The 69997-nt window shown below is 53.2% G+C and overlaps 4 protein-coding genes across 4 annotated transcripts; 2 read left to right on the top strand and 2 right to left on the bottom strand.

Annotated features, from left to right (window-relative positions):
* Positions 1–10513: 10513 nt before the first annotated feature.
* Positions 10514–26372, bottom strand: LOC119936863 (NADH-cytochrome b5 reductase 3-like). Its single transcript, XM_038756400.1, is given in 10 exon segments — positions 10514–11147; positions 11149–11240; positions 11433–11532; positions 12114–12199; positions 12449–12532; positions 14439–14568; positions 14683–14789; positions 15759–15831; positions 17930–18061; positions 26291–26372. Coding segments are annotated over 10 exon segments (906 nt in total). The 5' UTR covers positions 26312–26372; the 3' UTR covers positions 10514–11066.
* Positions 26373–36085: 9713 nt separating this feature from the next.
* Positions 36086–42986, top strand: LOC119937091 (poly(U)-specific endoribonuclease-A-like). Its single transcript, XM_038756725.1, has 7 exons — positions 36086–36210; positions 39990–40089; positions 40736–40847; positions 40935–41056; positions 41156–41268; positions 41839–41992; positions 42671–42986. Exons 1-7 carry the CDS (start codon positions 36200–36202, stop codon positions 42932–42934), a joined length of 876 nt encoding a protein of 291 aa, XP_038612653.1. The 5' UTR covers positions 36086–36199; the 3' UTR covers positions 42935–42986.
* Positions 42987–47604: 4618 nt separating this feature from the next.
* On the bottom strand, positions 47605–62150 carry A4GALT (alpha 1,4-galactosyltransferase (P blood group)). The gene is made up of 2 exons (XM_038756752.1): positions 62124–62150; positions 47605–49299 (listed from the first exon to the last, which is right to left on the bottom strand). The coding sequence occupies exon 2, from the start codon at positions 49240–49242 to the stop codon at positions 48184–48186; it is 1059 nt and encodes a 352-aa protein (XP_038612680.1). The 5' UTR covers positions 49243–49299; positions 62124–62150; the 3' UTR covers positions 47605–48183.
* LOC119936644 (formin-like protein 5) lies at positions 61507–66597 on the top strand. The gene is made up of 5 exons (XM_038756099.1): positions 61507–61547; positions 64104–64213; positions 65266–65760; positions 65802–65840; positions 66401–66597. Exons 1-5 carry the CDS (start codon positions 61507–61509, stop codon positions 66595–66597), a joined length of 882 nt encoding a protein of 293 aa, XP_038612027.1.
* Positions 66598–69997: the final 3400 nt, after the last annotated feature.

The following is a 69997-nucleotide window of genomic DNA, read 5'->3' as shown; positions in this document are numbered from 1 at the left end:
TGCTACCCGGATCATTTTTCTACAAAAAATGTTCAGGACATGTTTCCCCACTCCTCAAGAAACTCCAGTGGTTGCCCATCCACCTCCACAACAAACAGAAACTCCTCACCACTGGCTTTAAAGCGCTCCATCACCTTGCCCCCTCTTACCTCACCTCACTAATCTACCTCCACAACAAACAGAAACTCCTCACCATTGGCTTTAAAGCAGTCGATCACCTTGCCCCCTCTTACCTCACCTCACTACTCTCCTACTACAACTCAGTCCGCATACTTCACTCCCCTAATGCCAACCTTCTCACTGTGCCTCAATCTTGTATATCTTGCCGCCGACCCCTTGCCCACGGCCTATGTCTGGCCTGGAATGCCCTCCTTCCCTCTTCATATCCAACAGACAATTACTCTCCGCTGCCCGCCCTCCCCCACTTCAAAGCCTTTCTGAAGGCCCATCTCCTCCAAGAGGCCTTCCCTCCCTATGCCCTCCTTTCCTCTTCTCCCATTCCCTTCTGCATCACCCTGACTCGCTCCCTTTATTCAACCCCCCTCCCAGCCCCACAGCACTGATAATAATAATCATAATGATGGCATTTATTAAGCGCTTACTATGTGCAAAGCACTGTTCTACACGCTGGGGTGGTTACAAGGTAATCAGGTTGTCCCACAGGGGGCTCACGGTTTTAATCCCCATTTTACAGATGCAGTAACTGAGGCACAGAGAAATTAAGTGACTTGCCCAAAGTCACATAGCTGACAACTGGTGGAGCCGGGTAAGTGACTTGCCCAAAGTCACACAGCTGACAACTGGTGGAGCCGGGATTTGAACCCATGACCTCTGACTCCAAAGCCCGTGCTCTTTCCACTGAGCCACGCTGCTTCCGATGTCCATACCTGTAATTTATTTATATTAATCTGTCTCCCCCCTCTAGACCATAAGCTCTTTGTGGGCAGGGAATGTGCCTGTTTACTGTTATATTTATTCATTCACTCATTCAAATGTATTTATTAAGCACTTACTGTGTGCAAAACATTGTACTGTATGCTTGGGAAGGTCAAGAAATAGCATGGCTCAGTGGAAAGAGCACGGGCTTGGGAGTCACAGGTCATGGGTTCGAATTCTACCTCCCCCACATGTCTGCTGTGTGACCTTGGGCAAGTCACTTCACTTTTCTGTGCCTCAGTTCCCTCATCTGTAAATCAATCAATCGTATTTACTGAGCACTTACTGTGTGCAGAGCACTGTACTAAGCGCTTGGGGAGTACAAGTTGGCAACATACAGAGCCAGTCTCTACCCAACAGTGGGCTCACAGTCTAAAAAAAGGGGGAGACGGAACAAAACCAAACATACTAACAAAATAAAATAAATACAATAGATATGTACAAGTAAAATAAATAGAGTAATAAATATGTACAAACATATATACATATATACAGGTGCTGTGGGGAAGGGAAGGAGGTAAGATGGGGGGATGGAGAGGGGGATGAGGGGGAGAGGAAGGAAGGGGCTCAGTCTGGGAAGGCCTCCTCCTCCTCCTGTAAAATGGGGATTAAGACTGTGAGCCCCAGGTGGGCCAACCTCATCTCCTTGTATTCCCCCCAGCGCTTGGAACAGTGCTTTGCATATAGTAAGAGCTTAACAAAAAACAACATTATTATTAGTATTACAATACAACAATAAAGAATAACAATTCCTGCCCACAACGAGCTCACAGTCTTGGGGGAGGGGGGGCAGTCATCAAAACAAATCCTGTACTCTCTCCCAAGCGCTTAGACCAGTGTTCTGCACACAGTAAGCGCTCAGCAAATAGGCCTGAGGGCCTGACTGGCCGGCCTCAGGCTTGGACCGTCACGCCCCAGGCCGGGTGCTGTGCCCCGCTCCCCCTGCCCGCGGGCAGCATCAAGCAGAGCCCTCAGAACTAGGCCTCTACCCACGAGCACTCTCAATCAATCAGTCAATTGTGCTGAGGCGCTTACTGCGAGCAGAGCCCTGTACTGGGGGCGTGGCAGAGCCCGATCCACCAGAGTTGGTAGCCAGGGTCCCCGCCCACCAGGACCTGAAGCAAAACCCAGGCCCCGCTGCGCCCCGCCCCCCTGCCGGCGGGCCCCCGGAGCCGAGTCCCGCCCCGGGCCCCCCACATGGCCCAGCAGAAACCCTGCGGTGGGTGATGGGCAAGTCACTTAACTTCTCTGGGCCTCAGTTCCCTCATTTGGAAAATGGGGGTTAAGACTGTAAGCCCCATGTGGTACAACCTGATTACCTTGTATCCCCCCCACCAAGCACTTGGATCAGTGCTTGACACATAGTAAGTGCTTAACAAATACGAAAATTATTATTATTATTATTATTATGAATATTTGAGGAAAATGATCTGGCGAGCTGAGTGAAGTATGGACTGGAGAGGAGAGAAACTGGAGGCAGGCAAGTCAGCTAGGAGGCTGATGCAGGAGTCAAGATGGGATAGGACAAATGCCTGGACCAGCTTTGTGGTGGTGTGAATGGAGAGGTAGGGGCAGATTCTGGGAAGGCTGTAGAGGAAGAACCTACAGGATTTGGAGACAGAGTGATTACGGGCGTTTAAGGAAAGGGAGGATTTGAGGGTGGGGCCAAGTTTAAGAATTTGAGAGATAATAAATGCCCTCAATTTTATCAACTCTTCAGCCACTTCTGCATGCATTCATCGCCACCCTCAGCCCTTCTGTATATTTGTTTACCTGAAGAGTCTGCCTCCCCAGTTGGAGGGGAAGTTCCTTGGGGGCAGGAAGTTTCATTCATTCATTCATTCATTCATTCAATCGTATTTATTGAGCGCTTACTGTGTGCTGAGCACTGTACTAAGCGCTTGGAAAGTACAAGTTGGCAACATATAGAGACGGTCCCTACCTAACAACAGGCTCACATTCTAGAAGGGGGAGACTCTAAACTTCTAGACTGTGAGCCCGCTGTTGGGTAGGGACCGTCTCTATATGTTGCCAACCTGTACTTCCCAAGCGCTTACTACAGTGCTCTGCACACAGTAAACGCTCAATAAATACGATTGAATGAATGAATGAATGAACAACAAAACAAAACATGTCGACAGGTGTCAAGTCATCAGAACAAAAAGAATTAAAGATAGACGCACATCATTAACAAAATAAATGCAATAGTAAAGATGTACAAGTAAAATAAATAGAGTAATAAATCTGTACAAACATATATACTGGTGCTGTGGGGAGGGGAAGGAGGTATGGTGGGGGGGATGGGAAGGAGGAGAGGAAAAAGGGAGCTCAGTCTGGGTTCAAGTTTATTTTGAGTTTATCTTGAGCTTCTGATGGTTGGTTCTCCCAGGTGTTTAGTTCAATGTATTGCATTTGGGAGGTGCTCATTAAGTACTCCTGCTTCTACTTCTCCTACGACTACTGCTACTACTAGTCCCAGTTCTGGTGCTCCTTCCCTACAACCTCAAGGTGGCTTTCCCAGGGCAAGCCCCCCACCCCCACCCCCCTGCACTCTCGGGGTGCTGTCTGACCCCGGACATTTCCCCAGAGGTGGGAAACACAATTGCATAAATTGTGGTGGTGGGGAGCAGTGGCTGGTCTCTTCTGCCCTTTCCTTTTAGTCCTGGGTTTAGAGGATTTAGGAGATTTTTAAAGCTACACAGTATTAGTGATTAGCATCTTTGTGTGACTCAATCGATGGGTTGGGCTGCTACAATTAATGGCTAAATAAAGGTTAAATAAACCATTAAATGAAGTGTTTTAAGCATTCTCTATTGGGTACTCTTCTTTTGCCTTGATAGATGTGGCCACATTTTCTAAATTTTCTAATCCAGAAAATGCAGCAAATTATGGCTAAGCAATCATAGCTTTAGCATTTCTCATTTAGTTGGAATTCTTAAGCATTTTTTTACAACACTTTTTCCTTCTGACATTTCTACGTATGAATGGGGAGACATGTTTCCTATAGGTCCCTAGCAAAGACAGTGGGGATGGCAGAGACGAGAGGACAGGAGAGCAAGTGAGAAGTGTTTTGAAACAGGTTATAGCCCAGAGCACATAGGAATCAAGTGATGATTCCATCATCATTACCACCACCAACATAGTCATTACTACTACTATGTGTGTGTATGTGCAGACAGTGTGTAGCTATAAGTTTGGGAAGCACTTAGTACAGTCCTCTGAATGCAGTACATGCTCAATAAATATCAATGATTGATAAGTGTATGTAGAATGATCACAAGTGCAGATACTTTGTGCATGCATATGCAAGGGCATGCACATACCTGCTTGCATATGTGTGCACCCATGTGTTCGAATGCATAACTGTTTAGTAACTATGTCCCATCTCACAAGCCCACAACCTTGGTATCATCCTCGACTCCGCTCTCTCCTTCACCCCTCACATCCAATCCGCACCAAAACCTGTCGGTCTCACCTCCGCAACATCGCCAAGATCCGCCCTTTCCTCTCCATCTAACCTGCTACCCTGCTCGTTCAATCTCTCATCCTATCCCGACTGTATTACTGCATCAGCCTTCTCTCTGATCTCCCATCCTCCTGTCTCTCCCCACTTCAATCTATACTTCACGCTGCTGCCCGGATTGTCTTTGTCCAGAAACGCTCTGGGCATGTTTCTCCCCTCCTCAAAAATCACCAGAGGCTACCAATCAACCTATGCATCAGGCAGAAACTCCTCACTCTCGGCTTCAAGGCTTTCCATCACCTAGCCCCCTCCTACCTCACCTCCCTTCTCTCCTTCTCCAGCCCAGCCCACACCCTCCGCTCCTCTGCTGCTAATCTCCTCACCGTGCCTCGTTCTCGCCTGTTCTGCCATCGACCACCGGCCCACGCCATCTCCCTGGCCTGGAATGCCCTCCCTCCGCACATCCGCCAAGCTAGCTCTCTTCCTCCCTTCAAAGCCCTACTGAGAGCTCACCTCCTCCAGGAGGCCTTCCCAGCCTGAGCCCCCTTCTTCCTCTCCCCCTCCTCCCCCCTCCCCATCACCCCCACCTTACCTCCTTCCCCTCCCCACAGCACCTGTATATAGGTATATATGTTTGTACATATTTATTACTCTATTTATTTTACTTGTACATATTTATTCTATTTATTTTATTTTGTTAATATGTTTCGTTTTGTTGTCTGTCTCCCCCTTCTAGACTGTGAGCCCGCTGTTGAGTAGGGACTGTCTCTATATGTTGCCAACTTGAACTTCCCAAGTGCTTAGTACAGTGCTCTGCACACAGTAAGCACTCAATAAATACGATCGAATGAATGAGTGAATGAATATATGGTATAAAGATGTATATATAGTATCTCTATACATCAGAGGAGCGGCGTGCCTTAGTGGAAAGGAGTGTATGCTCCTATGTTTACATAATAATAATAATGATGGCATTTATTAAGCACTTACTATGTGCAAAGCACTGTTCTACGGGTGTGTGTGTGTCCATGCGTATGTATCTTTGCTTGTGTTCCCCATAGTATATTTGCGTGTGCGCATTTGTCCTTTTATGTATGTTGCCGTGATGGAGGAGAAGGGTCTCAGAATGGTTGTCCACAGCCTCTGAAAATACAGTCTTGTGTGTGGCAGCTGTGGTGGTGCCCAGGGGCCAGCCACATGCTGGGCACCTGGAAGGGGCAGAAAAAAGCCCCAGTCCTGCCCTGGACAGACCCCGGCCCACCTGCTTCAAAGCACCATGGGACTTCCTTTTCGCTGCTTCCTAGGACAGAGCGAGGGCACCTTGGGTGGTCAGGGGATTGGGGCAACTTCTCTGGGTGGAGACGCTGAGTGGGCCTGTGATCTGCCAGCAGAACAGAGCTGCTGGCTAGGGTGGGCAGGACAGGACTTTACGGAACCAGGAAGGATGTGGGCAGGGCAAGCGTAGGACTTCCGTACACTTAATCCCACACCCAATCTGATTAATTGAAGGGCAGACAGTGAAACTGGAAGGAGGCAGGTTCAGAATAAACACAAGGAAACACCCAGCTGCTGGCAAACAAAAGGAATTCATTCCCAAAATAATCTACAGAAGGAGAAAAAACCCACAGGCTCTAAAAGCATTTTGACAGACCCACGACCGAGTTGTTCAAGATGGATCACTGGGAGAGAGACAGGAGTAGAATGGGGAGAACCAGGGCAATTGAATGGGCCCATGAGGAGTCACTGGATGAGAGTTGGGGTGGAATACGGAGAGTCGGGGTTTTGGATGGTCTGTGCTGGTTTGCTTGGGGAGAGTCAGGGATGGAGAGGGTAGAATCAGAGGTGTTGGATATCCACGCTGGGTCACTGAGGGAAAGTCAGAGATGGAGAGGAAAGAGTCAGGAATGCTAGATGGTCTCTGCTGGGACACTGGGGAAGAGTCAGGAACAAAGAATGGAGTTGGGGTGTTGGATGGTCCATGCTGGGTCACTGGGGGAGAGTCAGGGATGGTGAGTCAGGGAGTCAGGGGATGTTGGATGGTCCGAGCCCTCCCTGAGTCGGAAGGAGGCTGTGTTTTCCCCAAGACAGGCCTCCTCGAGCGTAAACTCCTTGAGGGCAGAGAATGTGTCTTGCTTCTGCCCAGTGCTGCAAACTCAGTAGGCACTCAGTAAATATCACCGATGGATCGTTTGACTGAGCCACTGTTTCCCCAGCTCACGTTTCTCTCCCCTCAAGCCCATCTACTCACTGTACCTCGTTCAAGTCTCTCTTGCCTCCAACCTCTTGCTCACATCCTCCTTCCTGCCAGAACTCCATCCCCTTTTGCGTCCGGTAGAACCTTGCTCTCGCCATTTTCAAAGCCCTTCTGAAATTACACCTCTTCCATAGGGCTTCCTGGATTAATCTCTCGTATCCCCAGTCTACTTCCTTTTTTGCTGCCACTTCAGCACTTCTACATCACCTAAGCACGAGGGTACTCAATTCCACCGTAGTACATCTGTACATATCTTGTGTATATTTGTACGTATTCATTACTCTATTTTATTAATGTGTATTTAGCTATAATTCTATTTATTCTGATGGTATTGACACCTGTCTACTTTGTTTTGTTTTGTTGTCTGTCTCCCCCTTCTAGACTGTGAGACCTTTGTTGGATCAATCAATCAATCAATCAATCGTATTTATTGAGCGCTTACTATGTGCAGAGCACTGTACTAAGCGCTTGGGAAGTACAAATTGGCATCACATAGAGACAGTCCCTACCCTACAGTGGGCTCACAGTCTAAAAGGGGGAGATAGGGACCATCTCTACATACGTTGCTGATTTGTACTTCCCAAGCGCTTAGTACAGTGCTCTGCACACAGTAAGCACTCAATAAATACGATTGAATGAATGAATGAACTCTGAAGGTGTGTATCCAGAAAGGCAGCCAGCACCTACTTCCCTCAGGTGCCCCAGTGTTGCTTGGCAGAGAGAATTCTGAGTTAACCTAGTGGGCATAATTTGGGAACTGATGGGGGAGGGGGAGGGGGTTGGGGGGAAAAGAGAGAGAGAGAGAGAGGGAGGGAGAGAGAGAGAGAGAGAGAGAGAGAGAGAGAGAGAGAGAGAGAGAGAGAGAGAGAGAGAGAGAGAGAATATGGGAGTTCCAGGGCCCCTGGGTGGAGGAAGGTTTTAAGGGGGGTTGTTGGGGTCTGAGGGGAACACTGACCATGCCCCCAGGCTAGCCTCATCCGTATGAGGTGGGGTTATTGGGCGGCTTGGGAGCGTGAGGATCAGTTCCAGGTTCCTTTTGCAGTTTGTTTATCCTGTCTGCGAGGTTGGTGGTTTGGCATGTGGAGAGACGGCAGGCATTATTACTGGCTTTGGGCTCCACCATGTATCTTGGATTCACCCTCCTGGCCTGCGTTCGTTGGGGGCGCTGGTCAGCGTTGACCTCCAGCTCAAAGTCAGCATCCCTGCCCACTGAGACCTGGGTGTGCTCCAGCGGCTCGCTGCGGAGAGAGGCGGAGGGGCTGGGAGGGGAGGAGAAGGGTTATATACAGGCCCCGGTCCTAGCCTCACTTGGGGCAGGAAGGGGCCACGGACCCCCTCAGATCTGCTGGGCCAGGGCCAGGTTGGTGCAGGGCTTGGGACACAGAGGGTGGGACTGGGTATCTGGCCCAGCCCCCAGAGTCACTCCCGACATCCACCCTCCAGGCTTCATTCCCTCTAACTGAGAAGGTGGGAGCCAGGAGAAACCTGCACCAAGGAACCATTTTCCCACTGACCTTGATGGGATGGGGGAGGGGGCACAGAGTCTGACCTGGGCTGGGGCAAGGTCTCCCCGACCAGCAGCAAGAGCAGGAGATACACCCTGCCTTCGCACACGGGCAACAGTTGAGCCATTGCTGGCGATGAGATAGGGGGCACAGCCTTGGGAAAAAGCCAGATGGGATGGGCGCTGAGTGGCCTCAATGGGACCCAGCCTCAGATCCACGATGGGACCTTCCCCCGGGGGCTGTGCAAGGCAGGGAGCGGGGAGAGGCGCCGAGCAGGGCTGAGCAGGGACTAGAGAGTTGGGGTGGGCAAGAAGGCCAGGCAGAGGGGCAGAAACCGTAGCCTCAGGAAAAGGCTCTGGGCGACTGTCTGTCCGGGTCCATCTGTGCTTCAGCTGCGGTGTCCTGCTGGCTGTCTCGAGCCAGGTTTAAAGGCCCCATGGGGCACGGGGCTGTGACACCAGATTTGGTCTGGCCTATCTCTCGGCTCCACGAGCCTCCCGGCGTCACTATCGGCCCAATGGCATCATGGCCCCAGCAGGGGGTGGAGTTCTGCCCCTTGGCAGCCAGGACACAGAGATGGCTGGGCCTGGCCAACCTTGAAAAGGGACAGAAGGTCCAATCTCAGGCCCAAGCAGGCAGCTGGCATTAAGCCCACAGGTAGTGATAGGCAGTTGGGTAAAGGCCCCGTGGGCCAGGGCTGGGGTACAGAGGGGCCGTGAGGGGCAGTGAGGATGGAGAGATTCACCCAAGAGCCCCTCTGTTTCCTAGCTCATTTCTGCCCACTGATGCCAGGCCCTGGGCACCCAGGGCGCACACCCAGCCTGCAGCTACCCAGCTTGGGCCTGTCTCTGCTTCGGAAAGAGCGTGGGGCTGAGTAGAACGGCTTGTGCACAACCATAGGTACCCGTGGAGGTCTGGATGTGTACCCCAATGCCTTTATGTGCGTGGGCTGCCTCCTCCACACCCCATCCTCCTACCCTCTTTATTGCCATCTTCCTGTTCACTTTCCAATGGCTTCTTCCCCACTGCTTTCAAACATTTTCATGTCTCCCAGATTCTAAAAACACAACCACCCTCCTTTGCCCTCATAGCTCCCTCCAGATATCGCCCCATCTCCCTCCTACCATTCCTCTCTATAGTCTTTTGAGTTGTCTGCACCTGCTGTTTCAAATTCCTCTCCTTGACTCCCTCCAATCTGGCTTCCATCCCCTTTGCTCATGGAAACTGCCCTCTCAAAGGTCACCAATAATCTTCTTGCCAGATCCAACAGCTTCTCTGTGCCTCGGTTCCCTCATCTGTAACATGGGGATTTAGTGTGTGAGCCCCACGTGGGACAAACTGATTACCTTGTATCTACCCCAGTGTTTAGAACAGTGCTTGGCACACAGGAAGCATTTAACAAATACCATCATTATTATTATTCCCATCTCCTCCCAGTTATCTTCCCTGATTAAGCCCTCTTTTCCCCATGTTGTTGCCCCTTCTGCATCATTTATGCACTTGGATCTGTGACCTTTGGGCATTTGATACTCACCCCACGCCCACAGCACTTATGTACCTCTTTAAATTAAATATTTTAAATTACTTATTTGTTTTTATTAACGTTTCTCTTCCCCTCTAGTCTAAGATCATTATGGGCAGGGAACATGTCTGTTAATTTGGTTAATTGTACTCGCCCAAGCGCCTAATACTGTGCTGTGCACCTAAGTGCTCAATAAATATCATCGATTGATTGCCTGGACACAGGTTTGTGCAGCATCAGAAGCAGGAAGAGGTGGGGGCCCGAGGTCTTGGGGGCTGTTCTGCCAGCTTTCACCCTTCGCAGACTATTAACCTGCTCAACACTCCTGGAAGCCCTCGGCAGTGGCAAAATAGCGAACTTTATTTCCTGCACACTCAGATGCGCACATACACACGCACACTGGGAAGAAGGCATCTCTCCGCTAGCCCCTCGGCATCTCACGCCGGGACCCTGCTACACTGACCCCTCCAGGACCGGGCAAGGGAGCAGGCCGGCTCAGCCCCCTTCAGCCCAAAGGGCACAGGAGTTCCCGCCTCTCAGGACAGCCCAGCCTCGGCCTCTGTTATGGCAGAGGCCAAACTTGGCCTTCCGGCACTCAGAGCATGACCCACCTCATGAGGGGCAGCCAGGGTTCGGGCAAAGTGAGGGTGCTCTGGGGCCACCGGCGCCATCTCAGCCAAGATCTGCTGTTCTCACATGTGGACGGTGCCACGGTGGCCTGTCTCCCTGCCCCAACCCCCGCCCTCCACATCACTCGTCTGGTCATGCATCTCTCCCCCCCATCCCTGCTTCCTCCCACTGCTCCCGGCTCCCCCCATGCACTGCCCCTCCTCCCCACTCCTCCCACCAACCCCCCCTCGGGTTCTGTCCCCTCCTCTCCTCACACCAGGGGCCAAAGCCCTGTGAGACCAAAGGCACGGGGAAGGGGAAGGACACGCGGGACATTTGGACCTTGATGCCAAGGAGGCACCTGGGCCGGGCTGGAGGTGGCCGCCCTCTCCCTCCTAGCATCCCCGCCTCTGGAGGAAAGCTGGAATCCAATAGCACCGCCTCCTCCTTCGTCCCTAGATGCCCCCAGCCCTGCCGAGCAAGCGCTTCCGTTCACCCACACACATGCCTGGAATGGTTCCTTGAACTTCGTTGTGAAAAGGAGAAGCGAGCAGGGAACCCCGAGTCCAGCGGGCCGCAGCCACGAGCCCTGCCGGGGCACGGGGGCCGGGGGTGGCCAGTTGTGCCAGGCACTGTGGCGGGAGGGTGGGAGACAGAGGCAGGACGTGGCAGGCAGACAGACAGACAGACAGAAAGATAGAGGCAGGGACAGACATGCCCCGCAGCCCTGTCCTTGACTCCAGACAGGGCTACCCCGTCTCTCTGACCCCCAGAACCCTAGAAGGCGAAGCGCCGGTCAGCAGGGTAGCCCACGCGGTCCAGGTTGGGGATGCAGGCAAACTGGATCATGGGAGGGGGGGCCGCACATCAGGACCAGGGGATCTTCTGCTGGCGGCGGCAGGTGAGCGCGGATCATATCCTCATTTACAAAGCCCTGGCTGTAATCCCAGCCTGTACGGGAAGACAGGGAAGGAAATTCAGGTAAGGGCCTGGGGAACGAGTCCGGGGAAGGAATATGGAAAAGGACCCAGGGAAGAAGACCGGGAATGGAGTATGGGAAAGGAGACCGGGAAAGGGGTCAGGCTGCCCATTTTGCTGCCCCAAGGGACCCCATGATTTAGTGGTTGGCCGAGCAGCCCTTACCCTCAGGGGCCTTGTCCAGGGTGAACCACAGCTTGAAGCGGTCTGAGTGCTCGTTCCTCACCTCCTCCAGCTCTGCCCGCAACAGGATGTCATTTTCTGTCTGGAGAAAGTGTGATGTCATAAGGCATTGACCGACACCCAGACACACACATATGCACGCCCATGATCACCTCAAGCCACCTGAGGCCATTGGCAAATGAACCTGGCCCTTTGACCCAACCTCCCTGGCCGCCAGCCCCAGCGCCCTGGCCACCTTGGAGCCCCACCGTGGTGCAGCTTTGGGCAGAATGCATGGGTCAGCAGCCGGGCAGCAGTGCCCAGGCCACCAACTGGCACCCCGGCACCATTCTGGCAGAAAGGGGCGGATGGAAGTCATGGGGCTGAGGGGAGTGGTCTGCTCAGGTCAGCCCCAGACCAACAGACCTCTCGTAGTGCTGCCCACCCAAGTTCTTTGCCCTCTCTGGTTCTACAGCAAAGAAGGCTGTGACTGGATTTCCCCCTCGGACAGCGACTGCAGGGCTGGGGGCGGCGAGGGCAGAATCGGGAAGCATCTGCGGAAGAACCCAGAACTGCCCCCAGGGGTGGGAGATGGGGGGACTGGCCCACGGGTAGGTGATAAACCTCCAAAATGATTTGGGTTTCATTCCACTGGTGGAGTCGGGAGATGGGTTGGCCTCTCACCTGGTTGGCAAACAGCAAGTGGCACACTGTGGGGTCCCCGGGGTCCTTCATTATTGCACGGATCAGCTGCAGCATCGGGGTGATTCCTGCAGAAGGAATTGACCACCAGTCCACGGGTGTCCATGGCTTCAACCCCTGGCACCCCACCTCTCTCCCTTCAGGACCCCAAAGCTCTCACCTCTCCCAGGCCCCCTCATATTCTCGACCCACCCTCATAACCCTCATTCACCAGCTCTCCCATGCATCCTCCTCCACATAACCACTAGTTCACCTCTCACCTCTGCCTGTCATCCTCCTCTCACCAGCCCCCAGTGTTCCCCTCCTTTCACACTCACCGGTACCCCCGGCAATCATGCCCAAGGACTTTGTGGTTTTGATAACCGGCTCTGATTTCTTGTCTGGACGAATGGCAAACTTGCCTGAGAAAAAGAAACACAAACACCATGGCCTAGTGCACAGAGCACAGGCCTGGGAGTCGGATGGGACGGGGTTCTAATCTCGTTTCTGCTATTTGTCTGCTGGGTGACCCTGGGCAAGTCACTTCTCTCTTTGTGCCTCAGTCACCTCATCTGTAAAATGGGGATTAAGACTGTGAGCCCCATAGGGAACAGAGACTGTGTCCAACCCGATTTACTTGTACCCACCCCAGTGCTTAGGACAGTGCCTGGCACATAGCAAGCACTTAAATACCACAAACTGAATAGTGTGAGAGGCCAAGCTGGGGAGAGGCCATGCATGAACTCACACAAACCCATCCCTGGCCTTGTCCTCACCTTCCCTGCCTTCCGGAATCCAGTCAGCATCTCCTCAGTTCTTTCTCTGATTCCACCTATCCTAAAAGGTCTCTCCCTTAAATCTACAGCTCCCTCCAATTACTGCCCATTTTTCCTCCTGCCATTCCTCTCCAAACTCGACTGAGTTACCTGCATCTGCTGCTTCCACTTCCTCTCCTTGAATTTTCTCCTTGCCCCCTTCCAATCTGGTTTCCGTCCCTTTTGCTCCACAGAAACTGCCCTCTCAAAGGTCATCAATGATCTCCTTCTTGCTAAATCCAACGGCCTCTACTCCGTTCTAATCTCCCTTGACCGCTCAGCTGCCTTCAGCATTATCAACCACCCCCTTCTCCAGGAAACATTATCCAATCATGGCTTTGCTGACACTGTTCTCTCCTGGCTCTCCTCCTACTCTGGTTACTCCTTCTCAGTCTCAACGGCTCCTCCTCTGCTTCCCACCCCCAAACTGTGGGAGTCTCCCAAGGCTCAGTTCTGGGTGCCCTTCTATTCTCCCTTGGAAAATGCAATCTCTCCGACCCCTAAATTTAACATGTCCAAAACAGAACTCATCTTCCCACTCAAACCCCGTCCTTCTGACTTCCCCATCACTGTAGAGAGCACCACCATCCTCCCTGTCTCACAGGTCTGTAACTTTGGCATTAACCTCAATTCATCTTTCTCATTCAACTCATATGTTCAACCTGTCACCAAACTCTGTCAGTTCTACCCTTACAACATTGCTAAAATCCACTCTTTCCTCTCCAGCCACACTGCTACCATGTTGATCAATAATATTTACTGAGTGCTTACTTATTTATTGATCCAAGCACTTATCCTAACCCACTTTGACTACTGCATCAGCCTCCTTGCTGACCTCTTCAACTCCTGCCTCTCCCCATTTAAATCCATACTTCACTCTATTTCCTGGATCATTTTTCCAAAAAAAGTTTAGTCCATGACTCCCCATTCCTCAAGAACCTCCAGTGGTTTTCTATCCACCCCCTCATCCAACAGAAACCTCTTACCATCGGCTTTAAAACACTTGATCACCTCGCCCCCTCCTATCTAACCTCACTGATTTTCTACTACAACCTAACATACTCACTTGGTTCCTCTAATGCTAACCTAGTCACTGTTACTCGGTCTCATCTATCTCACTGCTGACCCCTTTCTCATGTCCTGCCTCGGGCTTGGAACCCCCTCCTTCTTCATATCTGACAGATGCTCACTCTCCCCTCCTTCAAAACCTTATTAAAAGCACATCTCTTCCAAGAGGCTTTCCCTGACTAAGCTCTCATTTCCTCTTTTCCTTCTCCCTTCCACCTCACCCTTGCCCTTGGATTTGTATCCTTTATCTGCTCCACCCTCAGCCCCACAGCATTTATGTCCATATCTGTAAGTAATTTTAATGTCCATCTCCCGCTCTAGACTGCCAACTTACTGAGGGCAGGGAACATGTCTACCAACTCTGCTGACGTGCACTCTCCCAAGCGCTTAGTCCAATGCTCTGCACAGAGTAAGCGGCTCAATAAATACCACTGATTGATTCTACCTTTGCCCTGATAGACCAGCAGTCCGTTCGGGCCCCGGAAGTCGACAGTGTCCCCGAGTTGCAGGCTCTCCAGGTACTGAGACATCTTTCCCCCGGCAGGGTACTTTGGGTGGACATTTTTGAAGTAGATCTGCCGGCCAGACAGACAGAGAGACAGATGGATGGACCCATGTAGGCGTGCCCATGTGTATTCACATGCATCCGTACGCACACGCATGGGCTGCCGCCCCAAGGGATGCCTCACCTTAACAACCAGATCCACGAATCCTTTGTCGTCGTCGCTGGAGACGGGGGTGTAGGGGCGGATGACCAGGTTTCCGTCGATGCGGGCGGACAGATAGATGTGCTGACCTGAGAGACAAGCAGGAGGAGTTCGGACCCAGCTGGCCGCTCTGGCTCCCATCCAGGCCCACGAGGCCCCTCTTGGCTTGGGGGAACCCTGCAGTAGGTTCAGGCCCGTCCACCAGGTCTCCTGGGGGTTTGAGGGCAGGTACAAGCCGGGGGGAGGGGGCGGGGGGTATCAGCATGAACCCTGCCTGATGCTCCCACCCACCTCCCTCCGGCCCCATGCCTGCTTCTACGAACAGGAGAAGGATGAGAGAATCTGGGTGACCAACTGCTCCACCCTGCGTGGCAGCCAGTGGGAAGGAAGGGAAGACAGGGAGGAAGGGAGGGAGGAATGATTTTTTTTTCTTTTTATGGTATTTTGCTAAGTGCTTACTACATGCCAAACACTGTACTAAGCACTGGGGTAGATACAAGCTAATCAGGTTAGATACAGTCCACATCCCACATGGAGCTCGCAGCTTTAAACCTCATAGAGAAGCAGCGTGGCTCAGTGGAAAGAGCCTGGGCTTTGGAGTCAGGGACCATGGGTTCAAATCCAGGCTCTGCCACTTGTCAGCTGTGTGACTTTGGGCAAGTCACTTCACTTCTCTGTGCCTCAGTTCCCTCATCTGTAAAATGGGGATGAAGACTGTGAGCCCACCCACCCATGGGACAACCTGATCTCCCTGTAACCTCCCCAGCGCTTAGAACAGTGCTTTGCACATAGTAAGCGCTTAATAAATGCCATCATTATTATTATTATTTTACAAATGAGGTAACTGAGGCACAGAGAAGTGAAGTGACTTGCCCAAGGTCTCACAGCAGACAAGTGGCAGAGGTGGTATTAGAACCCAGGTCCTCTGACTCCCTGGACTGTGCTTTTTTCATTAGGCCTCGCTGCTTCTCAATTTCTGTCAGGGACCTTGTCAGATGCTTGGGCATGTGGGGGAATGGGAAGGAGGGGGTAGGCAAAGAGCCGGGGCTAGAACTTACCCACAGGGAGACCCAGGATGTGCTCCCGCGACGGGAGGGCAAAGCGAAACTTCCTGGTGTCATGGCTGATGTTCTGCCAAAGCCAGAGGTCAAGGTCACCTGGAGCCCCCTGCAGCACCCTGCTCTTTGGGGTAGAGGTGGCGCCCATCCTCCCCCCCCCCCCCAGATGGAGACCTGGTCCAGGCCCCTGGGATCACTGGGCGAGGCTGGGTTGGCTTAAGGGTGCTCCTGATCTGGGGACACCTAATCTTGGCCCTAGAGTCACTGGGGAATGGGCCACGCCATCTCTGGCCACCCCGGCCGAACCTCAATCGCTCTCCCACCAGGTGGGCCGAGGCAGAGAGGTGGGGAGGGAGTCCGAGCCAGAGCTGCCCCACCCTGAACAGGGAAAGCCTGGGCTTCCCGCCCCAGACCCAGCTGCGGCTCAGACCCTAGGGTTGCTTCTGGCAAGGCCTGGCTTTTCCCAAGCGGCAACCCCAGGTCTCACAGGGACCACAGCCTTGGACTGGCTTTCCTGGTTGTGGGGGAGTGAGTGGGGCCTGCTGTTTAGAGGGGCCCGGTCCAATCACAGCGCTCATCGGGACGGGATGGCCCAGCTGCTGCCTCTGCTGCTTCCTGAGAGCTAGACTGGGCAGAAGAGGCGGTTTCACCCCAGTGCCCACACTGGTGCTGCCCTCTCACTCTGTTCCTGGTTCTGGGCTGGCAGCAGCCCTACAAGGTCAACTGGGTCGTCCCCGGCCTCCAGGCTGGCCCAGTTCAAGTGGAGGGTTGACTCTCCATGGTGGACCTCTGTGGCTCTCGGGTCAAACAGACCTGCTCAGAAAGGTCAGCTGGCATAGCCTAGTGAAGAGAGCCCAGGGCTGGGGGACAGGAGACCTGGGTTTTCCCCCGAGTTTTGCCCAGGCCTGCTGTATGACCTTGGGCAAGTCACCTGAGTCTCGGCTCTCATCTGTGTTCAATGGGGAGTTCTCTGCTCTTTGACTGTGAGTGGCTGAGTTATCTTCTGTCCATCCCAGTGCTTCAGCTGTTTCGCTAAAAAGACCCCCATTATTATTATAATGATGAAGATGATAAGAGGACAGGCTCAGCCTGCTGCGGGCAACTGGGTGGTACAGAGAGGAGCTCGTGCCTCAGAGCCCTGGGGCTCTGGACTTTGGAAGGGCCCAGAGCTAGGGAGAAGATAGATAGACAGACAGACAGACAAACAGCCTCTTGGCCTGCCCCATCCAACCTACAGGACCATGGCTCTCAGCCCAAAACCACGGGTTGGGGGAGGATGAGCCGAGGCTTCCCCAGGTGGGTGTGGAGGCCTAACGGCATCCTGTTTATGAGACTTGTTTAATAAAGCTTCCGCCAGGGAGGACACTGTCCAGACCCCGTAACGTTAGCCTGGGGAATCAGCCCGGGAAGACTTGCGAAGGCATAATGGGGCTCCTCCCAGTAAGGCAGCAACTGAGGGGCAGAGATGCTTCCCTGTCCTGGACATGATGCATAAACGTGGGGACGGGACAGTCAAATCTCCCGGATGAGGAGACAGTCATACCCCAAGAAGAAGTGGGCTGCAGGGTGGCCATCGCAGGCCCCGGCCTCCACATTGCAGGGTGGTCCATCCCGGGCCCCGGCTCCCACACTGCAGGGTGACCCAGCCGCTTGGGCTCCCCAGGCCACACTCCTTGTAGTTTCAGAAGAGTGGCAAAAGCCGGCAAGCAGACCGGGTGGGCCAGAGGCAGACCCTGCTACCCAAGCTGCCCCACAGCAACTCACAGAAGTCAGGGCACGTCCATCTGAGGCTCCGACGGGCCTGTAGCCGCTCTCCAGGGCCCCCCAGCTCTCTGGTCCTGCTCCAGCAGGAAGCTGGGACCAGGAAGGAGGCCAAAGGCAGGGGAGAAAACAGGGGCTTCCCATGGAAGGAAACACCCCTCCCCCTTAGGGAGAGGAAGAGCTCAGCCCAACTTGATCCAGAACCCAGCTGGCCTCCCAGTCAGCCAGTCAACACTCCCACTCCATGGAATGGACTTCTGGGAAATTTACAAGAAAAAGCCCACAACTCCAGCTGTCCTGGGATAGCCTTGCCACCCCATCCTCACTCGAGGACCCCACCGGGCCCCCGCCACCCCAGACCAGGGCCACCTGCACCTGTCCGTTGCACCCAGTCAGCCACCTGCACTCACCTCCTTGTCGATCAGCCGTAGGGGGTACTTCACGTCAGGGTTCTCCAATGTGATGGCGGGCGCCGGGGACCGGAACAGCCTCATGACCAGACTGTAGAGGACCCAGACAGGATACACCACTATGTTGCCCAGCTGCCAAGGGGGAAAGAAAAGCCAACGCCAACGTCAGAGTTGCCAGTCGGGCCAAGAAGGATGGGGGCCAGGGTAAGCAGGAGAAAAACTTTGACTAAACGCAGAGACACACACGGACACCCTCCAGGTGCCCCTTGCCCATTTTATTTCCATCCTCTGCCCTTGAGGAAGATTGTACATTCCATTATTCTTTAGCTCCCTCAACCTAACCCAATAGTGTCCCTCCCTGCTGTGTCCCTCCCATTCTCTCTGGGCATAAAGGTCTGTGTGACCGAGTCCCTCACTACAGCATGTCAATTCCCAGGCAGGGACCAGGTCTCTTGCTTCTGCTGAACTTCCCCAAGCACCGACAATGATGTTGCCTCCTGACGTTACCTCCCGCTGGGCAAGGTGGAGGTGCTTCCGTGCTGCGGTGTAAGGCGGAGACCCTGCACGGAGGAGTGGGGTCTTGTGTGGGTGGCCTGCACGGCACGAACTGCCCGATCTCATCGCCCCCGCCTGAAGCGTTCCCGTTGGGGTGCAGCGAGCGAGGAGGTGGGCAGGGGGCAGCCCATGGCAAAATGCAGGTGCACTCTTTGTACTCATTTGCCGCCCGATTACCTTGCCCCCTCCTACCTCACCGCCCTGATTTGCTACTCCAATTCAGCCTGCACACTTTGCTCCTGTAACACCGACCTACACACTGTACCCCAATCTCATCTATCTCACCACCGACCCCTTGTCCAAATCCTGCCTCTGTCCTGGAACTCCCCGTCCCTTCATATTACAACAGAACATCATTCTCCCCAACTTCAAGAGGCCTTCTCCAATTTAGCCCTCTTTTCCCCTATCCCCTCTCCCTCCAGCATCAACTAGGCACTTGGATCTGTACACTTGGAGCACAGGATATTCACCCCACCCTCAGCCCCATGGCACTTATGTACACCTCTGGAATTTAATGTCTGCTTCCCCCTCTAGACTGTAAACTCTCTGTGGGCAGGGGACAAGTCTATCAAATCTGTTCTATTGTATCTTCCGAGTGCTTAATACAAGCCCCTCTAGACTGTTAAGCTCATTGTGGACAGCGAATGTATCTACAAACTGTTATATTGTACTCTCCCAAGTGCTTAGTATACTGCTCTGCACATAATAAGCACTCAATAAATGCGACTGATTGCTCTGCACACAGGAAGCAATAAATACAACTGACCTGCTGGCCAGATCCAGGCAGAACCAGGGTTAGTTAGATCCCAGGTCTCCTGATGCCCAGAGCTGCCTCTGTCCATGGACCCACAGCGGGGCTCTGCTCCCAACAGAGGCTCAAGTGATACTGTTGATTGAGTGACTGATTGATGACTGATCTGCTCCGAGGATGGCAGAATGGGGAAAGCTCCTCTAGCCCCAGAGTGGCCCAGTCTCCAGCCCTGCGCTAGCCGCGGCAGGCACGGCCTGCTCCTCGCAGTGAATTCACAGAAATGTCGGTCCTGAAACTTCACTAGGGCAGAACCCGCGGCCGGCGGCGGCTGGCTAGCTGGCCCCGGCTTGCAGGAGTCACAGTAGGAGCCGCGGCCGGCTCGGCGAGGTCATGGCCCGGCGGGCCTGGATGCAGATCTCGGCCAAGGAGCCAGGGGAGGACTCGGACTCTGGAGCCACGGACACCACGCGACAGGGCCGGAAGGCATCAAACAATAACATTAACAATAATGATGATGACATGAATAATTATGGTATTGGATAAGCATTTACTGTGTGCCAAGCACTCTTTTAAACCCTGGGGTGGATACAAGTGAATCAAGTTGGACCCAGTCCCTGTCCCACTTGGGACTCACATTCTCATCCCCATTTTACAGATGAGGGAACTGAGGCACAGGGAAGTTAAGTAACTAGCCCAGGGTGACAAGTCTCCCCCCACCAGCTCTCCCCCCGGGGGTGGAGGAGCCAGGGCAGGCACCAGGCGACACCGAGCGAACCCCCCACGCCTCGAGGGCTGGTCGGTGGGCCTCCGGGCAGCAGGTGGGTGGGTCGGTGGGCCGCCGGCTGAAGGGTCAGAACGAAAATCCACCCACCCCTCCCGACCCTGGCCCCAGCAGGGGTGAAAAGTCTGCAAAAGCAGCAACGGGTCCGGGGAAGAGAAGGAGAAAAGAGAGAAGCAGGGAAGAGCCCGGCGACCGAGGGAGGGAGGAAGTGGGCAGAAGGTGGGAAAAGGGGACAGAGGGAGGGAGGGAGGAAGAAAGGGACAGAGCCTGGGGACCGGGGCGGGGTGGGGGGGGTGGGGTGTAGTGGAGGCAGAACAGATGGGCACGGACTAGGGTAGAACCGTTACCTGCTGTCTGATCTCTTCTGCCGGTGCCTCATCAGGCTCTTGGTCAGCACTGGAGCACGAGTGTGGCGGGCAAGGAAATGGTGGGGGGGGCGGGGACGGAGTAGGGGTGTGGGGGCTTCAGGGGCGTGGACCGGATGGGAGGGGACATCCCGTGCCCCTCCCCCTCCTCCACGGGGGCAGCGGTGAGAGACCCCGGGGCCCAGGGGGGAGGGAGAGGCCCGCGCAAGCCCAACTGCTCCCCGTCCCCAATGGCCTGGTCCCTCTGGCCTCCTGCCCGCCCAGCCCGGCCCCTCCGGCTGGCCCAGACCCTGCTCTGCCCAGACCCTGCTCTGCCCAGATCCCCGCTCAGACCGAACAACCGCTTAGCCCGAGGAACGCCAGGGCCTCGGACTCACCCCGGCCCGCTCCCGAGGGGTCAGCCTCCGGCCTCCGTGGCCTACACAGGGAGGGCAGCACAGGGTGGCACAAACCAGGGCAGGCCTTGATGAAGGCAGAGGTCGCCTGCCGTCGAGGCCACGGTGGGGTCCGGGGTCCTGGGTCCGCCCTGGGTCCGCGCCCCGCCCCCCGCGGCCCGATACCGACAGCCGGGCCCAGGGAGGCCGCAGATAAAGCGGCGCAGGGCGGGGCCCTCATTCATTCGTTCATTTATTTGATCGTATTTATTGAGCACTCACTGTGTGCAGAGCACTGTACTAAGCGCTTGGAAAGTACAATTCAGCAACAGAGACAACCCCTGCCCAACAACTGGCTCACAGTCTAGAAAGGGAAAGACAGACACCAGAACAAGAAAACGGACATCAACAGAATCAACATAAACAAATAGAATTATAGATATATTCACATCAGTAATAAAACAGAGTAATAAATATGTACATATAAGTTGGGATTCAGAGGACATAGGTTCTAATCCCGGCTCTGCCACTTGTCTGCTGTGTGACCTTGGGCAAGTCACTTAACTTCTCAGTGCCTCGGTTCCCTCATCTGTAAAATGGGGTTTAAGACTTTGAGTCCCATGTGGGACAGGGATTGTGTCCAACCTGATTTGCTTCTATGTACCCCAGCGCTTAGAACAGTGCCTGGCACATAGTAAGCACTTAACAAATACCATCATTGTTAAGCACTTACTATGTGCCAAGCACTGTTCTAAGCACTGGAATAGATACAAGGTAATCAGGTTGGCCCAAATGGGGCTCACAGGCTTCACCCCCAATGTACAGGTGAAGTAACTGAGGCACAGGGAAGTTAAGTGACTTGCCCAAAGTCACACAGCTGACAAGTGGCAGAGGCGGAATTAGAACCCATGACCTCTGACTCCCAAGCCTGTGCTCTTTCCACTAAACTATGCTGCTTCCCACACACAACCACTTTCTCCCCTCTTTAAAGCCTTACTGAAGGCCCATCTCCTCCAAGAGGCCTTCCCAGACTAAGCCCCACTTTTCCTCATCTCTCCCTTCTGCATCACCCTGACTTGCTCCCTTCCCTCTTCCCCCTCTCCCAGCCCCACAGCATTTACGTATATGACTGACATTTTATTTATTTATATCGACGTCTGTTTATTTGTATTGATGTCTATCTCTTCCCCCCTGACCCCCAGACTGTGAGCTCGTTGTGGGCAGGGATTGTCTCTATTGCTATGTTGTACTTTCCCAAGTACAGTGCTCTGCACACAGTAAGCACCCAATAAATTCATTCATTCATTCAATCGTATTTATTGAGCGCTTACTGTGTGCACAGCACTGTACAAAGCGCTTGGGAAGTACAAGTTGGCAACATATAGAGACGGTCCCTACCCAACCCCACAGTCTAGAAGGGGGAGACAGACAACAAAACAAAACATATTAACAAAATAAAGTAAATAGAATAAATATGTACAAATAAAATAGAGTAATAAATATGCACAAACATATATACATACATACAGGTGCTGTGGGGAGGGGAAAGAGGTAAGGCGGGGGGATGGGGAGGAGGGGGAGAGGAAGGAGGGGGCTCAGTCTGGGATGGCCTCAATAAATATGAATGAATGAATGAATGACGGGGGGCGTGGTGGAGGGGGAGACCAGGCCCCGCAGTCCCGCCCTGCGTCCCAGTTGGGCTGTCCCGCCCCCAGCTCCAAACGGGAGCGGTTTCCTGCCGGGACCACAGTAGCCAAGGCCCCAGAAATGCAGGCCAGGGGGCTTCTGGGCGCGGTCTGTCCGTCCGCCTGTCCCAGGCGGGGCCCTCAGCCGTGGGTGTCCTCCCTCCGTCAGATTGGGGGGGTGGGGGCTGTGTGTGTGTGTGTGTGTGTGTGTGTGTGTGTGTGTGTGTGTGTGTGTGTGTGACGAATCAAGCAAAAACTCCTCACTCTTGGCTTCAAGGCTCTCCATCTCCTCGCCCCCTCCTACCTCACCTCCCTTCTCTCCTATTCCAGCCCAGCCCACATCCTGCGCTCCTCTGCCGCTAACCTCCTCACTGTACCTCCTTCTTGCCTGTCCTGACGTCGACCCCCGGCCCACATTCTTCCCCTGGTCTGGAATGCCCTCCCTCCACTGATCTACCAAGCTAGCTCTCCTCCTCCCTTCAAAGCCCTACTGAAAGCTCACCTCCTCCAGGTGGCCTTCCCAGACTGAGCCCCCTTTTCTCTCTCCCCCTCCCCCCTGCCCTACCTCCTTACCCTCCCCACGGCACTTGTATATATATTTGTACAGATTTACTACTCTATTTTATTTGTACATATTTACTATTCTATTTATTTTGTTAATGATGTGCATATAGCTTTAATTCTATTTGTTCTGACGATTTTGACACCTGTCCACATGTTTTGTTTTGCTGTCTGTCTCCCCCTTCTAGGCTCTGAGCCCATTGTTGGGTAGGGACCGTCTCTATATGTTGCCGACTTGTACTTCCCAAGCGCTTAGTACAGTGCTCTGCACACAGTATGCGCTCAATAAATACGATTGAATGAATGAATGAATGTGTGTGTGTGTGTGCGCGCGCGTGTGTGTGGGGGTGGATGTGTGTGTGTGCGCATGTCTGCGTCTGAAGGGGCGGGGGGAGAGATGGTTAAAGTCAGCTGTCCAGAGTGGCAGGAAAACAAGGTTTGTGCATCCCTCTGATAGCCAGCGGGTGAGTCAACGACCTCTCCCTGCAGCGGCCTTTTCCACCAAGCCCGGGGTGGGGGTGGGGTGGAATGGGGGTGAGGGGGGCGCCTTTATAGACCGTCTGCCACCCTCGCTCCGGCCCTGCCGACTCCCCGTTCGCGGGACGATCCTCGACACTCGCTATGCCGAAACAGAATGTATCTTCCCACCCAAACCCTGTCCTCCCCCATCACTTTCCCATCACTGTAGACGGCACCACCAACCTTCCTGTCTCACAAGCCCGAAACTTTGGCGTTATACTTAACCAACCTCTCTCTCATTCAACCCACCACTAAATCACCTTCACAGTATCGCTAAAACCAGCCCTTTCCTCACTACCCAAACGGCTGTAACCTTAATCCAGCCATTTATCCTACCCCGCCTTGATTACTGGAACTGCCTTCTTGCTGATCTCCCTGCCTCCTGTCTCTCCCCACTCCAGTCCATACTTCACTCTGCTGCCCGGATCATTTTTCTACAAAAAATGTTCAGGACATGTTTCCCCACTCCTCAAGAAACTCCAGTGGTTGCCCATCCACCTCCACAACAAACAGAAACTCCTCACCACTGGCTTTAAAGCGTTCGATCACCTTGCCCCCTCTTACCTCACCTCACTAATCTACCTCCACAACAAACAGAAACTCCTCACCATTGGCTTTAAAGCAGTCGATCACCTTGCCCCCTCTTACCTCACCTCACTACTCTCCTACTACAACTCAGTCCGCATACTTCACTCCTCTAATGCCAACCTTCTCACTGTGCCTCAATCTTGTATATCTTGCCGCCGACCCCTTGCCCACGGCCTATGTCTGGCCTGGAATGCCCTCCTTCCCTCTTCATATCCAACAGACAATTACTCTCCGCTGCCCGCCCTCCCCCACTTCAAAGCCTTTCTGAAGGCCCATCTCCTCCAAGAGGCCTTCCCTCACTATGCCCTCCTTTCCTCTTCTCCCATTCCCTTCTGCATCGCCCTGACTCGCTCTCTTTATTCAACCCCCCTCCCAGCCCCACAGCACCGATAATAATAATCATAATGATGGCATTTATTAAGCGCTTACTATGTGCAAAGCACTGTTCTACACGCTGGGGTGGTTACAAGGTAATCAGGTTGTCCCACAGGGGGCTCACGGTTTTAATCCCCATTTTACAGATGCAGTAACTGAGGCACAGAGAAATTAAGTGACTTGCCCAAAGTCACATAGCTGACAACTGGCAGAGCCGGGTAAGTGACTTGCCCAAAGTCACACAGCTGACAACTGGTGGAGCCGGGATTTGAACCCATGACCTCTGACTCCAAAGCCCGTGCTCTTTCCACTGAGCCACGCTGCTTCCGATGTCCATACCTGTAATTTATTTATATTAATCTGTCTCCCCCCTCTAGACCATAAGCTCTTTGTGGGCAGGGAATGTGCCTGTTTACTGTTATATTTATTCATTCATTCAAATGTATTTATTAAGCACTTACTGTGTGCAAAACATTGTACTGTATGCTTGGGAAGGTCAAGAAATAGCATGGCTCAGTGGAAAGAGCGCGGGCTTGGGAGTCACAGGTCATGGGTTCGAATTCCGCCTCCCCCACATGTCTGCTGTGTGACCTTGGGCAAGTCACTTCACTTTTCTGTGCCTCAGTTCCCTCATCTGTAAATCAATCAATCAATCGTATTTATTGAGCACTTACTGTGTGCAGAGCACTGTACTAAGCGCTTGGGAAGTACAAGTTGGCAACATATAGAGACAGTCTCTACCCAACAGTGGGCTCACAGTCTAAAAAAAGGGGGAGACAGAACAAAACCAAACATACTAACAAAATAAAATAAATACAATAGATATGTACAAGTAAAATAAATAAATAGAGTAATAAATATGTACAAACATATATACATATATACAGGTGCTGTGGGGAAGGGAAGGAGGTAAGATGGGGGGATGGAGAGGGGGATGAGGGGGAGAGGAAGGAAGGGGCTCAGTCTGGGAAGGCCTCCTCCTCCTCCTCCTGTAAAATGGGGATTAAGACTGTGAGCCCCAGGTGGGACAACCTCATCTCCTTGTATTCCCCCCAGCGCTTGGAACAGTGCTTTGCATATAGTAAGAGCTTAACAAAAAACAACATTATTATTAGTATTACAATACAACAATAAAGAATAACAATTCCTGCCCACAACGAGCTCACAGTCTTGGGGGAGGGGGGGCAGTCATCAAAACAAATCCTGTACTCTCTCCCAAGCGCTTAGACCAGTGTTCTGCACACAGTAAGCGCTCAGCAAATAGGCCTGAGGGCCTGACTGGCCGGCCTCAGGCTTGGACCGTCACGCCCCAGGCCGGGTGCTGTGCCCCGCTCCCCCTGCCCGCGGGCAGCATCAAGCAGAGCCCTCAGAACTAGGCCTCTGCCCCGGCCCTCTACCCACGAGCACTCTCAATCAATCAGTCAATTGTGCCGAGGCGCTTCCTGCGAGCAGAGCCCTGTACTGGGGGCGTGGCAGAGCCCGATCCACCAGAGTTGGTAGCCAGGGTCCCCGCCCACCAGGACCTGAAGCAAAACCCAGGCCCCGCTGCGCCGCGCCCCGCCCCCCTGCCGGCGGGCCCCCGGAGCCGAGTCCCGCCCCGGGCCCCCCACATGGCCCAGCAGAAACCCTGCGGTGGGTGATGGGCTGGAGAAAAGCAGGGAAGGAGGGAACGGGTCCCAGGCCGGGAACGGTTGGGCTCTAAACCTGCTGTTGTTGCTGCGGCTGCCCTTGCCGTTTCTCCCCAGCTCTCCCGCCGAAGCGGGAGCTAGGCAACGGAGACCACGTCCCGTCCCGGCCCCCAGCTCACCGTGCTCAGTTGGGCCCCCATCTCTGCAGCCTCAGTCCCGGGTGGTCGCGCGGCGGCAGCAGCTCCAGCGTCGCCAGTTCCCGGTCCCGCCCCGCTCAGGGCCCCGCCCCGGTTCCGCTCCCGCCCCCGCCCCCGCCTCACGTGTCTTCCTCCCCATTCCCCCTCGACGCCGTCTGTCACCAGCTCCGCGGGGAAACCCCGCCCCCGGGGCCCCCGGAGGCCCCAGAGGCCCCAGAGCCCCCAGAGCCTCGAGACCCCCGGTGGAGCCCCGAGACCCCCGGGGGAGCCCCGAGACCCCCGGGGGAGCCCGGCTCTGGGGGGAGTGGGTCTGCCCGGGCCGGACTATCTGTTTACGCCTGGGGCTGCCTGTCTATCTCTGCCTTCCTCTGGTGCCGCTAATCCTCTCCTTGGGCCTCCATCAATCAAATACGATTGATTGATTGATCTCTCCTGCCTCGCCGTCCGCCCCTGGCCCGCGTCCTGCCTCCGGCCTGGAACGCCCTCCCTCCTCAAATCCCACAGGCAGTCACTCCTCCCCTCCCCTTCAAAGCCTTATCGAAGGCCCATCTCCTCCAAGCGGCCTGCCCAGACCAAGCCCCACCTTTCCTCAGCGACCACTCCCTTCTGCGTCGCCCTGACTTGCTCCCTTTCCCACCATTCAGCCCCACAGCACTTTTATAAATATCTGTCATTTGATACATTTGTATTGCTGTCTGTGTCATCGTCACCGCCCCCCTCCCCCAGACTGTAAGCTCGTTGTGGGCAGGCAAGTCACTGTTTATTGTTGTACTGTATTCATTCAGTGGTATTTATTGAGTGCTTACTGTGAGCAGAGCACTGTACTAAGCACTTGGAAAGTACAATACAGCAAATAGAGACAATCCCTGCCTAGAACGGGCCTACAGTACTTTCCCAAGCGCTTAGTACAGTGCTCTGCAGAGCGCTCAATAAATACGATTGAATGAGTGAGTTTGGGTGTGGGTTGAGGGGTGGGCAAAGGGCGTTCCCCCAGCCCAAGGGGCAGTCCCTCGGCAGCAGCCAGTGTCCAGTTCCCCAGGAGAGACCACGCCCCGGCTTCTCCGAGGGTCGGGCCGAGCTCCTAGCCCGATGACCCCCTCCGGCCACCCATCCCGGGGACCTCCTTGGAGCTAGGAAACACCAGGGTCCCTGTAGAACAATCCTGCCCTTCCCGGCTCCTTTGGACCCTCGGCCCCCAGCTTTCTTGATTGGGGAGCAGCCCGGTACTTTGCCGAGCCTCAGAGAACAACAACAACAGCAAAAACAATCAGTATAGTCCTCTGCACCCAGTAAACACTCAATAAATACAATTGGTTAATTGATAATAATGAAAACAATAATATTTGTTAAGCATTTTCTACGTACTAAGCACTGGCGTAGGTACCAGGTAATTAGGTGCAATCCCCTTCCCACATGGGGCTCACAGTCCAAGTAGAAGGGGGAACTGAACCCCCATTTTACAAGTTAGGAAACTGAGGCACTGAACAGTTAAGTGACTTTTCCAAGGTCACACAGCAGGCAAGTAAAAGACTCGGGAATTAGAAGGTAGGTCTTCTGACTGCCAAGACTGTGCTCTTTTCACTGGGCCAGGGGCCTGGGTCCCCGAGGGAGGAGAGTGGAGGGAGGTGGATCTTACGGGCTTGGTGGGATGGGGGACTGGCTGGAGGGCGGGGAGCCTAAAGCGAAGCATGTATAGGAACAAGGCAATCTTGCCAAATTGAGTGGCTCCGGGGTATCTGTGCCTCTATGTGTGTGTGAGTGGGTGACTAATTAGTGAATATAAAAAGTGCTATAAAGCATTAACGAGGGTATTAAGTCACTAGTGACTCCTGGCTCTAGGAAGGGAGGAGCAGTTTAGAGGATGTTTAACTGCAAACCAGAACAGAGGCCTAGTGGGGAAGTCTTCGGACATCTTCGGACATCACTGTGACAAACATTCGCTTAAATTTAAATCTGTAATTATGTTTACAATAAAAAGGCGTTCAGGCTTTCATGGGTTGTGGGGGGTTTTTTTAATGAGGCTGAAGAAAACAGGATTATCTGCCTTATTAGAGGTTCGCAGACTTGTCTTCAGGCAGGATGGAGATTTTCCTTCAGAATGTTTTATCCACTCAGTTTCAGTAAAGTAATTCCCAACCCACTTGAACATCAACCTCCTCTCTGAGCTCCCATCCTCCTGTATCTCCCCACTTCAGTCTATACTTCACTCTGCTGCCCGGATTATCTTTGTACAGAAACGCTCTGGGCATGTTACTCCCCTCCTCAAAAATCTCCAGTGGCTGCCTGTCAACCTACGAATCAAGCAAAAACTTCTCACTCTCGGCTTCAAGGCTGTCCATCACCTCGCCCCCTCCTACCTCAGCTCCCTTCTCTCCTTCTCCAGCCCAGCCCGCACCCTCCGCTCCTCTGCCACTAACCTCCTCACTGTACCTCGTTCTTGCCTGCCCGCCGTCGACCCCCGGCCCGTGTCCTTCCCCTGGTCTGGAATTCCCTCCCTCCATACATCCGCCAAGCTAGCTCTCTTCCTCCCTTCAAAGCCCTACTGAGAGCTCACCTCCTCCAGGAGGCCTTCCCAGACTGAGCCCCCTTTTTCTCTCCCCCCCCACCCCTGCCCTACCTCCCCCTCCCCTCCCCACAGCACTTGTATATATTTGTACAGATTTATCACTCTGTTTATTTTACTTGTACATATTTACTATTCTATTTATTTTGTTAATGATGTGCTTATAGCTTTAATTCTATTTGTTCTAACCATTTTGACACCTGTCTACATGTTTTGTTGTCTGTCTCCCCCTTCTAGACTGTGAGCCCGTTGTTGGGTAGGGACCGTCTCTATCTGTTGCTGACTTGTACTTCCCAAGCACTTAGTACAGTGCTCTGCACACAGTAAGCGCTCAATAAATATAATTTAATTTTTCCCTCCCTTTTCTCTGTTCATTCGTTCTCCCTTCATTCCCTCCCCTTTTCCCTTCCTTCCTCCCTTTCATCCTTCCTCCTCTCTTCCCTTCTCCTCTGTTACCGATGGCGATGATCAATCAATCAATCAATCGTATTTATTGAGTATTTACTGTGGGCAGAGCATTGCACTAAGTGCTTGGGAGATTACAAGATAGCAATTAACAGATACGTTCCCTTCCCACAACGAGAAGGTAGTTCACTCCTGTAGGGATCATGTCTATTAAGTCTCCCAAATGCTTAGTACAGTGCTCTTCACACGGTAAGCACTCAATGCGTACCACTGATGAGTCTCCTTAGTTTTCTAATTAAAGAGCCATCGGGACGTAACCTGGCCTAGTGGATAGAGCACGGTCTGAAAATCAGAAGAACATGGGTTCTAGTCCCAGCTCCACCAATTGTCTACTCTGTGACATTGGACAATAATAATAATAATAATGGCATTCATTAAGCGCTTACTATGTACAAAGCACTGTTCTAAGCGCTGGGGAGGTACAAGGTGATCAGGTTGTCCCACGGAGGGCTCACAGTCTTAATCCCCATTTTACAGATGAGGTAACTGAGGCACAGAGAAGTTAAGTGACTTGCCCAAAGTCACACAGCTGACAATTGTCAGAGCTGGGATGTGAACCCATGAACTCTGACTCCAAAGTCTGTACTCTTTCCACTGAGCCACGCTGCTTCTCTAAAGTCACTTCACTTCTCTACCTCAGTTACCTCATCTGTAAAATGGAGATTGAGACTATGAACCCCATGTGGGATATGGACTCTGTCCAACCTGATAAGCTTATACCTACCCCAGTGCTTAGAACAGTGTCTGGCACATAGAGCTTATCAAAAACCATTAAAAAAAAAAGAGGCCACAGGACCACATCAGGAGACGTGGGACTAAGCTTCAAAGCCTTATTGAAGGCACATCTCCTCCAAGAGGCCTTCCCAGACTAAGCCCCATTTTCCCTCATCTTCCACTCCCTTCTCTGTCATCCTGACGTGCTCTTTTTGCTCTTCCCCCGACCCAGCCCCAAAGCATTTATATACCTATCTGTAATTTTATTTATTTGTATTGATGTCTATCTGCCCCACTCTAAGCTGTGAGCTTATTGTGAGCAGGGAATGTCACTGCTTATTGTTGTACTGTACTTTCCCAAGCATTTAGTACAGTGTTCTGCACACAGTAAGCGCTCAATAAATTCGAATGAATGAATGAATGAATGAACTAAGCCCCGATTTACCCCTTGGCTGTTATGTGACCTTGGACACATCATTTAACTTCTCTGAACCTCAGTTTCCTGATGCAGTAGTCAAGATGGATAGAATAAGTGCTTGGATCGGTATAGTAGCAGTTTGGATGAAGAGGAAAGGGTGGATTCTAGAGATATTGTGAAAGTAGAACAGACAGGATTTTGTGCCAGATTGTGGGTTGAATAAGAAAGGTGAGTTGAAGATAATGGCAAGATTAGGGGCTTGTGAGGGAAGGAGGATGGTGATGTTATCTACAGTGATACAAAAGTTAGACAGTCAACCAATTGTATTGAGCGCTGACTGTGTAAAGAGCACTGTACTAAGCACTTGGGAGAGTACACTATAACAATGAACAGACACGTTCCCTTCCCACAGAGAGCTTACAGTCTAGAGGAGAAAACAGGGTTTGGGTGGGAAGATGAAGAATTCCACTTTGGACATTTTAAGTTTGAGGTGTCGGGGGACGGCCAAGTTGAGATGTCCTGAAGGCAGGAGGAAACGTGAAACTGTAAAGAGAGGTCAGGGCTGGAGAGGTCGATTTGGGCATCATCTCTGTAGAGATGGTAGTTGAAGTTGTGGGAGTGAATGAGTTATCCAAGGGAATGGATGTAGCTGGAGAACAGAAGGGGACCCAGAACTGACCCTTGAAGGACCCCTACAGTTAGAGGGTGGGAGGCAGAGGAGGAGGAGCCTGCAAAAGAGGCTGAGAAGGAGCGGGCAGAGACACAAAAGGAGAACCAGGAGAGGACAGGGTCAGTGAAGCCAAGGTTGGAAAAAGTGTTTCCAGGAGAAGGGGGTGGTCCACAGCGTCGAAGTTAGCAAAAAGGTCAAGGAAGATTAGGATAAAATAGGGACCATTGGATTTGGCAAAAGAGAGGTCATTTATGACCTTAGAGAGCTGCTTCTGGGGAATGAAGGGGGCAGAAGTCAGATTGCAGGGGGTTGAGGAGAGAGGTGGAGGAGAGGAAGTAGAGTCAGCAAGTGTAAACAACTGGCTCAAGGAGTCTTGAAAGAAATAGTAGGAGAGAGAGAGGGGCAGTAACTGGAGGGAGCCATAGGGTCAGGGGAGAGCTTTCTTAGGATAGGCGAGACATGAGCATGCTTGAAAGCAGTGGGGTCAGGAGTTTCGGCTTGATCCAGAGAGAAATGGGCCACCATTGGAGGCTTTTTGAGGAGTGGGGAGAAGTGAGGAAAACCTCCATTTTAAAAAATGTTTCGGGCAGTTGATTGAACCAACCCCTTCCTCTACTTCATCCTTTGCTCCTGTTCTTTCTTGCTGAAGTTCCTCGTGGACAGGGAACATGTCTACCAGCCCTGTTGCACTGTGCTCTCCCAAGCAGTTAGTACAATGCTCTGCACTCAATAATAATAATTGTGGTGTTTGTTAAGCACTTACTATGTGCCTGGCACTGAACTAAGCACTGGGGGGAATACGAGTAAATCGGGTTGAACACAGTTCCTGTCCCACACCAGGTTCACAGTCTTAATCCCCATTTTACAGATGAGGTAATTGAGGCACAGAGAAGTGAAGCGACTTGCCCAAGGTCACAGAGCAGACAAGTGGCAGCGCCGGGATTAGAACCCATGACCTTCTGACTCCCAGGCCCATGCTCTATCCACTAGGCTATGCTGCTGATTGAAGGTCAGCTGAGTGCTTGGACCAGCAGAGTTGTAGTTTGGATGGTGAAGAAGGGCAGATCCCAGAAACATTAGGGAAAAACCAACATTGAATGTGGGGGTTGAAGAAGAGGAAGGATTCTAGGGTGATGCTAAGGTTATGGCTTAAGAGATGGGGAAGATGTTGGTGATGTCACCTCGGGTGGGAAAGTTAGGTGGAGGAGAGGATTTGGGGAGGAAGATAGGGAGTTCAGATTTCTCCATGCCCTTCCCCCATCCGTCAGAGGAGCTAGCTTCCTCTGTTGGCTCCTCTAGTGCCAACCAGAGAAGCAGCCTTGCAGCCTAGTGGATAGAGCATGGGCCTGGGAGTCAGAAGGACCTGCGTTCTCATCGCAATGCTACCATTTGTCTTCTGTGTGAACTTGGGTAACTTAATTTCTCTATGCCTCAATTACCTCATCTGTAAAATGGGGATTAATACTGTGAGCCCCATGTGGAACATGGACTGTGAGCAACCTGATTAGCTTGTATCTACCCCAGCGCTTAGTACAGTGCCTGATACACAGTAAGTGCTTAACAAATGCCTTTTAAAAAACAAAACAAAACAAAAAGACACTCTTCTAAGGCCATCCTACTCTCTGAATCTCAGTCTCGTCTATCTGGCCGCCAACCTCTCGCCCATGTTCTCACCTCTGGCCTGAAACACCCTCCCCTTTCATACCTGACAGAAGATTACTCTCCCCACCTTCAAAGCCTTCCTAAAAATCACATCTCCTCCAAGAGGCCTTGCCCGACTAAGCCTTCATTTCCCTTACACAACCTTCCTTGGGTGCTGTAACATTCAACTCCCTTCTCAGGCCCCCGGTTCCTCCCCCTCCTCCTTCCCTCACCCCCAACGATCTGGCCTCCTACTTCATTAATAAAATTAAATCCATCAGGTCTGACCGCCCCAAAGTCACTCCCTGCCTTCTCCAGCCCCCCGGCTCTCAACACTCTCTGCTACTCTCCCAGACTTCCCAGCAGTATCCTCAGAGGAGCTCTCCTCCCTCCTCTGAAGTGCTACTCTGGCCACCTATGCTTCTGACCCCATTCCCTCTCATCTCATGAAATCTCTCGCTCCGTCCCTTCTCCCCTCCTTAACTTCCATCTTCAACCACTCACTCTCTACTGGTTCCTTCCCCTCTGCCTTCAAACATGCCCACGTCTCTCCCATCCTAAAAAACCCCTCTCTTGACCCCACCTCACCTTCTAGTTATCGCCCCATCTCCCTCCTACCATTCCTTTCCAAACTCCTTGAACAAGTCGTCTACACGCGCTGCCTTGAATTCCTCAACACCAACTCTCTCCTCGACCCCCTCCAGTCTGGCTTCCGTCCCCTACATTCCATGGAAACTGCCCTCTCAAAGGTCATCAGTGAACTCCTGCTTGCTAAATCCAACAGCTCATACTCTATCCTAATCCTCCTCAACCTCTCAGCTGCCTTCGACACTGTGGACCACCCCCTTCTCCTCAATATGCTATCCGACCTTGGCTTCACAGACTCCATCCTCTCCTGGTTCTCCTCTTATCTCTCCGGTCGTTCATTCTCAGTCTCTTTTGCAGGCTCCTCCTCCCCCTCCCATCCCCTTACTGTGGGTGTTCCTCAAGGTTCAGTTCTGGGTCCCCTTCTGTTCTCGATCTACACCCACTCCCTTGGTGACCTCATTCGCTCCCACGGCTTCAACTATCATCTCTACGCTGATGATACCCAAATCTACATCTCTGCCCCTGCTCTCTCTCCCTCCCTCCAGGCTCGCATCTCCTCCTGCCTTCAGAACATCTCTATCTGGATGTCTGCCCGCCACCTAAAACTCAACATGTCCAAGACTGAACTCCTTGTCTTCCCTCCCAAACTCTGCCCTCTCCCTGACTTTCCCATCACTGTTGATGGCACTACCATCCTTCCTGTCTCACAAGCCCGCAACCTTGGTGTCATCCTCGACTCCACTCTCTCGTTCACCCCTCACATCCAAGCCGTCACCAAAACCTGCCGGTCTCAGCTCCGCAACATTGCCAAGATCCACCCTTTCCTCTCCATCCAAACTGCTACCCTGTTCGTTCAAGCTCTCATCCTATCCCATCTGTACTACTGTATCAGCCTCCTCTCCGATCTCCCATCCTCTTGTCTCTCCTCACTTCAATCCATACTTCACGCCGCTGCCCGGATTGTCTTTGTCCAGAAATGCTCTGGGCATGTTACTCCCCTCCTCAAAAATCTCCAGTGGCTACCAATCAATCTGTGCATCAGGCAGAAACTCCTCACCCTGGGCTTCAAGGCTCTCCATCACCTCGCCCCCTCCTACCTCACCTCCCTTCTCTCCTTCTCCAGCCCAGCCCGCACCCTCCACTCCTCTGCCACTAATCTCCTCACCGTGCCTCATTCTCGCCTGTCCCGCCGTCGACCCCCGGCCCACGTCATCCCCCTGGCCTGGAATACCCCTCCTCCCCACATCTACCGAGCTAGCTCTCTTTCTCCCTTCAAGGTCCTACTGAGAGCTCACCTCCTCCAGAAGGCCTTCCCAGACTGGGCCCCTTTCTCTCCCGCTCCTCCCCCTCTCTATCCCCCTGCCTTACCTCCTTCCTTTCTCCACAGCACCTGTATATATGTATATATGTTTGTACGTATTTATTACTCTATTTATTTATTTTACTTTTACATATCTATTCTATTTATTTTATTTTGTTAATATGTTTTGTTTTGTTCTCTGTCTCCCCCTTCTAGACTGTGAACCCACTGTTGGGTAGGGACATGTTGCCAACTTGTACTTCCCAAGTGCTTATTACAGTGCTCTGCACACAGTAAGCGCTCAATAAATATGATTGATTGATTGATTGATTGTTGCCTGAGCACTTGGATTTGCACCTACAGCATTTTTAGAGGAGTTTATTAAGCACTTACTATGTGCAAAGCACTGTTCTAAGCACTGGGGAGCTTACAAGGTGATCAGGTTGTCCCACGGGGGGCTCACAGTCTTCATCCCCATTTTACAGATGCTGTACCTCGGGCACAGAGAAGTTAAGTGACTTGCCCAAAGTCACACAGTTGACAATTGGTGGAGGTGGGATTTGAACCCATTACCTCTGACTCCAAAGCCTGTGCTCTTTCCATTGAGCCACGCTGCTTCATTTATGTCCATATCCTTACACTCTGCCATTTCCCTTAGCTGTAATCTATGTTAATACCTGCCTCTACCTCTAAATAGCAAGCCCCTTGTGCGTAGTGATCATGTCTATCAATTCTACTGTATTGTACTCTCCCAAGCATTTAGTATAGTGCTCTGAACTCAGTAAGTGCTCAGTAAATATCATTGACGGATGGATTGAACCGCCACCCTCAAAACCTGCCATTTGCTCCTCCCTTTTCTAGCTGGAGGGTGAGCTGGGATGGGGTGTGGAGGGAGTGGGGGCTATTGAGGCTCCGGGGGAGGGCCAGGGAACCCCTAAATTGCTTGCTTGCCGGGGGTCGTCCCCTGGTGTTTCTTTTTCTCGGGTCTCCTGATGGCCGTTGGGGATTACCGGGAAATATCTTAGGGTGCAGGGCTCAGCCCCGTGGAGGAAAACGCCCCTTCCTTTGTTCCAACGAATACAGAACCAGTCAGACCAGTAGGCCCAGGGTGCGCCCCCACCCATCTCACCACCTCTGGGCCTGGCAGGGCTGGGGGCACAGGCGGACCAGAGCAGTGCCCTTTCGCCCACCCAACGCAGGGGTCCCCCAGTTTGCTCCCGGTCCCAGGCAACTCCCCTGTCCGGCCCACACTGGCAGAGCGCTTCCCCATCCCCTACCCACTTCTCTTCTCTTTCACCTGGAAGAAGAGGGAAGGGAGGAGACGGGGGAGGGGGCCGGGCCTTGGCCGTGGCCTCTGATTGGCTGGCTCGGCGTGTGTGTGTGTGTGTGTGTGTGTGTGTGTGTGTGTGTGTGTGTGTGTGTGTGTGTGTGTGTGTGTGTGTCTTGTGGGGTGGGGTGCGGTGGGGGTGCCGGGGCAGGATAGAGAATCATCAGGTTGGAGCACTGCGACCCTGTGGGGCCCCCTCCCCAGCATGGCCGGCGGGTAAGAGAGTTCCGCTTCTAATAATAATAGTAACAATAATGATGGTATTTGTTAAGCGCTTACTATGTGCTAGACACAGATACAAACTTCTGCGTCTGATAGGGGAAGAGTCTAGCCGCCTGGCGCCCCGGGTCCCGGTTCCCGGCCCTCGGCCCCGACTGGCAGGACTTTCCGCTCTGGCAAGGCCCAGGGCACCTGTCGCAGCTGCTTTAGTTTGGGGCTGCTGGGGCTGCTTGTACTGCCGGTGGTGCCGCCAAGGCCGGATGGGGCCTAGGCTGGGGCCTGGGCCGGGACATGGACATGGGCTGGGCCGGGCAGCCAAGGGCCAGGTCGGATTGGATGTTCGACCTTGGCCTGGGTCCCATTAGACGGCCCCGCTCCGAGACAAGAATCTGGGGTGGAACCGAGAGATGGCTGGCCCCACCTGCAGCTTTGGGGGGCAAGTGTCAAGTGTGTGTGTGTATGTGTGTGTGTGTGTGTGCCAGTGTGGAAGGAGAGTAGGTGTCAATGTGTGTTTAGGAGAAAGTGTGTGCACATGTGTATGGAGATGTGGAAGATAACGTGCTTGTATGTAAGGGGGTGTGGGAGAGAATGTTGCTTAGTGGATGTGGGAGAGAGTGTGTACGTGTGTATGTATGTGGGTGTGGGAGAGTGTGTTTGAGTGAGTTCGCTTGGACAATTCAGGCTCCTTTGGGGTCTTGGAAGCCCCTCACAGTTTGGGGGTCGGGCCCCTCCAGCCAGCCTCCGCAGCAGCTCCCCAGCCTGGACAGCCGATTTTCTGTTTTTCGTCTCCCTTGACCCTGGCTGGCTGGGGCCTCTCCCACTCCACCCTTTGGCTTTGAGGAGGGTGAATGGGAAAGATGCAGAAAGGGTCACTTGGTGTGGCTGAGAAAGCATGAGGAGGGGGAGGAGGAAGATAAGGAGGAGGAGAAGGAGGAGGAGCAGATCTGGGTTTGGGTGGCAGCAAGGTGATCCCCAGAGAATAATAATAATAATAATAATAATAATAATAATGGCATTTGTAAAGCACTTACTATGTGCTAATTACTGTTCTAAGCACTGGGGGGGATACAAGGCATTCAGGTTGTCCCACGTGGTGCTCACAGTCTTAATCCCCATTTTACAGATGAGGTAACCGAGGCACAGAGAGGTTAAATGACTTGCCCAAAGTCACACAGCTGACAAGTGGCAGAGTCGGGATTAGAACCCATGACCTCTGGCTCCCAAGCCCATGCTCTTTCCACTGAACCACACTGCTTCTCTGTCCTATGGACAATGATCCAGGGGCACTGAGTTGTCCACTGGACTGCTGAGGGCCTGCCGACTCTGGAATGAGTCACGGCAGCGCCCGGACCTTTGACCCTGGGTACAAAAGGCAGAGAAAGCGAAAGGGGGAGGGGGAGGGGAATGATGCAGAGGAGAAAGAGCAAAGTGGAGGGGAGGAGGAAGACAGCATTGGAGGAGGAGAGAGAAGCCAGTGGAGGGGAAGGACTCAGCTACCAGTAGCCTGAACTCCTTGTCCCACCGTCAGTTTGGAGAAGGCTGAATGTGGAGGCCACGGCGGGCCAGGGGGTCGGGGAGAGAGCAGGGGCTGAGCCCGTGGCTGGGGCCTTTCTGAGGTTTGGCCTGGACCCTGACCCATAGAACAGGAGAACTGGTAGCTCTCTGGGCAAGGGACACGTGGGTGTGAGCTAGGGGTGGGGTCCTCCCCGGGCTTGGTCCCATCCCGTGGGGGGGACCCCCACCTCCACTGTGCCCTCCCGCTTCACTGTGGCTCAATGGCCCCCCACTTCCTCTCCCTTCTGCCCTGCCTCTAAAATGCCATTTTCTCCCGCTTTCCAGCTCTTCCATCCCTCCTTCATCGCCCCCATGCCCACAGCCCCAACCAACTGCCCAAACCCTGTACCCCTCCTGAGTCTCCAGTGACCTCCCCCATTCCCTCCTTTATCTGTTCATTGCTCTGCTACCCCTTCCTCCTCTCTCTCCTACTTCCTGGCTGTCTCAGAAGATTTGTTAAGCGCTTACTATGTGCCAAACACTGTTTTAAGCACTGGGGTAGATACAAGGTAATCAGGTTGTCCCACGTGGGGCTCACAGTCTCAATCCCCATTTTACAGCTGAGGTAACTGAGGCACAGAGATGTTAAGTGACTTGCCTAAGGTCACGCAGCAGGCAAGTGGAGGAGCCAGGATTAGAACCCATGTCCTCTGACTCCCAAGCCCGTGCTCTTGCCACTAGGCCATGCTGCTTCTCTATGTATTTGTTATGTGCTATGTGCCAAGCACTGTACTAACCACTGTGATAGATACAAGATAATCAGGTTGAACCCAGTCCTTGTCCCACAGGGGAATCACAGTTTTAATCCTCATTTTATAGAAGTTAAGTGGCTTGCCCTAGGTCACACAGCAGACAAGTGGGGGAGTCGGCATTAGAACCCAGGTCCTTCTGACTCCCTGGACCATGCTCTTTCCACTAGGCCACGCTACTTCCCTGCTGTGCCCCTGACACCCGACCCTCACCACCTACAAACACCAGCTCCCACCCTCCTCTCCTCCCTTACTGCTCTTTTCAGTCAGTCCATCACTGATGGCTCCTTCCTCTCTGCCTTCCCTGGGCCCCACAACAGCCTTGGTGCTCACCCCACCTCCCCATTCCCCCTCCTGCCAGATTCCTCTAACGGGGTCTATGCCTGTTCTCTCCACTTTTCCTTCAGCTTCCTCACTGGCCCTCTACAATCCAGTTTCCTCCTCTTCAATCCACTGACACAGCACTCTCCAAGGTTACCAGTGACCTCCTCGTAACCAAAGCCAACGGGCTCTGCTCTGTCCCAACCATCCTCTGTGGTTTCCTGGATACCCCTGGGGGAATTTGCAGTACTCGAACCTTGAGTGTGGGGGCTGGAGGGAGTGGGCTAGGGGTGATGAGTGGGGTGGGGGTTGGGGTAGGCTAAGAGGTGGGAGTAGGCTAGTAGGTGGGAGTGCAGAAATGCTCTGGGCATGTTACTCCCCTCCTCAAAAATCTCTAGTGGCTGCCAGTCAACCTACGCATCAAGCAAAAACTCCTCACTCTCGGCTTCAAGGCTGTGCATCACCTCGCCCCCTCCTACCTCACTTCCCTTCTCTCCTTCTACAGCCCATCCCGCACCCTCCGCTCCTCTACTGCTAACCTCTTCACTGTACCCCGTTTTCGCCTGTCCCGCCATTGACCCCCGGCCCACATCCTCCCCCTGGCCTGGAATGCCCTCCCTCCATACATCCGCCAAGCTAGCTCTCTTCCTCCCTTCAAAGCCCTACTGAGAGCTCACCTCCTCCAGGAGGCTTTCCCAGACTGAGCTCCCTTTTTCCTCTCCTCCTCGCCACCCCCCTGCCCTACCTCCTTCCCTCCCCAAAGCACCTGTATATATGTTTGTACAGTTGTATTACTCTATTTATTTTTCTTGTACATATTTACTACTCTATTAATTTTGTTAATGATGTGCATCTAGCTTTATTTTTATTTATTCTGATGACTTGACACCTGTCCACATGTTTTGTTTTGTTGTCTGTCTCCCCCTTCAAGACTGTGAGCCCGTTGTTGGGTAGGGACCGTCTCTATATGTTGCCAACTTGTACTTCCCAAGCACTTAGTACAGGGCTCTGCACACAGTAAGTGATCAATAAATACGATTGAATGAATGAATGAATTGGGAGTAGGCTAATAGGTGGAAGGTCCTGAACGGAAACTTGCATGGAGGCTGGTTTGCCTAAAAGCAGCTTCCCAGAGCCGGTGCCCCACTGCAGGTTGTTTTTGAACCACGAACTTTCCAAGCTCTTCAACCAGCTGTGGGATGCTGATGTTAACCGCTTCAGGCCTGGGCGGGAATACACCATCTCACTGCAGGTAACTCGGTCCCCCAGGCTGTTCCAGGCCCTGTCTCCCAGTGAATCCATGCTGTCTCCCCGGGAATCCACACCATCAGTTGTTCCTTCGGGACTAACTGAACTGAACACCTTGTGGGGGCCGAGGTTGGGCTGGGCTGGATGCCTGGGAGTCACCCCTGCTCACAGTGGCTGACTGGTCCTGCCTGCCCACGGGCACTTATGGGCCAGCAGTGGAGAACCCCACCCTGAACCAGGACTATCTTCCTTTTAGACTGTGAGCCCACCTTTTAGACTGTGAGCCCACTGTTGGGTAGGGACTGTCTCTATATGTTGCCAATTTGTACTTCCCAAGCGCTTAGTACAGTGCTCTGCACATAGTAAGCGCTCAATAAATATGATTGATGATGATGATGATGATGATGTGGCCCTCCCCAGCCCCGCCCCAGGCTGCCAGCGTTTTCCTGAGCCCCTGCAGCCCCACACACACACCACACCACACCACCCACACACCCACACACCCACACACCCACACACACACACTCTCTTGCGTGCCATCTGTCCTGGTGGAGGAGGGAGAAAGCTGGGTCCCTCCTGGGCTGGCAGGGAGGGCGGGGGTAGAGGCCCGTTCCTGCTTTCCTGCCCTTCTTCCTGTCTGGCCCTCACAGGGGAGAGCAGGCTTTATTCCCCAGGGCAGCCATATGGCCAGGGACAATGCTGCGCAGCCCCTCTTCCTGCAGGTGGATGAAGAGCGTCTCCAAGGCACCAAGACCTTTGCAGGTGAGGCTCTAGGCCCTCTCCCCACCGGGTTGGACCCCGGGGGCTTGCAGGGACTGACGGGATCTGACTCAGCCGCTGTCTCCCCAGCCTTCATCTCCCTCCTGGACAACTACGAGACAGCCACCGGGGAGCCCGAGGTCGTGACTGCTGAGGAGGAGGCCGAAAACCACCGTTTCTTGGATGCCATCTTGGACACGGCAGTCATGAAGGTGGGATAGCCGAGGCCCGCCTCTTTTCCCTAGTCGACCGGCCGGCCACATGCTGACCAATGGCATCAGCTCCTCCTTCCTCCCTCTTCTTTCCATCAGCTCACACACCAGTACCTGGTGGGGAAAAACTGGGCCCGGCCCAGTGTGAAGGACTTCAAGGCTCAGCTCTACCACATCTGGTTCCAGCTATACCCCCGTGAGGGGCATCGGGGGTACGCGTGGCTGGTGGGCCAGAGGCGGGAGGACTGGCACGGGACTCTCCCCAACCCGGCAGACAAGCCAAGTCATTCTAGAGCATCTGTAATTCTTTGGAGAGGATCTGACTTGTCCAACCCCTTTTCTTGGGCTGGCTGACCCCTGGCCTCTTCCTTCCTTCCTCTAACACCCCCATGGTGAGTCACCCTCTCTGGGGTCTGGACCCCAGCCCCACCTTCCCCAACACATGTACAAAACTGGGTGTGTCTTTCCACGGATTTTTTCTGGGAAAGCGATCCCAGGGCACTGTGGGAAGAGGAGTCTGGTAGTGGACCTGTCTGGCCCGAGGGGTGTCTGTTTGCAGGATCCCTTCCTCCCATCCTCCCACTTCTCTCTTCCCATTTAATGAGGGGAGAGTAACCAGGCCTTGTCCTAGTCCTGGAGGAGCTTGCCATCAGTGTGGCCCCTGACTTGGAGTGGACTGGTGTTTCCAGTCAGACAGTGGTTGGTGGTAGCCTACGGTAGCTGCTCTCTGGCCAAGCTGGCCCATGGTGGCCGCCAGCTTCTGCTGTGACTGTCTCCTGCAGGCCGGACTCCTGCGGATTCGAGCACGTGTTTGTTGGCGAGACCAGGCGGGGGCAGGAGGTGCTGGGCTTCCACAACTGGGTGCAGTTCTACCTGCAAGAGAAACGGGGAAACGTAGATTATAAGGGCTACGTGGCCAGGCAGTCCAAGACTCGGGTAAGTGGTCGGCCCTGCCCCATTCTGGGCCCACTGGGCCCACTGGACTGCAGTCAGCCTGGTCATGCAGGGTTCCCTAGGGCCCGGGGTTTAGGGTGGTGGGGGTTAGAGCAAAGAGAGGCCACCTTCCCAGTCCCCACCCTCAAGGGCCTGACAGGGGAGAGGTGGCAGGACTTGGTGTCCTCCTACAGCCATCCCCCCTGCCAGGTGAAACGAGGTCAGGGAATGCACCCGATCTTGCCCTCCCTGGCTGCAAGTCTGACGGGCAGCTAGGCTTCTGGAGAACAGGGCTGTGTAGCGAGCAGGTGATCGTGCAGCGGATGCTTAGTCAGGGCAATGGGCAGTGCAGTGGGCAGATGGGCAGTGCATCAAGCGGGCAGTCAGGGTAACGGGAGGGTGGATGGTGCATTGGGTGGGTGGTCAATGAAGTGAACACTTAGTCAGTGCAGTGGGCAGGTGGTGGAAAGAGCCCAGCAGGGAGCAGCCTACATGCCAGGCTTGGCAACACTCACCGATGTTGGCCCCCGCCGTGGTCCCTTCGGAAGCACCTCTAGCAGCTCTAGCATCCTCCACGGTCCTGGCATCCCCCACGGTCCTGGCTTCCCCCCCCAGTCAGCTAGCCAGCTGGGGGTGGGGTGGGGTTGGGTCACCGGCAGCCTGGCTCTCTCCTCTCGATAGCCTGACTCCGAGGACCAAGTGCTGAGCCTGCAGTTCGGCTGGAAAGGTTTGGTCAAGCCCGTTGGCAGCACCTTCATTGGCGTCAGCCCTGAGTTCGAATTTGCTGTGTACACCGTGGCCTTCCTGCAGTCTGGAGAGAAGGTGTCTCGGGTGCTGGTGAGGGTAGAGGAGTATGAGCTGCTGCTTGTAGTCTATCGCCATGGGAGACACATTGGCTCGGCATACCCTGTCTTGATCAGCAGTGACAATGAGGATTTGTACTGAGGGCTGCCCGACTGCCTGTTGTCAGCATTTTCAATAAAATTGGATTTAAACAAGAAGGGGCCGATTCTGAAATGCGGCGGGGAGTCCTAGTAGGCCCCAGGGCCCAGTGAACGTTGCTGTCTTCGCCTCTCAACAGCTACGTGGAAGGGGCCTCTGAGCGTCCGTTTCACATCTAGCCCACCCTCGACTCGGCTCTTCGGCCTCCATTCCCTCGTCCAAGCCATTCCCTTTGTTTGAAACTCCTTCCCTTTTTTTAATGGTATTTGTTAAGTACTTACTATGTGCCAGGCATTGTACTAAGTGCTGGGGTAGATGCAAGCCAATCAGGTAGGACACAGTCCGTGTCCTACATGGGGCTCACCCACGTTTTCCAGATGAGGTAACTGAAGCACAGAGAAGTGAAGTGACTTTGCCCAAAGTCACACAGCAGGCAAGTGGCAAATTAGAACGCAGGTCCTTCTGACTCCCAGGCCTGTATTCTATCCATTAGGCCACACTACTTCTCCCTGCCCCCCTCATATGGGCCACAGTTTTCCCTTCATTCTCATCATCTGCTTACTGCACACAGTAAGCGCTCAATAAATACAATTGATTGATTAATTGATTGATCATCCCTACAATCCCACCTCCAACAATAAGCTTTCCTCATGAGTTTCCCAGCATCCTGGGCCAGAGCGATCCTTCAGCCAGCTTCAGCACCAATTAATTTATTTACACTCTCCTTAGCACTCATTGACCTGTATCTGCACAATTTATTTATTTTGACCACTCGAGTTGTAAATATTTTTGTGTATCTCCGTCCCGCTTCTCCCCTCATGTTAGATGTAAACTCCAAGAAGACAGGAGATCCTGTTGCTTCTTTTTCCCCGGCCTGTAGTATGGTATTTCACACCTGTCTACGCTGAATAAATGCTCCTCCTCTTCCCTTTCCTGCCCAGTGGATAAATAGAAAAGAGCACCCATTCCATTTCATGTATTCACCACGGGGGAGGGGAAAGTCAGCGAAGAGATGGATACAGTAGTCGAGGTGGGGTAGAGCAAGAACCTGGACCAGGGTGGTGATGGCTTGAATGGAGAGGATGGGGCCAATCACCTGGGATATTCCCGAGCCAGATTTTTCTTGAGGGTCCAGGGCTTTATATAAAAGCAGTTCTGTTCCTCGAAGGCCATCAATGACTCCTTGAGTTCAGCCCAGAACACTAGGTGTGACATGCCTTACCTCCTTCCCCTCCGCACAGCACCTGTATATATGTTTGTACATATTTATTGCTCTATTTTACTTGTACATATCTATTCTATTTTATTTGGTTTATATGTTTTGTTCTCTTGTCTGTCTGCCCCTTCTAGACTGTAAGCCCGCTGTTGGGTAGGGACCGTCTCTATATGTTGCCAACCTGTACTTCCCAAGAGCTTAGTACAGTGCTCTGCACACAGTAAGCGCTCAATAAAATACGATTGAATGAATGCTCTCGGAAACTTGGAAGAACTGTGTGCTGGTGGCCCCTTCGGACACCAACTTCATGGTTAGGACGGGCTGTCCAACACCCCTGTCTCTCCCCTCTCCGTCCGTGACTGCCCCCCGGACTCCTAGTATCCCATCGCGTTATAAGCATCCTTCCCCGTTCAGCCCCAGGACACAGACGTTCCGCTTGGCGAACAGGCCTCAGCCCACGGGACAGAAAGCCAGCGTTGTGGCTCTTTTAGCTCGTCACCACCAGAGGGGACCACCGCACCGCACCGCACTGCACCACATCACCAAACCGTGCCCGTCCAGGCTCTGCCCGGCCCGTTTCCGCTGCCCCTCCGGCTGGCTTAGGGGCATCGTGGGGGACGGAGCGGGATTTCCATTCGACCGAAAAATGGGCATTATCCAGGCCGACCTCGGCCCTGTTCGACCGCCCGCGTGGCCTAGTCTGGCCGGAAAAGCCCTGTTGGCAGGGATTTGGGCTGGAGTTCCCCTGACAAGTCCAGCTGCTGACCTACCGGCCCCCGACACAGCCTGGAGCTGGAAGGCATGAAGGGAGAGAGTTGGGGTGGGCCTCGGAGGGAGTAAGGGGGGCGCTGACAGGGGAGAGTAGGGCTGAGACTGGGGCCCTCCGCATCCGAGACCCCACATTACGAGACCCCTGTTGTGGGGAGGAGGACTCATCTCCTCCAGGGCCTAATCAATCCATCAGTCAATCAATCTATCAATCATATTTATTGAGCACCTACTCCGTGCAGAGCACCATATTACAAAGAAGTTAGCAGACATGATCCCTGCCCTTGAGGACCCTCCAGTCCAGCGGGGTAGATGGACACTGGAATAAATTAGACGGAAGTAAGAGAATGTGAGGATACGGACAGAGAGCCGGTGGGGAGGGTAGACTATGAACCCTTGAGGGCTTGGATGGAACCGAGTCCCAGTTCAGGCACCCAAATGGGCAGTCGGTCTCTGGGAATGGGGTTGGCCTTGGTACTGGTCTGAGGGATCGAGGGGCTGATGATCCACAATGAGATCCTCCGGTAAATCCCCAAGAGCTCACAAAAGCTCTTGCCCAATGCCCCCACGGTCAGTGTGCCATCGCATTCTGCACCGGCTGCGGCCACCCTGCCTGTCCCTTACGTGGGTCACGTCTGCGCTGGGCCAGCCGTGAACCCCAGGAGGCACTGCTTTCCACGGGTGGTTCCTTGACTGGATAGGGAACTGCCCCTGCCAGCCCAGCTGGGGCTCTGCCAGCCCAGACCTCCCAGGATTCCTTGCACAGTGACACGGTGAGACCCCATATTTAATGTGGCAGAGTGGGCCTGGACACAGCAGTGGTGGAACTGGTTAGTCGGTTGGTGCCTTCAGGCAGCTGACCCCAAGCTTTAAAAGAGCCCAGTGCTGGATGGGGGCCATGCCACTGAGGCTTGGGGAGACAGGAGGACTGCACAGGTTTCTCCTCAAGTGCAGCGAGAAAGGACCCTAGCCATGCCTCGCCAGCCAGGGGCATACATACATATACACATACACGGCAAACACACAACACCGGCAGTTGTATGGCAGCTCCCCAGAAGGAATGCCGGGCCTCACATTTCAGTGGAACTTGGGCTAACTTGGGTCCAGTTGCTGACATACCGGACACCAACCCAGCAGGAAGCTGCAAAGCATGCTGGGAGGGTGTAGGGGTGGGGTAGGGACAGTCTACTTTCAACCACCCTGCACTCTTTCTCCATGCCCCCAGCTCCTCTTATGGGGTGGAGGGGCACAGTGGGAAGGCCCATCCTGGTCTCCCTGGCCAACAGCTCCCTCCTCCTCTCCCAGGGGCTCTGCATCCAGTGCTCTTTCAGGGACCAGCCTCGAGGTCCATCCTTGGGGCCCATCTTTGGTGATACAACTTCCCCATTGGAGCAGTAGCTGCATAGCACAGTGAGGGGTTAGTGGAAGGAGGGTGGACTGACACGGTCACCAGCACCTCATCCTCTCAGAGTTCATGCCCTGACAGTCTCATGCCATTTTAGCCCACTGGCACACCCTCGAGCTCGGCCACTCAAAGTGTGAATCCCCACCCCTGTGTCTGCAAGTTGTAGGAGGCAGCAGAGGCAGGACCAGCCAGAGACCCTTGCAGGGAGCCCAGGACAGGACCAGAAGGGTCTGGCAGAGGGCAAGGCAGAGGGAGCGGGTGATGAGTCAAGGGGCTACACGGGTTGAGGTCCCAGGGATTGACTGACAGGACAAAGACCAAAACCCACAGGGCCCTGAGAGGGCTTTACTCCTCAGCTTCAGAGCAGGGACAGTTTCCCCTGGATCAGCCACCCTCCTCCAGCCAGTCCACGTGCTTTAGTTCGGTCAGTTGGGTTTGCCTCCTACGTGCCATGCCCGCGGCTGAGGCCCAGGTGAGACCCTAGTGCCCCCCAGCCATTCCTGGTCAGGTTCCTGGGCCGTGGCAGGCTCTCTACCCTGGGTCTGAAGCAGGCAGGGGCCTGGGCCCGCAAATCAGCTGCTTTACTTCTGGGCAGGGCAGGAGGCTTCTTGAAGACAGTCGTCCTAAACAGCAGTAAGGGTGGACGGAACAAGTGGCCCCTTGGATGTGAGGGGACTAGACAAGTTGGGGGAGTGAATTAGCATGAGAGAGAGAGAGACACAGAGAGAGAGAGAGAGAGAGAGTGTATGTGCCTACAGAGAGTGAGGGTGAGTGTTGACTGGATCTCAGGGCACCCCCTTCTGCCGACCGAGGCCTCACCTGGGAGTGGGGCTCCTGGGACTGGCACAGCTGTGACCATTTTCTGCATGAGCCTGAAGTGCCAATTAGCCCATTGCCAAGTGCCACCTGCTGCTGTAAAGTGACACTTAGGTCCCCCCACCCTGCCACACCCCCAAACAGGGGTGTCAGGAGATCGGCGATCACTGAGGGATCAGCAGCAGATTAAGCCCCAAGCCAGGCAGGGACCGGGCTGCTCCAGCAGTGTTATTTCTATTGACACCCATCTCTTGGCTAGAGAGAGGTTAGAGACCCCTCACCTTCCCATCTAATGTCTAAGAGATGGTCGGGAGAAGGGGAAGAGGGTGTGTAAAAAAAGGTCTTTGTATGAACATCCCTCCCGCTACTTGCAATTTTTATTTCCTGGTCCCAAGACCTCAGAGAGCTTTGGCCCTAACTCCCCACGGCCTCACCCCACAGGCGGGGTGGGGGTGGGGGGGGGGGTGGTTCTGGGAAGTGGAGGAAAAGCTCCAGGGGCTCTCATAAGCCAGCTTGCTCACTCGCTCCTCCTCTCTGTCTCTGTCTCTCTCACAAAGTGCTGTATGTTCAGCTAAAGCCCTCAGAAATCTTGAGAATGAGTACAGAGTTTAAGTGGCCACGGGGGCCTATGGGAGCCAGAATCCCCTGCCACAAGCCACTAAAAAAATGCCATTCTCTCCAACCCATTCTCAGCCTCCACTCCTCTCTCATCCCCCACCCTGTTTCTGCCAGTTTCTCCTCAACATCCCCATTCCCTAGCCCACCATCTCCCACATCCATCACCAGCCCGCGTGCCTACCCTGATCGCGGTGAGCCCTTTCCTCCACTCCATCCCTCCGAGGACACGCACCGGCCCACGCACTCCTGCCTTCCAGGGCTGGAGCGGCCCTTGTAGGTGCCGGCCCCATGTCCCTGCCCCACATGCCATCCCCACGTACCCACCCGACTCCACCTCAACCTCCAGCCGGTACAGAGCTCATGGTACTAGGCCGGTCACCCCTCCCGGAGGCCGGAGGGTCCCCGGAAGCTCTGGTGGGCTGGGCCGCCTCAGAGATACATCTTCATGATGCTGTAGGTGGTGGGGCAGTAATGTGAGTGTAGCTGGGCCAGGAGGGCCTTGGAGGTGATCTCGAAGCGCGCGCCCTGGCTCTTTTTGTTCCACACATGAACAGCGTAGGTGTCCTTGAGCAGCCGGTGGAACTCCAAGGGGCCGATCTCCTGGAAGTACTTCTTCCAGTTCTGCCAGCGGATGGGGTAGAAGGCCTCGCGGGGCAGGGCCCGCACCCCCCGGCAGCTCCGGCGGGCCCGGAGACTCCGTACCGAGCACCACTTTTTGAAGACGCGGGTGAGGAGCTGAGGCCCCTGGTGGCCCCAGACCCAGCCGTTATAGTGGTCCACGAAGTCCTGCATGCACAACTCGATGAACTTGTGCCCACGCTCGAAGGCCAGGAAGGCCCCGTTGAGCACATACTCGGACTGTGTGCCCAGCACGTTGGTCAGGTTCTTCAGGCTCCTGAGCACGATGAAGTCCGTGTCCAGATAGATGCCCCCGAACTTCCACATGATGGCGATCCGGCAGGCATCCGAGAGGACGGGCAGCAGGTAGGGCTCCCAGCGGGCCTGGACCGTGGCATGCCAGCCAGCCAGAGGCGTCCCAGTGAAGAGCTCGTGCAGGTCCAGTGGGCGCAGCTCCACGTTGCGGAAGCAGCGCAGCAGGGAGATGCCCAGGTGCTTGGGCAGTGAGCCGTTGCCACCACCCAAGCCCTTCATGAGGACCACGACCCGGGTCTCGGGGTGGGTTCTGGCGGCCGACTCCACCGAGCACATGAAGAGGAAGTTGGGGTTGGTCCTTTCCGAGGTCTCCACGAAGAAGATGTTTCCACCCAGAGGGTCCCGGGGGTCTGGAGGACTCGGGGTCAGCGGGCACTTGACTTCCAGGGGCAGGCTGAACGACGGGCTCTTGAACTTGGAGTCACCCACGATCCTCCAGTAGATCATGATGGAGACCACGGACATGAACTTGAACATGAGGACCAACAGGGCGCACAGCCGGTGCCGCGGCGTCCCCCGGAGCAGCCTGAGAGTGCAGTCTGGGGGTCGCTGCATGGCATCCTCCTTGCCGGGGCCACCCCGGGGCCACTGGGGGGCCGCTATGGGGCTGGACTGCAAACAAAGAGGACAGGGTTACATCACTGAAAGCTCACTGAGGGCAGGGAATGTGTCTGTTTACTGTTACATTGTACTCTCCCAACCGCTTGGTATAGTGCTCTACACCCAGTCAGCGCCCAATAAATATGACTGAATAATAATTATAATAATGGCATTTGTTAAGCGCTTACTACATGCAAAGCACTGTTCTAAGCGCTGGGGAGGTTACAAGTTGATCAGGTTGTCCCTCGTGGGGCTCACAGTCTTAATCCCCATTTTACAGATGAGGTAACTGAGGCCCAGAGAAGTTAAGTACTTGCCCAAAGTCACACAGCTGACAAGTGGCGGAGCCGGGATTTAAACCCATGACCTCTGACTCCAATAATCACAATAATGATAATAAATATGGTATTTGTTAAGCACTTACTATGTGCCAAGCACTGTTCTAAACACTGGGGTAGATAAAAGGTAATCAGGCTGTCCCACTTGGGGCTCACAGTCTTAGTCCCCATTTTGCAGATGAGGTAACTGAGGCACAGAGAAATTAAGTGGCTTCCCCAAGGTCACACAGCAGACGAGTGGCGGAGCCGGTATTAGGACCCATGTCTTCTGAGTCCCAAGCCTATGCTCTTTCAACTAAGCCACACTGCTTCATAATAATAATGGCATTTGTTAAATGCTTACTATGTGCCAGACACTGGGGTAGGTACAAGCACAAGCAAGATACAAGACACAAGCATATTGGGTTGGACACAGTCCCTGTCCAAAGTGGGGCTCACAGGCTCAATCCCCATTTTACAGATGTGGTAACTGAGGCCCAGAGAAGTGACATGATTTGCTCAAGGTCACGCAGCAGACAAGAGGCGGAGCCGGGCTTAGAACCCATGACCTTCTGACTCCCAGGCCCGTGCTTTATCCACTGCACCATCCTGCTTTTCAGTGAACTGAATGAAGGTTCCCAAAGTTCCCGCAAGGCTGGGGCCAAGCTTGAGGTCCAAGACAGAACTCCTCGTCTTCCCTCCCACAGCCTCTCCCGCTCCCAACTTTCCCCGTCGCTGGTGACTGCATCACCGCCCCCACCACCTGCGAAGTCTCACAAGCCCACAGGCCTGGCTTTAGCCTCGACTCATCGCTCTCCTTCCACCCGCATATTCAGTCGGCCACCGAATCCGGTCTTTTCGGCCTCCACAGCCTCTTCAGGATCCACCCCTCCCTCTCCCTCCAAACGCCCACCGTGCCAGTCGCAGAGCCTGCCCTGTTCCGCCTCCGCTATGACACCTGCGGAACAGGTGTCACCTGCCTCCTGGCTCACCTCCCTGCCTGCCTCAGTGCAGGGCCGGGGTGCACAGACACAGCTCTGGGAGGTGATTTCAACGCTGACCCAACCGGGGTGGGGGATTTGGGCCGAGGTCACCAGAGTCAGAATGTCTCGAGACTGCGGGTGGTGGATATGGCCCCCGCTGCCCTGACGAATGCCCTCCCGCAGGAGCGCTGGAACCCGTAGGGCTAGGAGGAGCAGGCCTGGGACTGACAGGGGCAATGTTGGTGAGGGAGCAGGGCGGCGATGGCCATTAATGGATTCTGCAAACTTGGAAAAGCACTTATTGCCTTCAGGGCCGCTATACCCAGCCTGGTTCCTTGCCAAGATGTGTCATAAGAAAACAGCTAGTTTCCCAGTTGCACCCTGAGAACTTGGCCAGGGAAGACTCTATTCCAGTAACTCGGAGGGGGGCTCGGGGCCTGCTTTCTCTGCCCTTAGGCATGGCTGGCCCAGAGCACCGCCCCAAATCCGAGAACCTATCGGTCTGCCCCACAGTGAGCCCTAGCAAGAGGTGGTCCTGAAGCAACTTCCTCTCCAACGGGTGGCAGGGAGGAAGGTGAGGAGGAAGGGCTAGGAGGAAGGGCGTTTTCCACGGCAGAAGGGAGGGGAGGCTTCTGAAATGCCTCAGGCTGGTCACAGGGGGTTTCCTGTGACCCAATGTTGGTTAGTTTTGGAAACCTTCCGGAGGGGTCAGAACAACGGCAGATGAAAAAGCAGAAAGGAAAGCAGAAGGGTGAGCGGAAAGGAGGGAGAAGCAACATGAACTGGTGGAAAGCGCTTGGGCCCAGGAATCAGGGGACCTGGGTTCTTATTCCAGTTCTGCCATGTGACAATGGGCAAGTACTTGTATTGTACTCTCCAAGCACTTAATACAGTGCTGTGCACACAGTAAGCACTCAATAAATACGACCGATGATTCTCTGGGTCTCAATTTCCTCAGCTCTAAAATGGGGATTCAAAACTTGTTCTCCCTATCCCTTAGACTATGTAAGTCCAGTGTGGGACAGGGACTGTGTCTGATGTGATTATCCTTTATAACTCCTAGCGCTTCCTTTCCATCCAAACTACTAATGCACTGATCCAAGAACTTACCCAATCCCACCTTGATTACTGCAACAGCCTCCCTGCTGACCTGACTCCTGTCTCTCCCCTCTTCAGTCCATACTCCATTCTGCTGCCCAGATCATTTTTCTACAAAGCCATTCAGTCCATGTTTCCCCACTCCTCGAGAACCTCCGGTGGTTGCCCATCCACCTCCATGTCAAATAGAAGCTCCTCACCACCGGCTTTAATGCACTCGGTCACCTTGCCCCCTCTTTTCTCATCTCACTGATTTCCTACTACAACCTACCCACACATTTCACTCCTCTAATACCAAGCTACTCGATGTACTTCGATCTCGTCTGCCTCGCTGCTGACCCCTCGCCCCCGTCCTTCCTCAAACCTAGAACTCTCTCCCCCCGGTCATATCCAACAGACCATAACTCTCCTCACCTTCATAGCTGTATTAAAAGCACATCTCCTCCAGTTGACCTTCCCCTACTCCCTCTCTCTTCTATGCCACCTTTGTCCCTGGACCCTTTTTTCACCCTACCCTCAGCCTCACAACCCTTATGTCCATATCCATACTCCATTTCAACATTTGTCTCCCCCTCTGGACTGTGACACCTTGTACGAAGGGATGTGTCCACCAACTCTGTTGTGTTATACTCTCCCAAGTACTTAGTACAGTGCTCTGCACATACTAACTGTTCAATAAATACGATAGATTGATTCATTGCTGTCAGACTCCAAGGTCATCAGGGGCATGGTCGCACAACCCTGAGCAGAAGTTGGCCAAATGGTCCAAGAGTAGCAGCTGGGGAGGGAGGAGCCCCTCATCCTCCCAAGGAGTCCGCCGGCCCTCTGGCCCTCCACCTGGTCACCGCCAGCTCCTCAAGTTCCTGGGCAACTTTGGAGGCAGAGTCCCAGCCCGAAATCGTAACACTATACTGCACTTCCTGTCAGATAACAGAAGCAGCATGGCCTAGTCGATAAGGCATGGGCCTGTGAATCAGAAGGACCTGGATTCTAATCTTGGCTCCGCCACTTGCCTGCTGTGTGACTTTGGGCAAGTCACTTTACTTCTCTGTACCTCAGCTCCCTTATCTGTAAAATGGGGATGAAGACTGTGAGCCCCATGCAGGACAGGGACTGTGTCCAATCTGACTAGCTTGTATCTACCCCAGCGCTTAGAACAGTGCTTGACACATAGTAAATGCTTAACAAATTCCATCGTTATTATTATTCTAACAACTTAGCCGGTCAACTCCGTAGGAAGACATTCCCAAAGTCCCTCAAGCTCTGGATTTTCCAGAGCGTGCAAGCGTTCATCAAAAGTGAAAAAGACTCTGAGATAATCACGTCTTTATTCTAAGCATTGATGGACATTTGCTGTTACTTTCTCCATTTCAGAATTCATGTCACAGCAGGCTCTGAGCTTCCCCTGATCCACTCCCGGTTTCCCCTGCAATGACATTAGCCTGCTCTGCTTTCTCCAGGCTTCTATTTTTGGTGCTGGCTGGGCTGGCCGTGATCCCTGGCAGAGCTCGGCCCTACCCTGACCGCGCAGGCTGCAGTCGGAGCCTTCCCATCTCACCCCGGTCGGGTTTTTGCTATTAAATGAGAATACTCGGTCTCGATCAAATTTGTTCCTGGGGACTTTCCTCAGGAAAGCTTCGTGGCCCTGGTCCCAGCCCCAGCCCTGACCTCCACTCTAGCCTCCCATGGCCTGTCCAGCTGCCGTGGGGGTGGCCAGGACGCGCCCATGGCTCATTCAGGGAGCCCAGAGTTCCGAAGTCCTATGGAGCAGCCCACAGCGCCCATGTGACTGGACCTTTGGCTCTCGCCTGACCGGTTCTGCTTCAGAACTAAATCACCTCGAGGTACTAAAGACAAGCAGTTTCTCAGGCTTTTACTGACTTGAGAATTTAGCAACTGTAGTCTATGCTGGGAGCCTTTCCTTATGGAATGCAAATTTAAAGGACCACACACACGCATATCCCCCCCACACACACACATACCCCTCCTGCCTTACCATACACATGCACATGTACTAAGAGGGCTTTATTGCCTGGTACCATCAGAAAATGAGAACTGACCACTAGTCACAATTCTGCTGAACCAAGAGTCAGACAACCCAAATATGGACTAGCCTCACAGCCAGCTGGGCAGTAGGCCCCACGGTGAACTCAGCAGCCAGATGGGCGGTAGGCCCCAGAGCCCGCCCTGCAGCCAGCCAGGCAGTAGATCTCACAACAAGCCCTGCAGGGATCTGCGTTTGGGTCATGCAGTGAGACATGTGGTAGGCCGGGCAGGGATCCCTGCAGTGGACTACATGGTAAGCTCCATAGTGAGCCGGGTAGTGAACCCCATAGGGATCCTGCAGTGAGCAACATGGTGAACCCAGCAGCGGGCTGTGTAGTGAGCCCGCCAGTGGGCCGTGCAGTGAGCCTGGCGGCGGGTTTTGCAGTGAACCTGCTGGTGGGCCACATGGTGAGCCCGAGGAAGGTTGCAGAGGGGGCCAGACGGAATCAGGGCAATGCCATAGCAGAAGCACATAGGATGGACAAGGCTGGGTCTTGCAGAGGTCAGGGATTCAGAGGAGATGGCGTCCCGGGAATCTGGTCCCACCACTAGCTGCGGAACCCTTTTTTATTTTTGTATGTGGTATTTGTTAAGCGCTTACTAGGTGCCAGGCACTGTAATAAGTGCTGAGATGGATAACATGATAATCAGGTTGGACGTAGTCCATGTCCCACGTGGAGCTCACGGTCTTAATCCCCATTTTACAGATGAGGTAACAGAGTCACAGAGAAATGAAGTGACTTGCCCAAGGTCACACACGGCAGACAAGCGGCAGAGCTGGAATTAGAACCCAGATCCTTCTGACTCAGTAGAAGCATGGCATAGTGGATAGAGCATGGGCCTGAGAATCAGAGGATGTGGGTTCTCATCCTGGCTCTGCCACTTGTCTGCTCTGTGACCTTGGGCAAGCCACTTACCTTCTCTGTGCCTCAGTTAACTCAACTGTAAAATGGGGATTAAGACTGTGAGCCCCATGTGGGACAACCCGATTACCTTGTATCTACCCCAGTGCTTAGAACAGTATTTGGCACATAGGAAACACTTAAATACCATAATAATTATTATTATTATGGGTTCTAATTCCAGCTCTGCTGCTTGTCTGCTGTGTGATCTTGGGCAAGTCACTTCACTTCTTTAGGACTCAGTTACCTCATCTGTAAAATGGGGATGGAGACTGTGAGCCCCACATGGGACAGGGACTGTGTCCAACCTGATCAGCATGTACCCGCCCCAGCACTTAGGACAGTGCCTGACACATAGTAAGTGCTTAAATACCATTATTATTATTATTATTATTATAATTATTATTATTATTATCTGTGCCTCAGTTACCTCACCTGTAAAATAGGAATTAAGACTGTGAGCTCCACGTGGGATGTGGACCATATCCAACTGATTATCTTGTATCTACCCCAGCACTTAGTACAGGGCCTGGCACCTAGTAAGCACTTAACAAATACCATTAAAATAAAATAGATAGCAATTAGAAGTGGAGTGACTGTCTCAGAACAGAGGCTTCAGGAAGCAAAACTGGTACCAGGTCCAGTGAATGACCACTGCAGCACTGCACCAAAGGCCCAATTTGGCAAGGCAGCATCAGTCTCCCTCACTTTGCTGCTGAAACATCTCGCCCCCAGCAGTCCAGAATAGCCACCCTGAGGAGGCTACCTGGGACTCGCCGCTTGGCTGGCCCCTCTTGGCCCTTGGCAGGAGCTCGGCACTGGCTCATGGGCGCTGAGCCTCTGGAAGCCAGGTGGTCAATCAAGGGCAGAGCCCATTCCCATTGCCACCCACAGGGCATGTGACCTGACACACTGCATGTAACTTAAGACTGAGCGGGGGCAGAGTGACCTAGTCAAAGAGAGTGCGGACTGGGAGCCAGGAGACCTGGGTTCTAATCCTAGCTCTGCCACTTGCCGGCTCTGCGGCTTTGGGTAAGTCGCTTAACTTCTCTGAGCCTCAGTTTCCTCATCCGTAAAATGGAGATTCATGGCCTCTTCTGTCTCCCCCTTAGACTGTGAAGCCCATATGGGACAGGGACTGGATCCAATCTGATTCCACTATACCTACCCCAGTGTTTGGAGCAGTGCTTGGCACATGGTAAGCACTTATATACCACATTGATTATTATTATTATTATTATCATCGTTATTACTGGGATTGGGAATGACACGAGTGACACAGCCCTTATGCTGATGAGTAAGTAGACAAGATCCCTGCCTTCAAGGAACTTATGTGCCATCACTACTAAAGTTTAGATACATTCCCTGGTGAGCTGTATTATAGGGTGGATTATTAGAGGAAAAAGGACAAGGATGCTAAAAGATATCCCTCAAACCAATTAGATGGACATGCAGAGAGGCATCTGGCCCCACAGTTCCTCCAAGATGCCCCGGGTTCCCACTGGAGACAGAATCCAGGCCAGGGACTCTTGGTCTGACCCACCCAGCTCCCACTGCATCACTTCGTAGGGCTTTCCGACACTGCTACTTACACTGGCCACCACCTCCACTGTCCCGCCACCCTGAGTTGAAGGCTGGGCCGAGTGGGACTGGGATTCCAGCCCCTGTTGGGCTAGATTCCGAGGGTTTCTGTGGGAAAGCATTCTCAGGCCAGGGGAGGCGGCGGTGGAGCGGCCAGTCGGCTGGAGGGTGGTCAGAGGTGAGAGACACCAAGGGACCAGTGGCTGCACCCCTGGGGTCTGGGCAAGAAGCCAGCTCAGAAGGGCAGCCATAAACCACAAGTGTTGGCTCCTCCATGGGCACGGGGTCCGAAGGTTGTCCCTGGGGATGGTGGGTTGAATCCTGGCTCGGAGTGGGGGGAGGTCCTCCCCTCAGCCTGGGGACCCTGGATGTGGTGGAAACACTGGTGAGTCTTTCTGGAAAAAAAAAAGTTGGGAGATTTTTGGCAAGGATTCATTCTCAGTCCCCTAGTGGGATTTCCTGAGCACCTGCTGTGCGTACGCGTTCTTTTTTTAATGGTACTTGTTAAGCGCTATGTGCCAGGCACTGTACTAAGTCCTGGGGCAGATACAAAATAATTGGATTGGACACAGTCCCATGTTCCTCATGGGGCTTTCACTCTTAATCCCTAAGCATTTAGTACAGTGCTTTGCACACCGTTAAATATGACTGACTGAATGAATGAAATAACTGAGGCACAGAGAAGTAAAATGACTTATCCAAATCCACACAGCAGACAAGTGGTGGAGCCAGGATTAGAACCCAAGTCCTCTAACGGCCAGGCCTGTATTCTTTCCACTGTGTCATGCTGCTTCTCAGGTTTTTGGAACAGCACACAGCAAACACACATTCCCTCCCCAGAGTTCACACTCTAAAACTCTAGCTGGCAACAAAGGACTCCCTCCTCTTCCCCCTTTCTCTCTTCCCCCAGAAGCTCTCCCATAGGGATGCCATGGCCATCCCTGACAAAGACAAAGCCCCCATGGCCCCAACCCCTCCGGCCACTGCTGGAGATACAATTCTCTCTTTTTGTCTGGGGATCACAGTGTCCCCAAACTAACACTAGGAAGAAATGGGAGAAAGCATTAATTCTGCCCCCTCGCCCCCCTCTCCCCCCCTCGCCCCCCTCTCCATCCCCCCATCTTACCTCCTTCCCTTCCCCACAGCACCTGTATATATGTATATATGGTTGTACATATTTATTACTCTATTTATTTATTTATTTATTTTACTTGTACATTTCTATCCTATTTATTTTATTTTGTTGGTATGTTTGGTTCTGTTCTCTGTCTCCCCCTTTTAGACTGTGAGCCCACTGTTGGGTAGGGACTGTCTCTATGTGTTGCCAATTTGTACTTCCCAAGCGCTTAGTACAGTGCTCTGCACATAGTATGCGCTCAATAAATATGATTGATTGATTGATTGATTGATTGATTCTGCCCATACAGGCCTCCAGCTACGGCTAGTAGCACAGATCAATTTCATCTACAGGATAAACTAAGAATTCTTCAAAGCAATGAGAGGGAACTCTGCAGTGGATTGCTAATAGGCCATTTGCTAAGAATTTCCATTATCTTCCATTAAGAATGAAAGACCTATCTTCTGATCTAAATGCCCTGAGTCCAACTCTTTAAAAAAATGGAAAAAAACAACTCTTTCAGAGAAAGGAGTGAACTTCCCAGGGTGGAACACACCGTGTGAACCACACAGATGTGCAGGTATTTCAGATGTCCTGATAAGGCATGGTAGGGCCTGTCCAATCAGGACAGCTCACGTCGGGACATAGGAAGAGGCCAAAACTGATTGATAGGTTGACTGCCAAAAGGTTACTTCACTTTGTCTTGAGATTGGCCCAAAATCCACCCTGAGCTCCCAGAGTGGCAAGGGGTCGCGGAAAATCGAGAGCCATTCTTACACTCAGGCACTCATTTACTGGGCTACAGACACGACACAGAAGCAGAGTGGCAAGAGATATATCAGAAAGAAAAACATATTCTTTCTGAGCTGAAGAAACTTACTGGGACCAATCTCCAGTCACTGACCAAAAACCATTTTTGATCCTTTAAGAATATATAAAGTTCAAAAATACTTACTGGACAAATGGTCTAATTTGGTTCTTATTTTCCTTCTTTCCTAACTTGTACATCTTGGGAATATGAATTGATAGTGAAATAGTTCTCAAAAGTTGTTCCAATAACCATCTGAATGACTAACTTAAGGTTGCTGGACTGTTTTCTCAGTCAACTCTTCAAATATACCAGGAATATGCTAGAATAAATTAATATAGACTGCAACCTATGTTAAGATACATTGCTATCATGGCACAGTAGAAAATAAGTGGAAAACTGATGTTAGTACAACAATAAACATTGAAAGGACTCTTCTTTCTATTGGAAATGATTCACTGCATCACCTGACTTCTTTGAATGTTTATACAATTTATAGGCTCAGTTCTGGGTCCCCTTCTATTCTCCATCTACACCCCCTCCCTCTCATTCTATTTGTACATATTTATTACTCTATTTTATCAATGACGTGTTTAGATATATAATTCTATTGATCTATTTTGATGCTATTGATGCCTGTCTACTTGTTTTGTTTTGTTGTCTGTTTCTCCCCCTTCTAGACCGTGAGCCAGTTGTTGGGTAGGGACTGTCTCTATCTGTTGCTGAAATGTACTTTCCAAGCGCTTAGTACAGTGCTCTGCACACAGTAAGCGCTCAATAAATATGATTGATTGAATGAATGAATGAATGAATCAGCTCTTCTACCTCAACTCACTGATCTACAAACCAGCAGCTTCTCTAATGCCAACCTAGCAAGTGTACCTCCCACTCATTTATCTCGCTGCCGACCCCTTGCCCACAACCTCCCTCTAGCCTGGAATTCCTTCCCCCTTCATATCCCCACCTTCAAAGCCCTCCTAAAAATCACACTTTTTAATGGTATTTGTTAAGCGCTTATGTGCCGGACACCATGCTCAGTGCTGGGGTAGATATGAGTACATCAGGTTGGACACAGTCCGTGTCCTACATGGGGATCACAGTCTTAATCCCCATTTTATAGATGAGGAACCTAAGGCACAGAGAAATTGTGATTTGCCCAAGGTCACACAGCAGATAAGTGGTGGAGCTAGTATTAGAATCCAGGTCCTCTAACTCCCTGCCCGTGTTTTATCCACTAAACCGTGCTGCTTCTCTTCCTATGAGAAGCAGCGTGGCTTAGTGGCAAGAGCACAGGCTTGGGAGTCAGAGGTCATGGGTTCTAATGCCGGCTCTGCCACTTGTCAGCTGTGTGACTTTGGGCAAGTCACTTCACCTCTCTGGGCCTCAGTTACCTCATCTGTAAAATGGAGATTAAGACTGGGAGCCCCAAATGGGACAATCTGATAACCTTGTATCTAACCCAGTGCTTAGAACAGTGCTTGGCACATAGTAAGCACTTAACAAATACAATTATTATTATTATTATTATTATTATTATTATTATTGAGGCCTGCCCCTACTATGCTCTCATATCTGCTACTCGCCTTCCCTTCGGCATCACCTATGCATGTCCATCTGTCCCCTTTAAGCACTTGATATTCACTCCCTGCTCAGCTCCATAGCACTTAAGCACATATCCTTAGATTCTGCCATTTATTTTAGTGTCTCTCTCCCCCTTCAGTCTATCAGTTCCTTGTGGGCAGGGATCCAATGCACCAACTCTACTCTCTCAAATGTTTAGAAAAGTGCTTTGCATATAGTAAGCGCTCAACAATTGCCACTGATTGACTGACTGGTCCTCTAAGTCTGGTGACATGGGGAGCTGACTGCACTAATCAGTCAATAGTATGTACTGAGTGCTTTGTCTGTGAGCAGTCTGGGGCTCCCCTAGACACTGAACTGACAACTCCCGCTCCTCCCACCTTGGGAAAATCCTACGTCAACGGCTGAGGTTGGGGCTCTTATTCTAGATAGCATTTCATTCATTAATTCATTCAATTGTATTTATTGAGCGCCTACTGTGTGCGGAGCACTGTACCAAGCGCTTGGGAAGTACAAGTTGGCAACATATAGAGACGGTCCCTACCCAACAACAGGATCACAGTCTAGAAGGGGGAGACAGACAACAAAACAAAACATGTGGACAGGTGTCGTCAGAACAAATAGAATAAAGCTAGATGCACATCATTAACAAAATAAATAGAACAGTAAATATGTACAAGTAAAATAAATAGAGTAATAAATCTGTACAAACATATATACAGGTGCTGTGGGGAGGGGAAAGAGATAGGGCGGGGGGGTGGGGAGGAGGAGAGTAAAAAGAGGGCGCAGTCTGAGTCAGGAAAATGAATCCAATGCCAGGGAGAGGCCCTTTGCAGGGGTGCAGTAGTAGGGCACCCCAGAGGGGCATGGCTGCAGAGTGCAGTGCCAAGGGTGGGCCCAGCAGAGCTTGGGGGAGAAGGGGCAGGAAGGCAAGAGAGAGGTCTCACCAGAGATGGAGGGACAGGCCTTGCCAGCATGCCCCTGGTCTTGCCCCGGCCTCAGGCTGAAGCTCCCCAGTCTGGCCCGCTGTCCTCAGCCCTAGAGTGGGGCACAGGCACAGGCTGAAACTCCTACACACAAAGGGAGGAGTCCTCATTTTCCTTGGCAAAACATTACCCACTTCCACAGTCTTTTAACCTGTGAGCCCACTGTTGGGTAGGGACTGTCTCTATATGTTGCCAACTTGTACTTCCCAAGCTCTTAGTACAGTGCTCTGCACACAGTAAGCGCTCAATAAATATGACTGATTGATTGATTCCACAGCAGGCAGAAGGTCTGCCTGAAGATGCTTGGTTTTCTTCTCACTGTCTTTCCTACCAACCATGAGGATCCAGCCTCCGTCACACTATTCCTGTAGGTTTTCTAGACCTGTTGACATTAGGACGCCTCCCTGTTGGGGTCCTAATGGGGAAGGGGGTGGAGGCGGGCAGATGGGTTTGGGTTGTGTTTGGTTTTGTTCTCTGTCTCCCCCTTCTAGACTGTGAGCCCACTGTTGGGTAGGGACTGTCTCTATATGTTGCCAACCTGTACTTCCCAAGCGCTTAGTACAGTGCTCAATACGATTGATTGATTGACTGGGGAGCACTGGTCTGTCCATCCCTGGCCCTTGGACTGCTGTCTTACAAAGTCCAGATTTCAGCAGGTCTATCCCCTGACTGGGACTTGGGGTATGGAGGAAAACTTGGCCAAGCGTGTCCAGTACTGTTGAGTGACTACGGCTAGGGCCTCCCTGTCTCCGATGAGTACCAAAAGTCGCTGCCACTGAGAGGTCCGGGCAACCGCAGGCATGGTGGGGGTGGGACAAGAGGCCCCGAGGGTCCCCCTGGGGTGAGACAAGGAGATAGAGAGAACAGAGTCATCTACGGGACCAGGGAGAGGGGGGGAAGGGGCGGGGAAAAGAGGCGGAGCCACCTGTGGTGGGGCAGGAAAGGGGGGAGGAGCCGTCTGTGGAGGGGGCGGGGAAATCAATCAATCAATCAATCGTATTTATTGAGCGCTTACTGTGTGCAGAGCACTGTACTAAGCGCTTTGGAAGTACAAGTTGGCAACATATGGAAACAATCTTTCCCTCGCTGAGGGAAAGAGGCGGAGCCACCTGTGGAGGGCAGAGAAAGAGGCGGAGTCATCTGTGGGGAGGACAAAGGGAAAAGGCGGAGCCACCTATGGAGGGAGGAGGGGAAAGAGGCGGAGTCACCACAGTGTTCTGCACAGAGTAAGCGCTCAATAAGCATCATTGATTGACTGAGGGGGGGAAGGGGCGGAGCCACCTGTGGACGGGGCGGGAAAGAGGCGGGCTCACCGGGAGGGGGTGGGGATGGGTGGGCGGAGTGCTTTGCACATAGTAAGCGCTTAATAAATGCCATCATCATTTATTATTATTATTATTATTATTATTATTATTACCTGCGATCTTCTGTGAGGGGCGAGCCCCGCCGTTCCTGCCCCGGCCTGCGTCCGACCCCTCGGCCCGCAGGCCCTCGCTGAGGGAGTCATAGCTGCATGGCTCACGGGTCACCCGTCCAGGCAGGGGTCGGGGGCCCCCCGCCAACAGGACGGGGGACGCCCACCCATCAGGAGGCCTCGCTCCCCGCCCCCTCCATTCAGATTGGCGGAGACCCCCGACCCCCCCCCCCCAACACACACACACCGCGCGGAAAACACGCCCTGCGAGAGGATGGAGGGGGTTGTGGGGGGGGAGTCAGTCAGTCAGTCAGTCAGTCAGTCAGTCAGTCAGTCAGCTCCAGGGCGGGAAGGGACCCCCCCCCCCCCCCCCAAAACCGGGCCCCGGGGAGGAGGGGCTTAGGCGGGACTGGCGCCCCCTAGGGAAGGAACTGAGCCGTGGCGGGGGGCGAGGAGCATGCGCACAAGGGGCGGACTCAGGAGCGGGGCAGCGGCCTGTCGCGTGTCCCTCGACGCACCTCACTGAGGTGGAGGGAATGGGGACAGGGTTGGCTCTTCGTGGGGGCTTTGTTGGACGCCCGCGTGCCGAGCCCTTCTGGACTGCGAGCCCACTGCTGGGTAGGGACCGCCTCTATATGTCGCCGACTTGTACTTCCCAAGCGCTTAGTACATCATCATCATCAATCGTATTTATTGAGCACTTACTGTGTGCAGAGCACTGGACTAAGCGCTTGGGAAGTACAAATTGGCAACATATAGAGACGGGCTTACAGTCTAAAAGGGGGAGACAAAACCAAACATACTAACAAAATAAAATAAATAGAATAGATATGTACAAGTAAAATAAATACAGTAATAAATATGTACAAACATATATACATATATACAGGTGCTGTGGGGAAGGGAAGGAGGTAAGATGGGGGGATGGAGGGGGGACGAGGGGGAGTACTCTGCACACAGTAAGCGCTCAATAAATACGACTGAATGAATGAATGAATGCCGAGGCGTGCTGCTGTGTGGGTTTTTTCGGGGACGTGGGGGAGTGGGGGGCGGGGGGGGGCGTCTGGAGGAGGGAGAGGTTCTAGGAGTTTGTAGGGTGGGGAGTATGTAGGGTTGTGTTTGGAGGAAGAGGGGGATCTGGGATGCGTCAGGAGGAGGCTCTGGGAGGGTTGGGGGGGATCTGGGGATGTGCGAGGAGGAGGAGGAGGAGGAGGAGGAGAGCAGAGAGGGAGTGTGCAGAGAGCGGGCGAGGGCGGGAGGGGTGGCGTGAAACAGCGTGGTTTAGTGGCAAGAATTTAGGAGTCAGAGGACGGGAGTCTAATCCCGGTTTCGCTTATTGTCCACTGTGTGACCTTGGGCAAGCGCCTTCACTTCTCTGTGCCCCAGTTACCTCATCTGTAAAATGGGGATTAAGACTGTGAGCCCCACGCGGGCCAACCTGATTAGAGAAGCAGCGTGGCTCAGTGGAAAGCGCCCGGGCTTTGGAGTCAGAAGTCATGGGTTCAAATCCCGGCTCCACCCCTTGTCAGCTGTGTGACTTTGGGCAAGTTACTTAACTTCTCTGGGCCTCAGTTCCCTCATCTGTAAAATGGGGATGAAGACTGTGAGCCCCCCGTGGGACAACCTGATCACCTTTTAACCTCCCCAGCGCTTAGAACAGAGCTTTGCACATAGTAAGCGCTTAATAAATGCTATCATTATTATTTATTATTATTACCTTGTATCTACTCCAGCGCTTAGAACAGTGCTGGGCACATAGTAAGCGCTTAACACATACCGTAATAATTATTATTATGACTACGTAGAGCAGCATGGCCTCTGATCCTGTCGCAGGTCGGGCTCTGGGATTGAGAGTTCAGAGATGGCTCCGGGGTAGGGTTGGGGGAGAGGGTAGGTGAGCGCCCAGTGAGTAGCCGGCGGGCGCTGAGCAGATTCTACCCTGGTCCCTTGCGTCCTCGCCCCCCGGGCCACCGCCCCCGGCAGAATCCAGGGCAGCCCAGGACGCTTCCTGCGCGCTGGATCCGGCTCCGGGGGTCACCAGCCCCTCATTTCCCCACCTATTCGCCCTCCTTCGAAATCGTCTATGCAGTTAGGTCTGTACCCTTAACCACTTTGCTATTCATCCCACCCCCACAGCACCGCACCCTTAAACTCTTGCCATTCCCCCTCTCTGTAATTTATTTTGCTGTCTCTCTCTTCCTCTAGACTGTAAAGCCCGTAAGGGCAGGGATAGGGTGTCTACCGACTACCGTACTGCCCTCTCCCCCGAGCTTAGTAATAAGAATTACTATTATGGTATTTGTTAAGCGCTTACTGTGAGCCAAACACTGTTCTAAGCTGCTCTGCCCTCGGTAAGCGCTCAAATAGCACTGTTTAATCAATCAATCAATCAATCGTATTTATTGAGCGCTTACCGTGTGCAGAGCACTGTACTAAGCGCTTGGGAAGTACAAGTTGGCAACATACAGAGACGGTCTCTGAGAAGCAGTGTGGCTCAGTGGAAAAGAGCCCGGGCTTTGGAGTCAAAGGTCATGGGTTCAAATCCCGGCACCGCCAATTGTCAGCTGTGTGACTTTGAGCAAGTCACTTCACTTCTCTGGGCCTCAATTACCTCATCTGTAAAATGGGGATGAAGACTGTGAGCCCCCCGCGGGACAATCTGATTACCTTGTAACCTCCCCAGCGATTAGAACAGTGCTTTGCACATAGTAAGCGCTTAAAAAATGCCATCATCATACAGAGACAGTCCCTACCCAACAGTGGGCAGTCTAGAAGGGGGAGGCAGAGAACAAAACCAAACATATTAACAAAATAAAATAAATAGAATAGATATGTACAAGTAAAATAAATAGAGTAATAAATATGTACAAACATATATACAGGTGCTGTGGGGAAGGGAAGGAGGTAATTGAAACTGCCCGCCCAGACATCCACACTAATAAACACATGCTCACATCGAAGCATACAGGCATCATCATCATCATCAATCGTATTTATTGAGCGCTTACTGTGTGCAGAGCACTGTACTAAGCGCTTGGGAAGTACAAGTTGGCAACATATAGAGACAGTCCCTACCCAACAGTGGGCTCACAGTCTAAAAGTCCCCACCTTGCGACCGCCATTCACAAGACCCCCTCCGCCCCAGTACACACAGACAGACAGACAGACAGGCGGGCAGACCCCGACACGGCCCCGGCGCTGTCCGGGGGTCTCGTGCGGCCCTACCTCCTCCGGCGGGGCGGGGGCTCCGGGCCCCGAGCGCTCCCCGGCCGGGCGGCGGCCCAAGCGGAGTCCGCTCGGCACCGGCCGCGGCTCCTTCATCAGCCCGCCTCTCTCCTGGCTACTTGTGGCGGCGGCGGCGGCGGCGGCGGCGGCCGACCCCGGCTGGTCCTTCCCTCCCGCTCCGCCGCTGCCGCTCCGCCCCGCCCCGCCCCGCCCCGCCCCGCCCGCACTCCATCATCCTGCCCCCCCGGTGCCCCGGCGCCCCCGACGGACCCAGCCCCGGCCACGGCCCCGCCCCTGACCCCAAAGGCTTCCGCGCCGGGCGGAGGGGCCCTGGAGACCCCCGCCCACCCCCGACAGACGTCCCGGGGACGGGCGAGGCCGCCTCTCATCCTCCTCTACACCCCGGGATGGGCAGGTCCGCGTCCTCGGGCTTTTCTTCTCCCCGCTATCAACCAGGCCGGATCCCCGACAGAGGACTCTTCGCCGTCAGCCAGGGTGGGGGGAGGATAACCTCAGTCAGCACTGGAGATATGCACCCCCGAAGGGAAGGGAGGAACCCTTTCTCTTCTCCACCCGAAATCAATCAATCAATCAATCAATCGTATTTATTGAGCGCTTACTATGTGCAGAGCACTGTACTAAGCGCTTGGGAAGTACAAATTGGCAACATATAGAGACAGTCCCTACCCAACAGTGGGCTCACAGTCTATAAAATGTTCCCACCCCGACCGGGCTCACACGTCTACCTCCCCGCAGTTCCCTTCTCTCCCTCCACGCCCCATCCCAAAGCAGCTGCCTTTTTCTAAAAAACGGTGATCTTTGCTCAGCACTTACAGTGTGTCAAGCACTGTTCGAAGCGTTGGGGAAGATACGAATTATGTCAGACAAGTCCCTGCCCCGGGAGAACGGGTATTGAATCCCCGTTTTCCAGTTGAGGAAACTGAGGCCAGTGAAAGTGAAGTGGTTTGCCCAAGGTCACCCAGCAAGCAATTGGAAGAAGTGGAATTTGAACTCAAGTCTTCTGACTCCCAGGCCATCCGTGTTCTCTCCACTAGACCTGCTGCCTTCCCAGTCCCGAACTTCCGAGCCCTTCCCCTTCCTGACGCCTCCCTGCACCCCCCCCCCCAACCTCGCCCGGACCCCCACTTCTTTGCCCGAAGCTGAGCCCCTAAAACCCCCTTCGTATGGACCTGGAGCTGAGGTCCTGCTCCCGGAGCCCTGGGCTTCCCGGGCCTGGTTCTTCTGGACCTAACCACAGGATCGCCCTCCTTCAAAGCCCTACCGAGGGCGCACCACCTCCAAGAGGCCTTCCCAGACTAAGCCCCCATTTCCTCAGCTCCCTCTCCGTTTCGTGTCTCTCTGACTCACTCCCTTTGCTTCCCCCCACGCCCCACAGCACTTATGTGTGTATATATTATATAATTCTATTTATTTCAATGCCAGTTTACTTGTTTTGATGTCTATCTCCCCCCGCCCCCCCCCCCCCCCGTAAACCCGTTGTGGACAGGAATTGTGTCTCTTTATTGCTGTATTGTACTTTCCAAGCGCTTAGTATAGTGCTCTGCACACAGTGAGAGCACGGGTTTGGGAGTTAGAGGACGTGAGTTCTAATCCCGGCTCTGCCACTTGTCTGTTTTGGGACCTTGGGCAAGCCATTTCACTTCTCTGGGCCTCAGTTACCTCATCTGTAAAATGGGGATTAAGACTGTGAACCCCACGTGGGACAACCTGATTACCTTGTATTTACCCCAGCGCTTAGAACAGTGCTTGGCACATAGTAAGCGCTTAACAAATACCATAATTATTATTAATGAATACGAATGATTGAATGAATGAATCCTTGCTCCGGGCTAGGGGCACCGCTGGGTGGGGGCGTGCGCCCTGTTTCCGGGTCTCTTTGGGGTGCTGGGGTTGTCCTGGCTGCCCCGAGGATACACCCTTCTTGTCCATCTCAAGAGCCCACCCATACCCCACCACCCAGCCCCCGCTGCATCGCAAACCCCCTTCCCTCTCTCCGCCCACCCCCTCCCTCGCTCCCCGCTTCCCTCCCCCGCCCCCCATCCACCCCCGATTATAATCCCGAGCCCATCTCCCACCCCTACCCTTCTCCCTGGTCATGGCGGGGGGTGGGGGTCGCCCTTTTCTTCTCCTGTGGGTCAGAGAGTCACCCCAGGCCACACCCCGCCCCTCTCGACCTTTTCCCCCTCCCTTGCCCCTACCGAATGAGACCTGAGCCTTGCAGTTTGGGATGGGGCCCCTGGATTTGCCTAGATAGCTACCAGTCCCCAATCCGAGGGGCTTCTTTCCAGGAACCCCCCACCCCCACCCCATTTCACCGGATTAGACTCCCTAGTAGGAAACATTTCTTCTGGCAAGAAGGCGACAAAGAGCTGGGCCAGGGTGGAGAGTCCCTGAATTGGTTCGGTGGACATACCACAGAAGGAAAGGTGGGTTACCCCCTACAGCTTTTAACTTCCACAGTTATTACTATTATTATTATTATTACTTCCCTTAACTGACCAACAGCGAAGGAGCCCGGTTTGCTGGAAAATACTAAATAGGGCTGGACAGAAACGTCTTAACTCCTTCCCTCACTCTTTCCCAACGGGGGGGGGGGTCTCCCCCCCCTCCCTCGCCCCCTCTCCCTCCATCCTCCCTCCCTCCCCTTTTCTCCCCCTCACTCTCTTCCTCCCCTTCTTTCCCCCCCATCCCCAATGGCACCCCTTGGGGTGGAGGGCTTCGGAGGATTAAAACAGTCTGTAGTAAAATAAAAGGACAAAAGCCTCCCCATCACCCTGCTCCTCCTCACATCCTGCTCAGGCCTCCAAGGACCGAACTCTCCACCTGGGGCCAGTGACTAGTCGGATCAGGGGAGAAAAACACGTCCCAGGGGGAAAGCTGAAACGGTTTCCCTGGCAAGGAAAAGGAGGAGGAGCCACGAAGCACTTCAGGGTAGTTGATTAATTGACTAATTGAGGACACAACAGTGGAAAGGGGCTTAAGATACAGCATGAGGTCAGGATAGCCCTAAGGGAGAGCTCGCTGTTGAAGGGGTTGGTGAAACGTTGGAACAGATGCTGGAGGTTTGGAGGGTTGCCCTCAAGGGATGCCCTCTGGGGCCCTGGGAAAAGGAGCTGATGTCTGGCCCGGCAGAGATAAGGTACCACGTTTTCTGTGGAGGATGCCCTTGGGTAACCTTGCCTCCTTATCAAATTGAAAATCAGCCGGGTGAATAGTTAGACAAATAGAGGCACTCACACAGCAACTGCCTCCGACCCAGCTACCCCAGCCAGAGCTCAAGGAGAGTAAGTCAACCAATCATATTTGCTGAGCACTGTACTAAGCACTTGGGAAAATGCAATACAACAATAAACGGACACATTCCCTGCCCACAACGAGCTTCCAGTCTAGAAAGGGAGACAGACATGAATATAAATAAATAAACTACAGATATGTATCCAAGTGCTGTGGGGCTGGGTGCTGGGATGACTAAAGAGAGGTCAGTAAAGAGGCTGATACAATAATCAAAGTGGGATAGGAGAAGTGATTGGATTAGAACAGTGCTTTGCACATAGTAAGTGCTTAATAAGTGCCATCATTATTATTATTATTAAATGTGGTAGGAATTTGGATGGAGAGGAAAGGGTGGATTTTAACCACGTCAAGGTCAAACTGACAGGATTCAGTGATGCATTGAATATGTGGGTTGAATGAGAAAGAGGAGTCAAGGATCAATCAATCAATCATATTTATTGAGTGCTTACTGTGTGCAGAGCACTGTACTAAGATTACCGGCTTGTGAGACAGGAACGATGGTGGTACCATTGACATGATGGGAAAGTCAAAGGGAGGACAGGGTTTGGGTGGGAAGATAAGGAGTTCTGTTTTATTCATTCATTCATTGTCATATTTATTGAGCACTCACTATGTGCAGAGCACTGTACTAAGTGCTTGGAAAGTACAATTCAACAATAGAGACAATCCCTGCCCACGCCAGGTTTACATTCTAGAAGGGGTGAGGCAGACATCATATTAAGGTTGAGGTGATAGGAGGACATCCAAGTAGAGATGACTTGAACGTGGGAGGAAATGTGAGACTGCAGAGAGATAAGGGCTGGAGATGGAGATTTGACTATCACCTGCATAGAGATGGAAGTTGAAGCCATGTGATCCCTCATGTGAGTTCTCCAAGGGAGTGGGTGAAGATGAAGAACTCTATTGAACCTTGAGGGATACCCACAGTTATTGGGTGGGAGGCAGAGGAGAAGCCCACCAAAGAGACTAAGAATGAGCAGCCAGAAAGATAGGAGGGAAAGCAGGAGAGGGCAGTGTCAGTGAGGCCAAGGTTGGATAATGTTTCTAGGAGAAGGGGGTAGTTGACAGTGTCGAAGGCAGCTGAGAGGTCGAGGAAGATTAGGATGGAGTTGAGGCCGTTGGTTTTGGCAAGAAGGAAATCATTGGTGACCTTTGAGAGGGTTGTTTCTGTGGAGTGAAGGGGATGGAAACCAGATTGGAGGGGGTCAAAGAGATAATTGGAGGAGAGGAATTTGAGACAGGGAGTGTAGACAACTCACCCAAGGTGTTTGAAGAGGAATTCATTCATTCAGTTGTATTTATTGAGAACTTACTGAGTGCAGAGCACTGTACTAAGC

This window comes from Tachyglossus aculeatus, chromosome 14 (genome assembly GCF_015852505.1).
Source record: "Tachyglossus aculeatus isolate mTacAcu1 chromosome 14, mTacAcu1.pri, whole genome shotgun sequence".
Taxonomy (NCBI): domain Eukaryota; kingdom Metazoa; phylum Chordata; class Mammalia; order Monotremata; family Tachyglossidae; genus Tachyglossus; species Tachyglossus aculeatus.
Note: the sequence above shows the minus strand (reverse complement) of the source record. Positions and strands in the feature narration are given on the sequence as shown.

Coding starts and splice junctions, on each gene's coding strand:
- LOC119937091 (XM_038756725.1), top strand. Junction 41,057..41,155: donor TGGACACGGCAGTCATGAAG/GTGGGATAGCCG, acceptor TCTTTCCATCAG/CTCACACACCAGTACCTGGT. Junction 41,269..41,838: donor CCCCGTGAGGGGCATCGGGG/GTACGCGTGGCT, acceptor TGTCTCCTGCAG/GCCGGACTCCTGCGGATTCG.
- LOC119936644 (XM_038756099.1), top strand. CDS start 61,507: ATGGTGGGGGTGGGACAAGAGGCCCCGAGGGTCCCCCTGGG. Junction 61,548..64,103: donor GCCCCGAGGGTCCCCCTGGG/GTGAGACAAGGA, acceptor CGCCCCCGGCAG/AATCCAGGGCAGCCCAGGAC. Junction 65,841..66,400: donor ACTCTTCGCCGTCAGCCAGG/GTGGGGGGAGGA, acceptor TCTCTCCACTAG/ACCTGCTGCCTTCCCAGTCC.
- A4GALT (XM_038756752.1), bottom strand. CDS start 49,242: ATGCAGCGACCCCCAGACTGCACTCTCAGGCTGCTCCGGGGGACGCCG.